Source organism: Hevea brasiliensis, chromosome 2 (genome assembly GCF_030052815.1).
Source record: "Hevea brasiliensis isolate MT/VB/25A 57/8 chromosome 2, ASM3005281v1, whole genome shotgun sequence".
NCBI lineage: Eukaryota > Viridiplantae > Streptophyta > Magnoliopsida > Malpighiales > Euphorbiaceae > Hevea > Hevea brasiliensis.
In genome coordinates this window covers 7436244-7508332 of record NC_079494.1, presented here as the reverse complement: position 1 = coordinate 7508332, position 72089 = coordinate 7436244, and the positions used below count along the sequence as shown (strand labels likewise).

Genomic DNA, 72089 nt, shown 5'->3' with positions numbered 1-72089 from the left:
GATGTTTATCATGCTCTTCTGCATTCCTCGAATAGACCAATATATCATCTATGAATACCACAACAAACTAGTTGAGGTATGGTATGAAGATAGTGTTCATCAGATCCATAAAAGCAGCCGGAGCATTAGTTAACCCGAATGGCATGACCAAGAACTCATAATGGCCATAGCGAGTTCTGAAGGCAGTTTTAGAAATACTCTGCTCTTGTACTTTCAGCTGATAATAACCTGATCTCAGGTCAATTTAGGAGAACACAGCTGCACCCCTTAACTGATCAAACAAGTCATCAATGCGGGGCAATGGATATATATTCTTTATTGTCACCTCATTCAACTGCCGATAATCAATGAATAACCAGAGAGTTCCATCCTTCTTCTTTACAAACAACACTGGCGCTCCCCAAGGTGACACACTAGACCGGATAAAGCCCTTGTCAAGCAGCTCTTGCAACTGCACTTTCAACTCTTTTAATTCTGTAGGTGCCATTCTATATGGTGTTATAGAGATTGGGTCCACACCAAGCATAATATCCATCTCAAACTGCACCTCTCTTTTTGGAGGTAATCCTGGCAGTTCATCAGGAAATACATCCAGTAGAAATGTCCCTCACTGCTGGGCTCCCCACTTGGGTGTCTATTACATGTGCCAAGTATGCTTCACACCTCTTTCTGATCATTTTTCTGGCTAGTGCAGCCGAAATGATGTTTGATGGCAGTAAATGCCTCTCCCCATGTATTACCACATCACCGTATAGAGGGAGACCAAAAGTGACTGTCTTCAGTCTACAGTCAATCATGGCGTGATGCCTGGCTAACCAATCCATGCCCAAGATAATATCATAATCTCTGAAGGACATTTCAATCAAATCTGACAGAAAAACATGTCCTTAGATCCCCAAAGGACAGTCCCTATAAATTCTGTTGACCCGGACCTCTTGTCCTAATGGACTAGTTACTAGCACTTCAAAACCCATTTGCACACATGGAATAGCAAGTGAATTGACTATGCTAGCACTAACATATGAATGGGTTGAACCCGGATCAAACAACTCAAATACTTCTTGACCAGAGATAGAGAATGTACCAGCTACCACATCAGAAGTCTCAGCCTTTTCTCGCTGTCTCATCGTGTAGACTCTGGCTGAAGCACTTTCTTGTGCTGACTGACCAACTCTGCCCTGACTGTCAGAAACAGTGCCTCTACCTCTGCCTCTTCCTCTGCCAACTGACTGTGAACCTCTGGGAACAGGACTCTGAATAGATCCCTCAGCAATAGTAGGAGCTGGACCATATTTAGGAGCACTAGTGCAGTCTCTTTCTAAATGGCCCTTGCCTCCACAGTTAAAATAGGCTCCAGTGGCCCAATAGCATTCCCCCATATGAATCTTGCCACAAGTCTCATAGGGGCGGGCAAAATGTGAACCCCTGCTCGACTGCTGACCAGACCTAGGGGGTCTCTGTCCAGAAAATCTGGCCCTACCAAATCTTCCACCTCAACCCCTGCTGGGTCCACTAAATTTCTTCTTCTTCCCAGAAGTACCACCAGAACTTTGTTCAACTGATTTTTTCCCCTTGTCTTTCTCTGATCTTTCAACTTTTTCTGATTTTTCTTTTATGTATTTTGTCTTATGGAAGACCAAAAAAAAAATCAATTTAATTAATTTATTAATTATAGGATTTATGGCATCATGCATGATGTCATCTTCCTTCACTTTTTCATTTTCTCTCTCTTTTTTTTTATTTTTTCTTTTACTGGGGTTACTTCTGATTCTATTCTTTCTAACTCGAGTGCTTGAGACATGAGCTCTGAGAAGTTGCTGTGTCGGAATCCCACAACTTGCATCCTTATACTAGGCTTCAAACCAGTCTCAAATCTTTTGCACCTTGCCTTACTGGTGGAAAGGAGACTCCCAGTATAATGACTTAAGCGGGAGAACTCCCTCTCATACTCTGCTACTGATCTGTTCCCTTGTTTCAAACTCAAAAATTCTTGCAATTTCTGATCAACATATGCATATGGGATGTATTTCTATCTCAATTCCCTGATGAAGTCATCCCAGGTCAGCACTGGTGTTCAGCCAAGCTGTGGGGGATGGTCTTCCACCAATCATACGCATCCCCTTGCAGTAGAGACACAGAGTATTCAAACTTCAATTCATCTTGGCAGTGCAGCTTCTTGAACGTTCTGTCCATTCTTTCAAGCCATTGCTCTGCCTCTAAAGGGTCCACTGTACCCTTAAATTCAGTAGCCCCATACTTCAATAATTTATCATACTGTCTGGCTGGAGGCAGTGGTTGTGCCACAGGTGTCTGGGGTGGAGCTTGAGTAGGCATTCCCCCAGCCATTTGTTGAAACATCACAGCCATCTGTTGTGCAAACTGTGCAGAAAACTGCGGCATTTGCGGGGCTGGTGCTACTGATCCACTAACATTCTACAAAGCTGGGGCTTCCCCTTGTGCCTCAGCTTCAACAGATTGCTCAACTGAGTGATCTCCTTCTTCCATTTCAATCTGAAGTTAGGGTATCTCATGAACAAGTAACACAAGGAGTTTTTCCTCCGTTAGTTCATATTCATGATGTAATGCACTGTATGTAACAAATATGGACATTGAGCAGTTGTACTTAACAAGGAAAAGACACAAATTCTTAAGTTAAAACATACTTCAAAAATTTTGCTCTGATACCACTAAAACATGTTACACTTTACCCCTCTGTAAGGCACAACATATTCCCGTAAAATACCTAATGAACTACCGAACTTCACCTACCGATAACTCATTAAGTACCCTACAAGGGATTTTAAAACAATTTTCTTATTTTTGATAAGTGGTGAGCGTTTCTAAATAGATATTAAAACATTTAATTAAAGTTGAAAATCAGTTAAAATTTTTGGCCCATTTTATTTTTTCTCAAATTTTATAAAAATTTTGACAGAGTTCCGTTTGTATTTTGAGAAAACAGTTCTTCAAATACCTTAAAAAAACACTTCCAATAATTTTTCTCAACCACTGCTTCAATTTCACAATCAATCTCAACAACTCCACAATCAATCTCTCAAAAATTCAACAGTCAATATTTTTCAGTTTCCAAAATTCAATAATCATTAAAATAATATCTATCAATTTCATTCAAATTAAAATAAAACATTTCCATTCATTATTTCATTAAAGACAAACAATCTATATATACAACATAATAAAATCTACATTAGGAAATATAAACTAAATTTTATTACAACTTAATACAAACTTTGTACTGACTGGTCAAGACCAATTACATGTCCATACAATTAGGTACAATACATACAGCAAAATAAATATTTACATTCAGGGTATAAATTATACCCGATATAACTTCAAGCAAGTAGGTCCTCAATCCTCAGCAGCTCAATCCGCTGCTCTTCTAGTCTCTAAATCTGCGACAATAATAACAGCCATCACTGAGTACTAGGACTCAGTGGTGCACAACATACTAAAATAATCTTTATGCAGAATTTAAATCACATTTATTCAAAAATTGAACTAAACATGAGAATTAAGTATAAAACATGAATTATGAGATTTTGATCTAAACAATTTCATTTCAAGAATCAAAAAACATTTCACAAAACCCACAGTTAGATCATGCCATTCGAAACAAATATAATCTCAATAGCCAGAGGCTAAGGAGAAGTCACATCACAAGGCTAGCTAGCTCAAATTTATGGATATCCATTCAAATCCTCTTCTACTGGCACACCTTAACACTTCTCCAGAGAAGGAATCAAAATTCGAAACTAATTACCCCAACTAGTCATGCTAGTGAGGTGTTTAAATATAGAGTCATGACACTGTGATTTCAAAACTTATCTTAATAATTTGCTAAACATTGCTATTTCAAATATACACAATAACTTTCACAGTTTAAATCAAAACATCATAAATAATGTCACAAATAAATTTTCAACAATTGAAAGCAAAAGTAAAATACATATTTCATTCGCTTTATCAATGAATTAAAAAGCATAGTGATGTTGTGCACAAACCTCAAGCGAGTCACCTCTTGGCCTTGACTCGGTTCCTCGGGTTCTTTTCCGGTATTCTTTTCAACTCAAACACATAATTTCACAGTGTTTCAGTACCATAACTCAACATAAATCCAAAAATAAATTTAACTTCACTTTTATCTAGCTCTAACGTGCTAAACTCAACGTTCTTAAAATTTTGTGTTTCGGGGTTACTATTCACTACACTATTCAAGTAAAATTTTTTACTTTCTAAGGCTTTATAGGTATGGGAATTCCAACTTCACCCACATACCACATTTTGGTCACTAAATTTGTTGGTTTTGGTTGTTTATTCAAATTCTAAGTCTTTTAGGCAAATTTGATAAAATTTCAGTTTTGGTATTTAAGGTTGCACTGTTCCATTGATCATTTTACTGTTGGAATTTAGCAAAACTTTCTTCACAGAAAATGTTCCCTATTGTCTTAAGTTTATTCTCATTTTTGAATCACTCCAATTGGAGTTTTTTAGCTCAAGTTATAGCCATTTGAACCATAGCTACCGGATTGGACTCAAGCAAGTTTTCTGGGCAATTTTTGGTTCTGGCAGTTTTAAGTCAGCAACTTTGGGTGGCCAAATGACTTAGTTAATGACATAATTTGGGTTTGTGTTCTTCATGAAAGTTTTAGGTCTATGTCTAAAATGTCCACTGGTAAAATTTCATGTCATTTTGACCTGTCTAGCTCAAGTTATGGCTAAATGAACAAATACTATTCATTTGGTCAATTTGTACAGGGCAGACTGAGAATTTCTGGATTTGGTCAATTTGTTCACTAGGTTTTGGTCACTTTTTGGGCATGCTTCCTAAATGAAAATTGTGTCATTTAGTGTCTATTTTCATTCTCAATTTGTCTCATGCCAATTGAACTTGTAAATTTTCATTTTTGGTCTTTTAAAGGTAACTTGGTTATGCTGCCAGTAGTATGATCATACTCAATCCGAATTTGCTTTTGATTCAAACACTCCTAACACACCTCATTAGGTCACAATTGACCATTTCCCACTTCAAATTAGGTCCAAGACATCTTTTACCAATTTTTCACATTTTTGTCTCTAACCCTAAGTGTCCCAAAACCCTAACTTGCTAAATTATTGCACTTAACCACATCTAAGCATACCAATCTCATGAGCACATCCATATAAGCTTGTCTACCATTTAAATTCAATCAAAACTCAAACATATGCATAGTAACCCTAGCTGGCCAAAATTTAGTTTGGTCCCTCAACAATGTTTTTATTTCATTTTAAGTTTATTTCTAAGTTAATTAGGTTATAAACACAAGTAATAAACTCATTTTGCAACTTAAATCACTAACCTTTGTGTAGCAACTTCTAACTCCCCCTTACTCCAATTTTCTTTCTTTTTCTTGCTCCTCTATACTCTTCAAGATGCAAGGATGAGGTTTAGTGGAGAATTTTAGGGGAATTTATGATTAATTTAGGGTGTATAAAGCTTGAACTAAGAGCTCTAATGGAGGTTTGAGAGAGAGAGCCTTGGGAGAGAGAGAGAAAGGCCGGCTGGTTTGGGAGAGAAGATGAGAGTAATTTTTTTTTTGTTTTATTTTTGTCTTACTTAATAGATATTTAACTTAGTCAAATTTGGTAGGAATTAAAAATCAATTTTTGACATCATTTTGATGTCATAAAGTGATATAATTAACTTTTTCTTTTCTTTTCTTTTCTTTTCTTCTTTTTTTTTTCATTTATCTATTAGTTCTTTAATTTAATTCTTGATTCTGAAATTTTCTTTTCTTTGATTTTATTTGACAATTAGGTCAGGAGTCAGCTCTCGGGGTCAATTGACCAAATTGCCCCTCGATAGTTCAACCCAGTTTGCAAATAATTCAATATTTCTTCCGGCTCCCTGACCTAATTATTTGACTGGCTTAACAGTTCTTTTTCGTAATTTTCTCTTTTCCACTATGTTCGTAATGGTCCTAAGGACCGTAGCGTTACATTTTACGGTTTGAAATTTGAGTTTAAATTGACTTCGCAGTCCTTCCCGAGAAGGTTACCCATCGTTGTGACTCTCGGCTCGTTTAACTTATTATGTTCTGTTTTTCTTATTCATACTTAACTAATTGAACATTACTAATTATTTGTGTGTATGGCTTCTCTAGTTGTCTTAAGTATGATTCTAATCCCCTTAATTGTCCGGATCGACACCGGTTACCGGAACAGTGAAATATACCAGGCTATACAAATAGGGGTGTTACAGCCAGTGTCGGGAAAAGACTTTATAGTCTACAGTGATGCCTCACATAATGGGCTAGGGTGTGTATTAATGCAAGAGGGGAAAGTGGTCGCTTATGCTTCCAGGCAGTTAAGGCCTCATGAACAGAACTACCCTACTCATGACCTGGAGTTAGCAGCAATTATCTTCGCATTGAAGATATGAAGGCATTATTTATATGGTGAAAAATGCTACATCTATACAGACCACAAGAGTCTAAAATATTTGCCAACCCAGAAGGAGCTCAATCTTAGACAGAGGCGATGGATTGAGTTCCTAAAGGACTATGATTGTGTGATAGATTATCATCCTCGGAAAGCAAATGTAGTTGCTGATGCTTTAAGCAGGAAGTCCATCACAGCTTTAAGATCACTAAATGCCTGTCTGTCCTTAGCTCAAGATGGAGCTATTTTGGCTTAGTTACAAGTGAGGCCAAACCTGCTATAGCAGATACAAGATGGGTAGAGGGCAGATGAAAAATTAATGGCCATTGTGGGTAAAATTCCAGAGGGAAAGGAAACTGAATATGAGGTGAAAGCAGATGGGTGTCTGTACTACAGAGGAAGAGTGTGTGTACCAGATGATGGGGAACTGAAGACTAGTATTCTGAAAGAAGCACACACTAGTGTTTATGCTATGCACCCGGGAAGCACGAAAATGTATAATGATTTGAAGCCTCATTATTAGTGGCCTGGTATGAAGAGGGATATAGCTGACTATGTGACTAAGTGTTTGACATGTCAGCAAGTTAAAGCAGAACATCAAGTTCCATCAGGATTGCTACAGCCTATAAGCATACCTGAATGCAAATGGGATCGGGTCACTATGGATTTTGTTAGTGGTCTACCACTCACCCAGAAGAAGTATGATGCAGTATGGGTGATAGTGGATAGATTAACGAAGTCAGCACATTTTCTGCCAGTTAGAACTGACTACTCACTGGAGAAACTAGCAGAATTGTATATCAGTGAGATAGTTAGACTGCATGGAATCCCACTTTCTATCATATCTGACCAAGACCCAAGGTTTACATCGAGATTCTGGAAAAAGTTGCAAGAAGCCTTGGGCACACAACTCCGTTTTAGCACAGCTTTTCATCCTCAGACGGATAGATAGTCAGAACGAGTAATCTAGGTAAACCTAAGAACTAATTGAATTTTCATAGTTAATAAATTGAAATGATAGTAACAATGTGAATTATGTGATAGATCCTAGAGGATATGCTAAGGAGTTGTGTCATTGAGTTTGAGGGGAGTTGGGATAGATACCTCCCACTGGCAGAATTTGCATATAATAATAGCTACCAAGCTAGCATTCAAATGGCTCCGTATGAAGTACTGTATGGGAGAAAATGTAAAACCCCAGTGTGTTGGACTGAATTGGGCGAAGATAAGCTGGTAGGACCAGACCTGGTGAAACAGACTGAGGAAAAAGTGAAGATAATCAAAGATAACTTGAAGGTTGCCTCAGATAGACAGAAATCATATGCCGACTTGAAGAGAAAAGAGATAGAGTATGCAGTTGGCGATAAAGTGTTTCTCAAATCTCACCGTGGAAGAAAGTACTGAGGTTTGGAAGAAAGGGTAAGTTAAGCCCTAGGTTCATTGGCCCATATGAAGTCATTGAACGTGTGGGACTAGTGGCCTATCGGCTAGCTTTACCACTAGAACTGGATAAAATCCATAATGTATTTCATGTTTCTATACTGAGAAGATATTGCTCAGACCCTTCACATGTCATTTCCATGGAAGAGATTGAAATCCAACCTGACTTGACATATACAGAAGAACCTATACAGATCCTAGCTCGGGAAGTGAAGGAACTGAGTAATAAACAAATTCCACTGGTGAAAGTGCTTTGGAGGCACCACAACACTGAAGAAGCAACTTGGGAAAGTGAAGAGACAATGAGGCAATAATTTCCTCAACTGTTTGCATCAGGTAAATTTTGAGGACGAAATTTTTATTAGAGGGGAAGAGTTGTAACATCCTCACTTTAGCTAATCCGTACAGTCTACTGTTCCAGTGATCAATATCGGTCCGGACAGCTAGAATGTTTGAAATTATAAATAGACTAGAGTGAGGAGTTATAAAGACACTAAATAATGATCATAAAAATCAAGGAAAAATTTTAGAAACGAAATACACTAAGGTTAAACGAGCCGAAACCCCACGGATGAGTAATCCAAAGGGGAAGTGACGGTGAAGGCCGTTAGCAACCCTAGACTCGAGGGAAAAATTATAAAATAATTATTGGGACTCCAGAGAAGGGTCATTGAGGTTCTTATGGTATTAGAATACCAAGAAAATACTTAGAAAAATTTTTCTATTGGTACACACAATTTTGACTCGTTAAGCTAAATGAATGGCATTTTGGTCATTTCATCTTCAGAGATGATTTTTGGCAAACTTGTCCAGTTAAATAAATAATTTCTATGACATAAAATATGAATAAATATTGTTAAAAATTTAATTGAAATTAAATAGACAAGAAATGGAGAGAAAATGAAAGAAAATGGAATTATGACATCATCATGATGTCATTAAAATTCTCTTAACTAATCCAATGTTGACACATGGCATAAATTTATTTAAAAGAGACCAAATGGGCTAAAAAATTAAAAAAAATCAGAACTCCTTCTCCTTTCTTCTTCTTGCCGTCACCCATACCCACCATAGCAAACCTTAGCAAGCTTTTCAAAGCTTGATTTCACTAACTTCTACCCAATAAAACCCTAACCTAGCAACACAAAAAAGTGTTCTTACATCTTGGCAAGTCTTTTGAAAGCAAAAAAAAAAGGAAAAGAGGAACCCTAGCAAGTGGGAAATCTCACTCCATAAAAGTTTGTGACCTAACCTTGGATTTCACCTTAAATTTATGTTTAGGGACTTTGAATGAGTGTAAATTACAAAGAAAAATTGTTGAATATCATTTGTATGCCATCCCTAAATTTTAGCAGCCTTGGTTAGTCATTTAGCCATAACTCAGTATAGAAAGGTCCAATTGACCTGAAATTTTACCAGCAACAAGCTGAGATATAGACCAATAACTTTCATGAAGAAACCTAACCCAAATTATGACCATAACATATTCAAAAAGTGACCTGAAGTCACTGCTCCTAATACTATAGATTTGGTCAGTCCAGAAATTCTGGAAAAATTTCAATCCGGCCAGTTGTGGTTTTTGGGCCATAACTTGAGCTACAAAACTCCAAATGGAGTGATTCAAAAAAAGGAAATGCAACTAGACAAAATAAGGAACAACTTTCATGTTGATCATTTTGCCAAATTCCCACTGCAAAAAATTACTAATGGAACAGTAAACCCAAAGCTTGGAAACTGAAAATTTTGTCCAATTAACATTAAGCTTAGAAATGGTATTGGCAACCAATACCAACAAGTTTAAAATGCAAAATGTGATATATTGATGATAATTAAACCGATGTACCTATTGTCTATGCAAAAGTCAACATTTTAGTTGACTAATGAAATGAATAGTGGCCATAAAATTTCAATTTCAAAGAATTACATAAATTAAAAGTGTTAAATGCCCTAGTAGGCCTAATGTGATTGGTTTGGATAGGTTGGCATGCTAATAGGGTTCTATTAGCAGTACTTCATATGGCTTTATGCCATTCTGTGTTTCATGGCCTTCCATGCCATTCTGTGATAAAATAGCCTTTGGCTATGTTGATTGAGATAATGCACCTGGGTTTTATCCCCGATAATTATTATAGCTTATTAGCTATTCTGTTACACACCGGGAGACACAATGTGACCGATGGTGTGATGGTCTGAGGTACTTAGTACCTAGTACCAGTTTACCCATTTATCGAGTCCAGTCAACTAGTATGGGTTACTCGGGCAATGATAATAAATTTTACGAAATTTTAATCAGATAATACTGCAATAAATATCAGAAATTAAGTCTACCCAAAAACAAAATCATACATTCTGCATAATTATTTTATTTTATTTTATTTTATTTTATATTGTTACCACTAAGCAGAATTGCTTAGCACGTCACTTTTGCCACGCGCAGGTACTGGAGACCTAGCTGGGGAGCCAGCAGTCAAACCGGGTGAGCCTTCAAATTTGCATCCGGAGTCTAGAGTCACCTCACATCTGCAGTGCATATGGTAGGACATTAGGACTTTGGGGTAGCATTTTGTATTTTACATTTTGTATTAGTTTTAGATTGTAACTATAAACTCTTGTAATTATGTAATAATGTAAATATATGAAATTTCATGTTATTGAAATTTTCTGTATAATGTATGTTGATAAATGAAATATTGAGAAATATTTATGAATGAGCTTCCAGTGATGATGTGAACAGAAAAGAAAAATTTCTGAAAATAATATTGAGATTTTGAGATTGAGTTGAAATATGTGTGTATAATGGAGTTTGGATTTGAAAATTATATTGGAAGTGTTTTTAAACAGGTTCAGAAGAACTGTTTTTGTAATTTATAGCTGGCACTCTGCCGGATTTTCTATAAAAATTTTGAAAAAATTCAGATTTATCAAAAATTGTAAATAAATGATTTAAAAGGGATAAATTGTAATTAAAATATGAATTTGTGCTCCGGCACACTGAGTGGCATAACTTGCTCGGCTACACTGTAGACGGGCAAGGGGTGTCACAAGAAGCATCACTGTAAACAGTATACTCTTTACCTGGAGTAGGTAAAGTAAGGACTGGAGCTTCAGTCAAACACCTCTTTAACTCATCAAAGTTCTACTGGCATTTATCCGTCCACTGAAATTTCACATCTTTCCGAAGCAGCTTGGCCAGTGGAGAAGCTAACATAGAGAACCCCTTCACAAATCAGCGGTAGTATCCAGCTAAACCTAAAAAACTAAGAATTTCTGTGACATTCCTGGGTGGCTTCCAATTAAGGATAGCTTCAATTTTACTAGGGTCTACCTTAATACCCTCTGCCGATACTATGTGCCCCAAGAAAGAAATGTCTTTCAGCCAAAATTCACATTTCGACAATTTGGCGCATAACTGTTTCTTCCTCAAAGTCTGTAGTACAATCCACATATGTCTATCATGTAACGCCCCTATTTGCATAGCCTGGTATATTTCACTATTCTGGTGACCGGTGTCAGTCCGGACAATTAAGGGAATTAGAACCATACTTAAGACAACTAGATAAGCCCTGAACACAAATAATTAGTAATTACAATTAGTTAAGTATAAATAAGAAAAACAGAACATAAGAAGTTAAACGAGCCGAGAGTCATAGCGATGAGTGACCTTCTCGGGAAGGATTGCGAAGTCGATTTAAACTCAAATTTCGAACTGTAAAATGTGACGCTGCGGTCCTTAGGACTATTGCGAACACAGTGGAAAAGAGAAAATCATGAAAAAGAATTGTTAAGCCAGTCAAATAATTAGGTCAAGGAGCCGGAAGAAATATTGAATTATTTGCAAACTGGGTTGAACCGGCGAGGGGCAATTTGGTCAATTGACCCTGAGAGCTGACTCCCGACCTAACTGTCAAATAAAATCAGAGAAAAGAAAATTTCGGAATCGGAAATTAAATTAAAGAATTAATGGAAAAATAAATTAAAAAAAAAAAGAAAAAGTGAAAAAGGTGATGACATCATGCATGATGTAATAAACATAATAATAAACAATTAAATTTTGGATAAATTATGGGTCTTCCATAAGGATAAGTTTATAAAAAAAAAAAAAGAAAAAAAAAAAGTAAAAAGAGTTGTCTTCCTCACCATTGCTATCTCTCTCTCATTCTCTCCCTTACTCTCACTTAAACCTCCATTGAAGCTCACTTTGAGCTTCAAGAAAACTTAAATTCAGCCATAGAGATAGTAAGCTCCTTATTTAAACCTTGTGTATGAGATTTGGAAGGAAGATTGAAGAAGCAAAGGAAAGGAAAGAAAGAAGAGAATTGAAGAAATTGGAGGTAAGTAATTTTGTTTGAGAAATTTAGTTCCTTAGTTATGTTTTTAGTTTAACTAACCTAGAACTCAACTTAAAAATGAAAGTAAACACTTGTTAAGGGACCATAGGAAATTCAGCCAGCCTAGGGAGATATTGGATTTGATGGAAAATATTGGAATTAAAGTGTTAGAGAAGTTGGGTTAAGTGTGTATATGTGATTTGTGTAGTTGGATTGCATGAATTGTGATGATTAGACAAATTAGGGTTTTGGCACCTAGGGTTTTGAAAGCCAAAAATGTGAGAATTGATCAATTGGTGTGTTTGACCTTGTTTGAGATGAAAAATGGTCATTTGTGCCCAATTGAGATGTGTTGGAAGTGTTGGAAGTGAGTTTGAATTCGAATTGAAAATGGTCATGCTACAGGCAGCATGACCAAGGTCCCTTTGAGGGACCAAAACTAAAAATTTACAAGTCCAATTGGTATGAGATTAATTGGGAATGAAAATAGACACAAAATGGAACATTTTTCATTCAGGAATCATGCCCAAAAAGTGACCATAGCATAGTGAACAAATTGGCCAAATCCGGGTGTGAGTGTTCTGACCTGTACAAAAATGACTAAATAAATAGTATTCATTCATTTAGCCATAACTTGGGCTAGACAGGTCTAAATGACTTGAAATTTTACCAGTAGAAAGTTGAGATATAGACCTAAAACTTTCATGATGAACACAAATCCAAATTATGCCATTAGCTAAGTCATTTAGCCACTCAAATTTGTTGACCTAAAACTGCCAGAACCAGTTTGGTGCCTAGAAATCTGAGTTAAGTCCAATGCGGCAGCCATGATTCAAATGGCTATAACTTGAGCTACAAAACTCAAATTAGAGTGATTCAAAAAGGAGAATAAATTTAAGACAATAGAGAACATTTTCTATGAAGAAAAATTTGCCAAATTCTAACAGTAAATTGACCAATGGAACAGTGCAACATAAGACACCAAAACTGAAAATTTACAATTTTGCCTAAAAGACCTAATTTTTGAGAAAACAACCAAAACTAACAAATTTAGTGACCAAAATGTGGTATATGGGTGAATTTGGAATTCCCATACCTATTAAGCCTTAGAAAGTCAACAAATTGACTTAAATAGTTTAGTGAATAGTAACCCCGAAACACAAATTTTAAAGAACGTCAAGTTTAGCATATATAAGCTAGATAAAAGTGAATTTGAATTTATTTTTGGATTTATACTAAGTTATGGTATTGAAACACTGTGAAACTGTGTGTTTCAGCTGAAAAAGGCTCAGAAAGTCTAAAAGACTGAGTCAAGGCCTAGAGACTCACGTCAAGTTTGTGCACAATAAACTCTATTTCAGCATTTTATCCTTGAAAAATTGATTTAGTACGCATTATGAGTTTAAGAACTTTTATGTTGCCACTTTGTGATGAGATTGTAACTTTGGAAATTGATTTGATTTTTGTATGCAATATTTGAATAAAATGTTTAAAGTGGATTTTGATTCACACTTAGCATAACAGTGCCTTATTATTCCTCCTCCATTTATGGGGTTGAGATCGATTATTTTCCTCCCTCTCTGGTTTACCAGTTGAGGTTGTAGATCGGATGAGTACTCATTAGCTAGCTAGCCACCTCCCTCATTGATTTCGATTAGTGAGGTTGTAGATTGCTTTGTCGTGGTGTACAATGCGGCATTGATCGAAAATTTTGTATCATGGCTTAAGTTGTGTATGAATTGGCAACACTGTGTTTATTAAATTATTTGACCTAAAATTTTTCTATAATGAGCTTTGATAATTTGTGAAATGTAATTGTGCAGTATTTAAATTGTGTTTTGTCAATGAATGATTTATGTAATGTATTTCAAATTCTTTATTGTGCACCACTAAGTATTTTTATACTCAGTGATAGCTTATTTTGCTGTCACAGATAAGAGCAAGAAGAAAGCAGCAGAGTGAGCTGCTACTGATATTAAGGACTTCACTGATCCTTTTTGTACGAGTATTTATTTATACCCTTGTAATTAATTGATGTAAATATTGTAATGTTTTATGTATCAATGTAAAGTTGAGCAATTGTATAATAAATTGTAATAATATTATTTCTGTATTTTATATCTGTAAATTAAACTTGTGAATGTAAATTAGCTTTGTTTAATAAAATGATGAAATATTTTGAGATAACAAACTTGGATTAAATTTTGGAATTATTTTGAAGTGGAATTAACTTGAGTTATATTGAATTGAAATTATTTGGAGGTTGGGAGTTGTGGAAAAATTTATTGGAAGTGTTTTTACAGGTTTTTGAAGAACTGTTTTCTCAAATACAGACAGCACTCTGTAAAAATTTTTATAAAATTTGTGGAAAAATAAAATAGGCAAAAGTTTTAACTAGTTTTGAAACTTCAATTAAATGATTTTAATTCCTATCAAAACACTCACCACTTCCAAAAAGTAAGAAAATAGTTTTAAAATCCCTTGTAGAGTACTCAATGAATTATCGGTAGGTGAAGTTCGGTAGTTCATTTGGTATTTTACGGGATCATGTTATGCCTTACAGAGGGGTAAGGTGTGACATGTTTTAGTGGTATCAGAGCATGGTTTTCCAATAAATTTTGACTATGTGTATGAATATTTCTTTGATAAGTACAACTGCTCAAGTGTCTTTAATTGATACACATGACATATTTACATCATGAATATGCACTAATGGAGGTCAACCTCCTTGTGTTTGATCTCAGGAAGTAGAAATTTTGGGAAAACAGAATGGAAGAGGGAGATCATTCCGTGAAACAATCTGTTGAGGCTGAGGTTCATGGGGAAGCCCCAAGACCTCGAGCGTGAGTGGGTCACCACTCACTCCTACTCCAAAGACATGATTTTCGGCTTAGTTCGCTGCAGATGGCTGCGTTTTTCTAACAAATGGCGGGAAATGTGCCCACCCTAGCTTAGATGCAAGCACCTGTGGCACAACCACAGTCCTCTGCTTGACAATGTGAAAAATTGATAAAATTTGGGGCCATCGAGTTTAAGGGCACTGTGGATCCACTGGAGGCAGAACAGCGGTTAGAGCGAATAGAACAGGTTTTCAGGAAGCTACAGTGTGCAGAAGAGCTAAAGTTCGAGTATTCTGTTTCTTTGTTGCAAGGGGATGCGTATAAATGGTGGAAGACCATCCCTCACAGCCTGGTAGAACCTCCAGTCCTTACCTGGTCAGATTTTTTGAGAGAGTTTCGACAGAAGTGGGTTCCCGATGCTTATGTGGATATGAAATTGCAAGAATTCTTGAGTCTGAAGCAAGGGGACAGAACAATAGCAGAGTATGAATGGGACTTTTCAAGGCTAAGCCACTATGCAGGAAGCTTAGTCTCCACCCCCAGAGACAGATGTAAGCGATTTGAGGCCGGGTTAAGGCCGAATTTGATAATGCAAGTTGTGGCTTTCCGACATCAGAATTTTTCTAAGTTGATTTCACAGGCCCTGGAACTGGAAAGAATAGAATCAGAAGGGGCAGTGAAGAAGAGTACACAAGAGAAAGAGAAGACTGAAAAGACTACTGGTCAAGCACCTAAAAGTGGTTCAGGGAAGAGGAAACAGTCTGGAGGATCTAGCTCTCGCAGATCTGGTAGAGGCAGATTCTCTGGCCAAAGACCACCCCAGTCTGGTTAGCAGGCCCAATAAGCTTTTCGAGGATCTTTATCAGTCCGGCAGTGTGAAACCTGTGGTTGAACACACGGAGGGGTGTGTTTCAAGGCCATAGGTGCATGTTATAAATATGGAGGGAGCGGACATTTCGCTAAGGAATGTACTAGTCCGTGCGGATCTGGACCTTCTGCTACATCTGAAGGATCAGCCCAAGTCTCTGCACCTAGAGGGTCACAGTCAGCTGCTAGAGGTAGAGGCAGAGGTAGGGGTCCTAGTAACACTCCTAGAAGTCAAAGCACTATTAACTAGCCAGTAACCAGTAACGCACCAGTCAGAGTGTATACCATGCGTCAAAGGGAGGAAGCTGAAACGTCAGACGTAGTAGCTAGTATTTTCTCCATCCTTGACCAAGATGTATATGTGTTATTTGATCCTGGCTCTACACATTCATATGTTAGTGCTAGTGTGATGTGTTCTACTGCTATTCAGTGTGTACCAATGGACTATGATGTGCTAGTAACTAGTCCATTAGGCCAAGAGGTTAGGGTAAATAAATTATATAGGGATTGTCCTTTGGTGATCCAAGGACACACTTTTCTGTCTGATTTGATTGAAATGTCCTTCAGAGATTATGACATTATCTTGGCTATGGATTGGTTAGCCAGGCATCATGCAATGATTGATCAGAGATCAAGATCACTTTTGGTCTCCTCGGTATGGTGATGTAGTAATACATGGGGAGAGGCGATTATTGCCTTCAAACATCATTTCATTTGCCGGCGTAAAAATGATTAGGAAGGGGTGTGAGGCGTATTTGGCACATGTGATAGACACCCAAGTGGATAGTCCAGCATTGAGGGACATCCCTACGGTATGTGACTTTCCAGATGGACTACAGTTTAGAAAGATTGACCAAGTTGTACATTGATGAGATAGTAAGACTGCATGGAGTGCCAGTATCCATTGTATCTGACAAAGATCCTAGGTTCACTTCTAGATTCTGGGATAGTCTGCAGAGAGCCCTAGGAACTAGATTGAACTTCAGTACTGCATTCCAGCCACAGACAGACGGCCAATCTGAGAGGGTAATTCAAATCTTGGAGGACATGCTACGGGTTTGTGTGATTGAGTTTGAGGGCAGTTGGGACACACACTTGCCTTTGATTGAGTTTGCTTACAATAGCAACTACCAATCAAGCATTGGGATGCCTCCATATGAAGTTTTGTATGGCAGAAAATGCAGAAACTTGTTGTGTTGGGATGACGTGGGTGAAAGGAAGATGATTGGGCCTGAAATTGTTTAGCAGACTGAGGAGAAAATCAGGGTGATCAGAGATCAACTTAAGACTGCATCAGACCATCAAAAGTCCTATGTTGATCTGAAGAGAAGGGATATTGAGTATGCAGTGGGTGACAAAGTATTTCTCAAGGTTTCCCCTTGGAAGAGGATTATGAGATTCGGCAGAAAGGGGAAACTGAGTCCTCGTTTCATTGGGCCATATGAGGTTCTAGAAAGAGTGGGTCCTTTAGCATATCGATTGGCACTACCTCCAGAGTTAGAGAAGATACATAATGTCTTTCATGTGTCCATGTTGAGGAGGTATCAATCAGACCCATCTCATGTACTACCAGTGGAAGAAATTGAAGTGAATCCAGACCTCACATATGAAGAAGAACCCATATAGATTCTGGCTTATGAGGTGAAGCAGCTACGAAACAAGCAGATACCGTTGGTAAAAGTGCTGTGGAACCATCATTCGAGCCAAGAAGCTACTTGGGAACGAGAAGAGGACATGAGGAGATAGTACCCACAGCTGTTCAGATATTGATACCAGGTAAAATTTTGAGACAAAATTTATTTTAAGGAGGGGAGAATTATAACGCCCCTATTTGCATAGCCTGATCTATTTCACTATTCCGGTAACCGGTGTCAGTCCGGACAATTAAGGGGATTAGAACCATAATTAAGACAACTAGATAAGCCCTAAACACAAATAATTAGTAATTGCCAATTAGTTAAGTATAAATAAGAAAAACAGAACATAAGAAGTTAAAAGAGCCGAGAGTCACAGCAATGGGTGATATTCTCGAGAAGGATTGCGAAGTCGATTTAAACTCAAATTTCGAACCGTAAAATGTGACGCTGCGGTCCTTAGGACTATTACGAACACAGTGGAAAAGAGAAAATCACAAAAAAGAATTGTTAAGCCAATCAAATAATTAGATTAGGGAGCCGGAAGAAATATTGAATTATTTACAAATTGGATTGAACCGGTGAGGGGCAATTTGGTCAATTGACCCTAAGAGCTGACTCTCGACCTAACTGTCAAATAAAATCAGAGAAAAGAAAATTTCGGAATCGGAAATTAAATTAAAGAACTAATGGAAAAATAAATAAAATAAAAAAAAAGAAAAAATGAAAAAGGTGATGACATCATGCATAACATCATGCATGATGTAATAAACATAATAATAAACAATTAAATTTTGGATAAATTATGGGTCTTCCATAAGGATAAGTTTATTAAAAAAAAAAAGAAAAAAAAAAGTAAAAAGAGTTGTCTTCCTCACCATTGCCGTCTCTCTCTCACTCTCTCCCTTACTCTCACTTAAACCTCCATTGAAGCTCACTTTGAGCTTCAAGAAAACTTAAATTCAGCCATAGAGATAGTAAGCTCCTTATTTAAACCTTGTGTACGAGATTTGGAAGGAAGATTGAAGAAGCAAAGGAAAGGAAAGAAAGAAGAGAATTGAAGAAATTGGAGGTAAGTAATTTTGTTTGAGAAATTTAGTTTCTTAGTTATGTTTTTAGTTTAACTAACCTAGAACTCAACTTAAAAATGAAAGTAAACACTTGTTAAGGGACCATAGGAAATTCAGCCAACCTAGGGAGATATTGGATTTGATGGAAAATATTGGAATTAAAGTGTTAGAGAAGTTGGGTTAAGTGTGTATATGTGATTTGTGTAGTTGGATTGCATGAATTGTGATGATTAGACAAATTAGGGATTTGGCACCTAGGGTTTTGAAAGCCAAAAAATTGAGAATTGGTTAATTGGTGTGTTTGACCTTGTTTAAGATAAAAAAAAAAAGGTCATTTGTGACCAATTGAGATGTGTTGGAAGTGAGTTTGAATTCAGATTGAAAATGGTCATGCTGCAGGCAGCATGACCAAGGTCCCTTTGAGGGAACAAAACTGAAAATTTACAAGTCCAATTGGTATGAGACCAATTGGGAATAAAAATAGACACAAAATGGAACATTTTTCATTTAGGAGTTGTGCCCAAAAAGTGACCATAGCATAGTGAACAAATTGGCCAAATCCGAGTGTGAGTGTTCTGACCTGTACAAAAATGACTAAATGAATAGTGTTTGTTTATTTAGCCATAACTTGGGCTAGGCAAGTCTAAATGACCTGAAATTTTACCAGTAGAAATTTGAGATATATACCTACAACTTTTATGAAGAACACAAACCCAAATTATGCCCTTAACCAAGCCATTTAGCCACTCAAAATTGGTGACCTAAAACTGCTAGAACCAGTTTGGTGCCCAGAAATCTGGGTTAAGTCCAATCCGGCAGCCATGATTTAAATGGCTATAACTTGAACTACAAAACTCCAATTGGAGTGATTCAAAAAGGAGAATAAATTTAAGACAATAGGAAACATTTTCTATGAAGAAAATTTTGTCAAATTCTAACAGCAAATTGACCAATGGAATAGTGCAACATAAGACACCAAAACTGAAAAATTACAATTTTGCCTAAAAGACCTAAGTTTTGAGAAAACAACCAAAACCAACAAATTTAGTGACCAAAATGTGGTATGTGGTTGAAGTTGGAATTCCCATACCTATTAAGCCTTAGAAATTCAACAAATTGACTTGAATAGTGTAGTAAATAGTAACCTCAAAACACAAATTTTAAGGAACGTCAAGTTTAGCATATATAAGCTAGATAAAAGTGAATTTCAATTTGCTTTTGGATTTATGCTAAGTTATGGTACTGAAACACTGTAAAACTGTGTGTTTCAACAGAAAAAGGCTCAGAAAGTCTAAGAGACTGAGTCAAGGCCTAGAGGCGACTCACATCAGGTTTGTGCACAATAAACTCTATTTCAACATTTTATCCTTGAAAAATTGATTTAGTACGCATTATGAGTTTAAGAACTTTTATGTTGCCACTTTGTGATGAGATTGTAACTTTGGAAATTGATTTGATTTTTGTATGCAATATTTGAATAAAATGTTTGAAGTGGATTTTTGATTCACACTTAGCATGACAGTGCCTTATTATTCCTCCTCCATTTATGGGGTTGAGATCGATTATTTTCCTCCCTCTCTGGTTTACCAGTTGAGGTTGTAGATCGAATGAGTACTCATTAGCTACCTAGCCACCTCCCTCATTGATTTCGATTAGTGAGGTTGTAGATTGCTTTGTCGTGGTGTACAACGTGGCATTGATCGAAAATTTTGTGTTATGGCTTAAGTTGTGTATGAATTGGCAACACTGTGTTTATTAAATTATTTGACCCAAAATTTTTCTATAATGAGCTTTGATAATTTGTGAAATGTAATTGTGCTGCATTTAAATTGTGTTTTGTCAATGAATGATTTATGTAATGTATTTCAAATTCTTTATTGTGCACCACTGAGTATTTTTATACTCAGCGATAACTTATTTTGCTGTCGCAGATAAGAGCAAGGAGAAAGCAGTAGAGTGAGCTGCTACTGATATTGAGGACTTCACTGATCCTTTTTATATGGGTATTTATTTATACCCTTGTAATTAATTGATGTAAATATTGTAATGTTTTATGTATCAATGTAAAGTTGAGCAGTTGTATAATAAATTGTAATAATATTATTTTTGTATTTTATATCTGTAAATTAAACTTGTGAATGTAAATTAGCTTTGTTGAATGAAATGATGAAATATTTTGAGATGACAAACTTGGATTAAATTTTAGAATTATTTTGAAGTGGAATTGACTTGAGTTATGTTGAATTGAGATTATTTGGAGGTTAGGAGTTGTGAAAAAATTTATTGGAAGTGTTTTTATAGGTTTTTGAAGAACTATTTTCTCCAAATACAGACGGCACTCTGCCGAAATTTTTATAAAATTTGCAGAAAAATAAAATGGGCAAAAGTTTTAACTAGTTTTGAAACTTCAATTAAATGATTTTAATTCCTACCAAAACACTCACCACTTCCAAAAAGTAAAAAAATGGTTTTAAAATCCCTTGTAAAGTACTCAATGAATTATCGGTAGGTGAAGTTCGGTAGTTCATTTGGTATTCTACGGGATTATGTTATGCCTTACAGAGGGGTAAGGTGTGACATATCATGCTCCTCTGCACTCCTCAAATACACCAAAATGTCATCAATAAACATCACCACAAACTGATCTAAGTATGGTCTGAAGATAGTGTTCATCAGATCCATAAATGCAGTTGGAGCATTGGTTAACCCGAATGGCATGACCAGGAACTCATAATGGCCATATCAGGTTCTAAAAGTAGTTTTTGGGATACTATGCTCTTGCACCTTCAGCTAATAATAGCCCGATCTCAGGTTAATTTTGGAGAACACAGCTGCACCCTTCAACTGATCAAATAAATCATCAATGCGGGGCAACGGATATCTATTCTTTATTGTCACCTTATTCAACTGTCGGTAGTCAATATATAAATGGAGAGTGCTATCTTTCTTCTTAACAAACAACACTGGCGCTCCCCAAGGTGACACACTAGGGTGAATAAAGCCCTTATCAAGCAACTATTGCAAGTGCACCTTCAACTCTTTCAATTCTGCTAGTGCCATTCTGTATGGTGTTATGGAGATTGGATCCACACCCGGCATAACATCAATCTCAAACTATACCTCTCTTTCCGAAGGTAATCCCAGCAACTCATCAGGGAACACATCCGGAAAATCACATACTGTAGGGATGTCCCTCGATGCTGGACTCCCCACTTGGGTGTCTATTACATGTGCCAAGTATGCTTCACACCCCTTTCTGATAATCTTTTTGGCTAGTGTAGCTGAAATGATGTTTGATGGCAATAGCTGCCTCTCCCCATGTATCAGCACATCGCTATATAGAGGGAGACCAAAAGTGACCATCTTCAGTCTACAGTCAATCATGGCGTGATGCCTAGCTAACCAATCCATGCCCAAGATGATATCATAATCTCTAAGGGTCATTTCAATCAAATCTGATAGAAAAACATATCCTTGGATCACTAATAGACAATCACTATACATTCTATTGACCCTGACCTCTTGTCCTAATAGACTAGTTACTAGCACCTCAAAACCCATTTTGGCACACGAAATAGCAAGGGAACTAACGATGCTAGCACTAACATATGAGTGGGTAGAACCCGGGTCAAACAACACAAATACTTCTTGATCAAAGATAGAGAATGAACCGGCCACAATGTCAGAAGTTTCAGCTTCTTCCCTCTGTCTCATCGTATAGACTCTAGCCAGAGCACTACCTTATTCTGACTGCTTTACTGTACCCTAACTGCCTGAAGTGCTACCCTGACCTCTGCCTCTACCTTTACTAACTGGTTGTGAACCTCTGGTAGCAGAACTATGAATAGATCCTTCTGCAGTAGTAGGAGGTGGCCCAAATCTACAGGCACTGGTACAGTCTTTAGCTAGATGCCCCATATCCCTGCAGTTAAAACAGGCTCTCGAAGCCCAATAACATATGCCACCATGGGTCTTACCACATGTCTCACAAGGGCGGGGAGGGTGAGAACTCCTGGTGGTTTTAACAAGCTATGGGGGATGGTTTTCCACCAATCATACGCATCCCCCTGCAACAATGACACTGAATACTCGAATTTCAATTCATCCGTGTAGTGCAGTTTCTTGAACACTCTGTCCATTCTCTCCAACCACTGCTCTGCCTCTAAAGGGTCCACTATACCCTTAAACTCTGTAGCCCCATACTTAATTAGCTTGTCATACTGCCTAGCTGGAGGCTATGGTTGAACTATAGGTGCCTGAAGTAGAGCTTGAGTAGGCATGCTTCCAGCCATTTGTTGGAACATCGTAGCCATTTGCTAGGCAAATTGTGCAGAAAACTGTGGCATTGGTTGGGCTGGTGCCACTGATCCACTCACATTTTGAAGGGCTTGGGCTTCCCCTTGTGCCTCAGCCTCTACAGATTGCTCAACTGAGCTGTCCCCTTCTTCCATTTCAATTCGAGGGTATTATATCTCCTGAACAAATAACACAAGAAGATTTTCTTCCATTAGTTCATATTTATAATGTAATGCACTGTATGTAGCAAATAAGGACATTGAGCAGTTGTACATATCAAAGAAACTATGCAAATTCACAAGTGAAAATATACTTTAAAAACTTGCTCTGATACCATTAAAACGTGTCACACCTTACCCCTCTATAAGGCATAACAGATCCTGTAGTATACTTAATGAATTACCGAACTTCGCCTACTGATAACCCATTAAATATACTACAAGATATTTTAAAACAATTTTATCATCTTTTAAATGTGGTGAGCACTTTTAACAGGTCTTAAAAACTTTTAATTGGAGTTTAAATGTTAGGTAAAAATTTTGACCATTTTTATTTTTTCCAAAATTTTGTAGAAATTTCGGTAGAGTACCGTCTGTAATTGAGAAAAACTAAAAATTTAACTTGTAGAAAAACACTTCCAATAATTCACTTCATCAAATCCAACCTCCAACACACTTAAATCAATACAATTTACTCAACTTCCACAATTACATTCAAAATTTCACAATTCACAATTCTCAGCTGAAATATTTTCAAAAATAACATTAAATAATTTCATACACATTGCATTAAGAAAATATTTATTTACATTCACTGGTCTTAATTTACAAATAGAAAATCTAAACTAATATTATTACAAGTTACTGTACAACTGCTCAAGACCAAATTACAAAGCATACATACAGTCCTATACATCAAAATAAATATGTACAAAAAGGGTATAATTCAATACCCAACAAAATCCAAAAGTATAGCACTATGGTCCTTAGCAGCTCACTCGGCTGCTTTACTAGTCGCTTTACCTACGACAGCAATAAAAAGCCATCGCTGAGTACAATTACTCAGTGGTGCAAAACATAACAAAAATACTAATTTATGCATATGTTAAATCATGATTAGTCCAAATACAGTACTAGAATTTGTAAATAGGTACAAAACACTATTTAAAATTTTAATCAAAGAAATTTTCACTTTAGAAGCCATAAAACAATTTTTATAAATCACACAGTCATATTATGCCATCAATATATTTTCCATCTCAACAGCCAAAGGCTTATGAAGAATACCAAGGATAGCTAGCTCAAATCTATGGGTACCCATTCAAATTTCTTCCTCTACTGGCACACATCTCAATACTTCAGCCAGAGAGGGAATATAAAACTAATTCCTCTCACTAGTCAGGCTAGTGAGGCATTCAGAGATTTGGTCATGACACTATAGTTTCAAACTATTTAAACAGTTTTCTAAACATTCTAATATTAATAATTCACATATAGTTTATTTTCTCAACATTTTGGGTCAATAACACATTTTTCTTTTCAATCTAATTTTTCAGTGCAAATAAAGTCACAATTTAATGTTCACAATTCATTCAAAATAATTTACAAAAGAAAATTCACAGAAAGTTTCGATGTTGTGCACAAACCTTGTACGAGTCGTCTCTTGGCTTTGACTCAATGTTTCCTTTCCTTTCTCAGTAGCCTTTTCAACTGAAACACACAATTTGCAGTGTTTCATTATCATAACTTATAATAAGTCTAATAAATAAATTTGTATCTATTAAATTCTAGGCCTAATATGATTAAATTAATGTTCTTTGAAATTTGCATTTCGAGGTTACTATTTATGGCACTATTCAAGTCAAAATATTGACTTTCTCATATTTAATAGGTATGTGAATTCCAATTACACTCACATACCACATTTTGAGTGTCTAATTTCTTGGTCTTGGTTTCCATTTAAATTTTCTAGGTCTCCTAAGAGAAACTTCAATTTTTCAGTTTTGGTGTCCTATTTTGTACTGTTCCATTGGTCTAGTTACTGTAGGAATTTGGCTAAGTGTTCTTCGTAAACATTATTCCTTATTATCTTATCTTTAATTCCCTTTTTGAATCACTCCATTTGGAGTTTTTTAGCCCAAGATATGGTCATTTTTCTAAGGCTGGCTGGATTAGTTCAAACCCAGAATTCTGGCCACTTTCTTAGTTCTGGCAGTCTTGGTGTGCTGAATACAGCTCACTTTTTAGATCATTTATGGTCAGCATTTTGGTTTTTGTTCTCCATCAAAGTTGTAGTGCTATGTCTTAACTTTCCATCGGTATTAAATGCAGGTCATTTGGACCTTCCTACACCAAGTTATGACGAAATAAAGAAACACTATTCATTTTATTATTTCTGTACGAGACAGTGCACATTACCCGAATTTGACCTAACTGGTCACTATCTTAATGTCATTTTTTAGGCATGGTTTCTACATGAATATTGTGTTATTATGTGTCTAATTTCATATCCAATTGGCCTTATACCAATTTGGTTGGTAAACTTTTAGTTTTGGTCCCTAAAAGGGACCTAAGTCATACTACCCAAAAGTGACCCTTCTCCAATCCGAATTGCATTGCAATTCTAATCACTCCAACACATCTCAATTGATCCTAATTGACCATTTCTAACCTCAATTAAGGTCAATTGCATCAATTGACCATTTCCTCCAACTTTTCTTCCAATTCCATGAACTCAATAACCCTAAATTTGGAAATTGTTCCATTAATGCAATTAAAATATCTAAACATTGTCTACATACTTAGTTATGCTTAATGCCACTTTCAATTGCATCAAACTCACTCAAACCCTATCACTTCTTAAGCTGGCTGAAAATCCCTCTTAGCCTCACATGTTTAATTTGTTTGATTTTATCACAATTTCTAAGTTATTTCACTACATACACACGAATTTAACTAAGAAGTGAAAGAGTTAGAACACTAACCTTTACTTTGGATTTCAACTTCTCAATTCCTTCACTTTTCTCCTTTCTTTTCTTGATCATGCTTCTTTTCAAGTTGAAATAGCAAGTTTAATCACAATTAAGTGGGGAATTTGTGGGAAATTTAGGGTTCACTCAAGCTAAGAATAGAGTTTTAATGGAGGTTTTAGAGAGAGAGGGAGGAGAGGGAGTAGGGACGGCAAATGAGGAAAGGAAGATGTATGACACCCCTTACCCATCTACAGTATAGCCGAGTAAGATATGTCACACAGTGTACCGGAACATCCTATTTTATCTCAATCATTTTATTCTTCCTTAATTTATTTTTATCATAGTTATGAAGTACAATTTGTAAAATATAATTCATTTAAGTCATTTATTGAAATTATAATTTATTTGAGGTTCCGCAAATTTTATAGAAAATCCGGCAAAATGCCTGCTAAAAGTGGATAAATAGTTCTTTAGAACCTGTGAAAAACACTTCCAAAAGTTTCTATCAATCCCAAACTCCATTTCATCAATAAAATCTCAATATTTCTCATATATACTCCCATTTCTCATTCATTCATTTCATATGAAATTTATATAAAAGTCATAAATAAATATTCACTTGTTCATTCATAAACACAATTTTCATAATTTTCAATCAATACTAAAATACATTACATAAGTCTTAATTACACATGAAAAAATAAAAGTTAATTACCAAAAACCAAAATAAAACCTAGTGTCCTACCGATGCACTGATGACGGTGAGGTGACATGGACACTATGCAGAGCTGCAGAAGATCTCACCCAGTCTGTGGTATACTAGGCTCTCGATCGGTCTCTCCAGAACCTACGCGTGACAAAAAGCAACGCGCTAAGCAACAATGCTTAGTGGTGCCAATAATAAAATAAAAAAATAACAGAAAATAAATATGCAGTGCATATTCTGATGTTTTATGCAGACTATTTTTCGATCATTATTGGTAATCTTATTTATTATGTACTTGTTATATTCATAATTTTATTAAATTTATCCACTTTCATTTTTTGTTGCCCAAGTAACCTATACTGGACGACTGGACTGGATAAACGGGTAAATTGGCACTGGGTATCAAGTACCTCAGGCCGTCACACCATCAGTCACATATGTATCTCCCGGTGTGTAACAGAACAGCTAATAAGCTATAATAACATTAGGCACAAGGCCAAGTATCAACATAATGTCTGAATGGCTAAAAGCCATGAAATCACAGAATGACATAATACCATATGTAGTACTGCTAACTGAACCCTAATGGCATGTCAACCTATCCAAACCAATCTTGCTAGGTGTACTAGGGCATGTTACACTTTTAAATTGTACAATTCTTGAAATTTAAGTTTAGGTGTTACTATTCATTTCATTAGTCAATTAAAATGTTGACTTTTGCATAGACAATAGGTACATTGGTTCTAATACTCCCAACATACCACATTTTGCATTCTAAAATTGTTGGTATTGGTTGCCAATACCATTTCTAAGCTTAGTGCTAGTTGTTCACAATTTTCAGATTTCAAGCCTGGTGTTTACTGTTCCATTGGTCATTTTTACAGTAGGAATTTGGCAAAATTGTCTTCATGAAAGTTGTTCCTTTTTTTGTCTAGTTACATTTCCTTTTTTGAATCACTCCATTTGGAGTTTTGTAGCTCAAGTTATGGCCTAAACACCATAACTAGCCAGATTAGACAGAATCCAAAATTCTGAGCAAAATTGGTTCTGCTAGATTTGGTAACCTAAGTTTGGTTGGCAATTTGACTAGGTTATGTTCAGAATTTAGATTTGTGTTTTTCATAAAAGTTTTAGGTCTATGTCTCAACTTTCTGCTGGTAAAATTTTAGGTCAATTGGACCTTTCTACACTGAGTTATGACCAAATGAATAAACACTGTTCATTTAGTTGTTTTGCCCAGGCAGAATGCAGGTCACCTGGATTAGGGCAATATTTAGGTCAACTTAGTTTGGTTTTCTGGGCAAGTTTTCTATACCAAATTTGTGCCATTATGTGTCTAGTTTCATGTCCAATTGGCCTTGCACCAATTGAACCTCTACAACTCCATTTATAACTGCCAAAACCTGCTGGACTCATGCTCAGTCCTGCAGGTCAGCCAAGGCAGCTCACCCACACTCAATTACCAAGCCTCAACTCACTTCATTTCCTCATCATACATAGCTAAATGGTCACTAATTGACCATTTAAACTTTCATTCATTAAAACATGAGCAAAACCCTAGGTTTTGCCCAAACCCTAACTCCATCAACTTCAATTCTTCATATACATGCAAGCAATGAATTAAGACATCTAATTCATATTCAATGGCAGCCATGGACAATTATAAATCAATCTAATCAATGAAATCCTAACATAATCTAAGGCTGCCAAAATTTTGAAGAGTGCATACTTATAGTTTTCTTTCCAATTCCTTGTAAATTTTTAAGCTCAATCAAGTCCTTAAACATATATTGAAAGAAAAGAAGAGAGATTGGTCACTAACCTTTTAAGCAGAATTTTTCTTTGGCTTTTTTGGCAGCCAAACACTTGCTCAAGATGTAGAGATAAATTTTGTTGAAGTGGACTCAGGGTTTCAAGTGAGATTTGGGTAGGTTATAAAGCTTGGATAAGCTTTAATGGTGGTAAGGGTTAGGAGGGCTACGGATGGAAGAAGAAAGGAAAAAGAAAATTGAATTTTTTTTCTTTCATTTATGCCCATTTAACTCATTTTAAGTGAGTTATAGCCACATGTCACCATGTGATTGGGTGGAGGCACACTAATGACATCATGTGATGTCATAATTTCTTATTTAATTTTTTTTCTTTTTTTTTCTTTTCTACTCAATTTTAATTTAATTTGTAGCAATATTTATTCATATTTTATGTCATAATAATTATTTACTTAACTAGACTAGTCAGCCAAAAATAATCTCTGAAGACGAAATGACCAAAATGCCCTCCGTTTGGCTTATTGAGCCAAAATTATTTGTACCGATTGAAAAATTTTTGTAAGCATTTTCTTGGCATTCTATGTTAGTAGTATGCCCTAGAGCATATCATTTAGTATGTATCTTGTACATATTAATAAAAGGCATTTCCACTTTTCTGTTTACATAATATATTTATGTGTAATAGAAAAGGTCCATTGATATTTTGTTAGAAATATTATTCTTAAGTTGTTAAGAATATGAGTGACAATATTTCTAGCACGAAGTATCATAAATAGGTTCACAATCGAGGATACTTCATAATAAGGACATGACTTATCCAGAAAGATTGTATTCATGTTTGTTCCCAAGTTATTTATATGAGATATAAATAAGATGGAATGGTGAGTCTCATGCCATATAACAAACATGATAGGCACTTATAAATGATAAGTAGGTCAACAGTGACACTTATGACAAGCACATGGAGTTTACTCTTGTCAATGTTTTGTCATAAATCATATCAGTGCATATAATCTTTAGACTGAGATAGCACGATTATCTTGTATATAGGTAGTTTGAGTTTGATCTTTGCTTTCATACTTGTACTGTGTATGGGTATATGGGCATGTGTTGGCTCCTACTAGTTATATATGGAGGTAGGTGTTGATCAAGATGGAATCTGTTCCTCTAAGTAAATAGAGATAAAATCCTATGTTCATTTAATTGTTCTTGATGTTTCAAGTTCCTGGCCAGGACAGATAAATTTATTCAGAAAAGAGTTTCTGATGAGAAAATCTTTTTAATCAAGAACTGGAATTAAAAGAGAACATAATATTCATAGCAAATGGAGTTTGACATAAACCATGACTCCAGCTTGAGTTGGGATTTTGTAACAGAGAGATTCTAGTCCATGGTAACATATGATTATAGGTTCATTTAAGGTAAACCTTATTACTAATTGGGTGGCCATGGCATGCTATGCTAGGTGTTAACCATGGTCTATGAGGTTCATAAAATGATTTAGAGAAATCATTTATGGTAAAAAAGAGTTCTAATGATATTAAGAGTTGATATCATGTCTCATTGCCAATTAGTGATGAGCCTAGTAAGTCACACGCATACACAAGTTATCACCTATTTAAATATGATTTAATTAATTAATTAAAGAGTTTAATTGATTAATTAAATAGGTTTGGTTTGCAATTAAATTGCAAAGTCCCTAGCATGACTTGAAACCAAATCTAGATTATTGGATGTATAATATAAGTTAAATTTATATTTAAAGTGTTTAAATATGAATTTAATTAATGAGAAATTAATTAATAGAGATTAATTAATTAATTTATATTTGATATAAATTAATTAGAAGAAGAAAATAATTATTTTGGGTTAAGAACTCAAAATTAAGACACAGGGGCATTTTGGTCATTTTGCTGTGTGACACGTAGCACCATGAGATGGTGACACATGACATAACACATAAGCTTGCCAAATGTTTTTTAATCATATAAGATGATTAAAATCAAGATTAAATATAGGTTTGACACTTGGCACAATGTGATTGGGTCACTTAAACCTAGAGCTAATCAAAGGGTGACATGTGGCAAGGGTTTAATGTGTTAACCTAGCTATTTAAGTGTGGTTATGAAAAGAAAAAATAACCAGCAGCCACTCCTCTCATTTGTCACGCCATTTTGAGGATTTTCATCTATTCTTCTTCATCTCTCATCAATTCAAAGAGATTAGCCATCAATCTCTTGAATTAAGAACGCTAGAAATTGTTTCTAGTTTCCTGTTTACATCTTTAATCTCTTAAAAGGCAAAACTTGATTTTCTAATTAATAGAAAAGGCTTTAGAAGCTCTTCAAGAGCTGCCATAGGTGTTCTTGGTGTGGACAAGCTAGAGGGACAACATCTGGTGTCCTGAAGACGAATCTCAAAGGCGCAGACACGCTGCAGTGCATCAAGAGGTTAGTGTAATCGTTCTTGATTTAATCTAGGGTTCTAAAATTAATCTGATTAATTTTAAAATCTTAAATGGCAAATACAGATCCAAAAACATATTAAAAGAGTTTTAATATGTTGTTTATCATTGAAATCAAATAGATAAAAATAAATCTTGCATGATGCATGTGACCCTAGGTGAAAATTTTTGAATTCAATGGTATAAACTTGTGTTTTTCATGCTTCCGTTCCTTCAATTGATATCAGAGCCACTATATTTGCCATTTAGATTGTTGATTATATGATTTAATTGTGTGTTTGATCATAAGATCAAAAGTTCATTGCTGGTTGCAAAGCAAGTTGGCGGCATACTTGAAAAAACACCATTAATGGTGCGCATGGTTTGGCTTCCATGGGTGGTTTAAGGTTTGGCTTTTAATTCTGCAATTGTTGTATGATCTAAGGCCTATTCTTTGACTAATTAAAGTGTTTAATTAGTAGTTTTTATCACACAATTAAATTATGATTCAAATCAGAATTTTAAAAATTGTTTGAATGTGATTCAAATCTGAATTTTAAAAGTTGTTTGAATGTGATTCAAATCTGAATTTTTAAAGTTGTTTGAATCATATTTAAATCTGATTTTTAAAATTGATTGAATAAAATTCAGATCTGATTTTTTAAAAAATGTTTGAATGTGATTCAAATCTGATTTTTTAAAAAATGTTTGAATGTGATTCAAATCTGAATTTTTGAAGTTGTTTGAATGTGATTCAAATCTGAATTTTTAAATTTGTTTGAATGAGATTCAAATCTGAATTTTTAAATTTATTTGAATCATATTCAAATCTGGATTTTTAAGTTGAATATGAGATATTCAATTTAATTTAAGTATGCATGTTTTATTTAATTGTTAAATAGTGATATGCATGATGGATGATCATAGACTATAAAAGACCAATGTGATTGGATTTATTTCTTTTATGTTTCTTTGGGATTGTAAATTAATTTATTTATTTTAATTTATTTTGGGCATGTATTATTAAGTTTGTAATAATTTTTGGGTTGTAATTTCATTTATTTAAGTTCTTGTAAATTCGCCTTGGTATGCCAAGGATTACTATGTAATATTGGATTGCAAGAAGTTCAAGGAGGTCAAGAGCATTGGTGGGACCAGTGGGAGGAATTCAAGATCAAGTGTTGATTATGTACTCCTTCAGCAACTCTTGTAAAATGAATGAATGAAATGCACCTAGGAATGCCCTGATTCAATTCTTGTTGGCTCGAATTGAATCCTTAGAAAGTCCATGATCATACCATATTTACTGCTTATCCATGAATGCATGAGATGTATGGGAATGTATGCAATTATATGATATATGCATGCTAAATGGATAATGTGCAAAGTGAGACCTTAATAGTAATTAGAATGACTATAAAATCTTCCAAACAAATGATTAAGTTGGAAATGCTATAATTAAAGTAATTATAACATAGGCCCTCCATTGGGGCAATTATTTTAAGAAATTTTAAATAGTTGCATGAGATGCAATTAATTTAAGAGATTTTCTTAAGAATAATTGTTAAGCATGAGATGTTGTAAATATGTAAATGGTTTAGTGGCCAATATTGGATGTACCTGAGGACATTAAAATTATTTGCATAATTACTGGCTCAATGGGATCAACTTAACTAATGCAAGATAAGTCAATAATGGATGTACCTGAGATTTTGAGCATTAGGGGCTAGGTAAAGGATTGAACCTCACATGAGATGTGATGGGCAAAGAGTTGCTCACTTATAGTTTATTGTAATTCCAATAATGGATGAACCTGAGGATGATCAATAGAATTATAAGAATTCAATCACCCACTAGAAATCCATCCAACTAGGATTTCCGTTTTCTACTTTGGAAGTGTAGGATTCGCTAAGTTAGTGGGAGGACCAATTTGATTAAAAGACCATAATCATTTTGGTTAATTACATGATACATTTACTAATTAATCCGGTTATTTTCTGCAGTTAATTTTCTGATAAAAATGAGCACAAAACAACCACCACCATCCAATATCCTTGCAAGGATACTTTATCACTATAGGTTGACAGGACCTAATCTCACGATTGGCTAAGAAATTTGAAACTTGTCTGAACCTTGAACATATAGGATATGTTCTAGATTCAAATGTTCCTGGTCCCTTATCTCCAGAGGCCACACAAGAGGAACATGAAACTTTGGACAAGTGGAAGGAGCATGATATGAGAGCTAAGTGTTACATGCTTGCTTCCATGAGTAATGAGTTACAGAAGCAACATGAGAACATGCAGAGTGCGAGTGAGATCCTCCTTCACCTATAAGAGTTGTATGGTGAGCACAAAGCAGAATGCTAGGTATGAGATATCTAGACAATATTCCGTATGAGGATGTCCGAGAGACGAATGTTGGGGATCATGTCCACAAGATGATTCGGATGATTGAGCGGTTGGAACATCTTGACTTTAACATGGATTTCCAACTACAGACGGATTTGATCCTTGATCCCTTCACAGTCTATTGGGAATTTTGTGACAAATTTCCATATAACTAAACAGGAATGCACCTTAGCTGGTTTACTCAACATGCTGGTTATTGCCCAAAAGAATATGCCAAGCAATAAAGGAAAAGAGGTAGCTTTGGTTGCGTCTTCTTCTCTTTGGAAAGTCCAACAAGAAAAAGGGCAATAAGAAAAGAAACCTCAGATTCTGGTCCTTCCAAGAAAATAGCTAAGCAGAAAGGAAGACTAAAGGCGATGGAGGCAAAGGAAAGTGTTTCCACGCCAAAAGGATGGGCCTTTGGAAAAGGAACCGCCTGAGTATCTTGCTTCTCTGAAGGACAAGAAGGATACACCTTGGAAGGTATGTCCATATCTTGTTATTTAGATTCGATGATACTCATAGTTCATCTACGACTTGGTTTTTAGAATCGGTGCGATTCGCACATTTCTAATGATATGCGGGAACTAGCAAGCGATGGCGACTTGCGTTCTCAAGATATTAGAGTCCGGATTGGCAATGGCTCAACTGTTGAAGCTTTAGCCATAGGATCTAAATCTTTTACATGTTTGGACATGTTTTGTGTTTGGATAATATTTTATATGTACTGATGCTTTTAAGAACATCATTTCTATATCTAGTTTGACTAGAAATGGCTATGAATTTCATTCACAGATGATGTTTGCAATATTTATTTTCTAAATAAATATATTAGTTAGGGTTATATGAATGATGGTCTTTATTATTTTGATAATAATGACAAACACAAATTGAATGCAAGTGATCTAAAAGAATGCAATTCAATGGTGAAAACCAACTCAAGTTCAAAATATATTTGGCACTTAAGGTTATGTCATGTTGCGAGAAGATAGGATTGCAAAATTGGAGAAAATGGGGATTCTATCCTCATTGGGCTCTGAGCCTACTCCAACTTGTGAATCTTGCCTTCAGGGCAAAATGACTAGATCACCCTTTGTTGGACAAGGGCTAAAAGCTGAAAATATTTTGGAGCTAATACATAATGATGTATGTGGTCCATTTAAAGAAATGGCTAGAGGGCTTTCATTATTTTATTACCTTTCTTGATGATAAATCAAGGTTTGGGTATTTGTATTTGATGAAATACAAATATGAATCTTTTGAAAAGTTCAAAGAATTTAAATCAAGTAGAAAATCAAAGCAGAAAGAATATTAAAGCTCTTGATCAAATCGTGGAGGTGAATATTTGAGTCTTGAATTTGATGAATACTTGAGAGAGCATGGCATTGTTTCTCGGTGACTCCTCCAGAACGCCACGGTGAATGGTGTATCTGAAAGGAGAAATCGTACCCTATTGGATATGGTACGTAGTATGATGAGCTATACTGATATGCCAATCTCCTTTTGGGGATTTGCATTAGAATCAGCTTTGTAGATTCTGAATAGGATTCCATCAAAATCAGTTTCTTCCACACCTTATGAGATATGGCATGGAAGAAAACTAAGTCTTAAGCATGTTAAGATTTGGGGTTGTCCAGCTTATATCAAAAAGCTAAACACTGATAAATTGGAGACCAGATCAGAAAAAGGTCGATTTGTTGGATATCCAAAAGATAGTTTTGGATATTATTTTTATTTGCCTACTTCACAAAAGGTTGTGATAAGTAGAGATGCCAGATTTCTTGAACAACAGTTTGTTCAAGAAGGAGGCAAAGGAAGGCAAATAGAGTTAGAATTGGAGAATTCTGACCAACCAATAGATCAGATGGATATAGATCCATCTAGTCAACCAATACCCATTGATGAAACATCTACAGCTGTTCCTCGTAAAACAACCGAGGTATCTCACCCACGGTGAGATATGGTTTTCTTCATGAAGAAGAACAAGAGTTGTCTACTCATGAAGAAGTAGATCATGGAGATGAACCACTTACCTATGAAGAAGCTATATCAGATATAGACTCTTCAAAATGGATTGATGCTATGAAATCCGAGATTGATTCCATGTATAAGAATCAAGTTTGGGATCTTGTTGACCCACCTGAAGGTATTATACCTATAGGGAACAAATGGGTTTTCAAGAAGAAAATTGGTTCTGATGGAAAGGTAGAGACCTATAAGGCAAGGCTAGTAGCGAAAGGGTTTCGCCAAAGGAAAGGAATCGACTATGAGGAGACTTTCTACTTTGTTGCCATGCTTAAATCAATTAGGATTTTATTAGCAATAGCTACGTACTATGATTATGAGATTTGGCAGATGGATGTCAAAACAGCTTTTCTAAATGGATACATTGAAGAAAACATTTTCATGGAACAACCTAAGGGATTTGAATCCCAAGATGGTTCCAAGGTATGCAAGCTAAAGCGATCCATTTATGGGTTGAAACAAGCTTCGAGGAGTTGGAACATTCGTTTTGATGAAGCCATTAAATCCTTTGGTTTTATCAAAAATGAGGATGAGCCATGTGTATATAAGAAGGTTAGTGACAATGCTATCACTTTCCTTGTCTTATATGTGGATGACATACTGTTGATGGGTAATGACACAGGTATGTTGACGACTATAAAGGTATGGTTGTCAAATACATTCTCCATGAAAGACTTAGGGGAGGCAACCTATATTCTTGGGATTCGCATCTATAGAGATAGAGCGAAACGAATAATTGGTTTATCCCAAAGTCTATACTTGGAAAAGGTGTTAAAGAGGTTTAACATGCTTGATTCCAAGAGAGGATTGTTACCAGTGAGACATGGTATCCATCTTTCTAAAGAGATGTCTCCAAAGACACCTGAAGAAAGAGATAAGATGGCCAGGATTCCATGTGCTTCGGCTATTGGAAGTTTAATGTATGCAATGTTGTGTACTAGGCTGGATATCGCATATCTTTGTTAGTTTGACTAGCGGTATCAATCCAATCCAGTTTGGAATCTTTGGATAGTGTCAAGAATATTCTTAAGTACTTGAGAAGAGCTAGGATTTATTCTTGATTTATGGAGGTGGAGACTTGCAATTGGATGGTTATCGATTACGATTTCCAATCGGATATCGATGATAGAAAGTCTACCTCTGGATATGTGTTCATTTATAATGGAGGTGTAGTCAGTTGGAAGAGTTCTAAACAGAGCACGACTGCAGATTCCACTACTGAAGCCGAGTATATTCTTTGCATCGAGATCTTGCAAAGGAAGTCGTTTGGATAAAGAAGTTCGTGATGTAACTTACAGAGTTCCTTCCATTGAGTCGCCAGCCCACTACATCGTGACAATAATGGAGCATCATACTGAGCTAAGGAACCAAGGTCTCACCGTAAATCCAAACACATAGAAAGCGCTACCACATTATCGGAGAAATAGTTGGGCGGCGATGTAGCCATGCGAGAAAATAGCATCGGTGATCCATTCACTAAGCCTATGTCACAGACTCAGTTAGGCGACATCTTGAGAAGATAGGTCTAAGATATTGTAATGAATGGCTCTAGTGCTAGTGGGAGATTGTTAGTAGTATGCCCTAGAGCATATCATTTAGTATGTATCTTGTACATATTAATAAAAGGCATTTCCACTTTTCCGTTTACATAATATATTTATGTGTAATAGAAAAGGTCCATTGATATTTTGTTAGAAATATTATTCTTAAGTTGTTAAGAATATGAGTGACAATATTTCTAGCACAGTATCATAAATAGGTTCACAATCGAGGATACTTCATAATAAGGACATGACTTATCCAGAAAGATTGTATTCATGTTTGTTCCCAAGTTATTTATATGAGATATAAATAAGATGGAATGGTGAGTCTCATGCCATATAACAAACATGATAGGCACTTATAAATGATAAGTAGGCCGAACCAGTGACACTTATGACAAGCACATGGAGTTTACTCTTGTCAATGTTTTGTCATAAATCATATCAGTGCATATAATCTTTAGACCTGAGATAGCACAGTTATCTTGTATATAGGTAGTTTGAGTTTGATCTGCTTTCATACTTGTGCATGTATGGGAATATGGGCATATGATGCCTCCTACTAGTTATATAAGGAGGTTCTTGTTGATCAAGTTGGACTCTGATACTAGAAGTCAATATAGATATAATCCTATGTTCATTTCATTTTTCTAGATGTTTCAAGTTCTGGCCAGACAGATAGATTTATTCGAAAAGAGTTTACGATGAGAAAATCTTTTAATCAAGAACTGGAATTAAAAGAGAACATAATATTCATAGCAAATGGAGTTTGACATAAACCATGACTCCAGCTTGAGTTGGGATTTTGTAACAGAGAGATTCTAGTCCATGGTAACATATGATTATAGGCTCATTTAAGGTAAACCTTATTACTAATTGGGTGGCTATGGCATGCTATGCTAGGTTTTAACCATGGTCTATGAGGTTCATAAAATGATTTAGAGAAATCATTTATGGTAAGAATGAGTTCTAATGATATTAAGAGTTGATATCATGTCTCATTGCCAATTAGTGATGAGCCTAGTAAGTCACACACATACACAAGTTATCACCTATTTAAATATGATTTAATTAATTAATTAAAGAGTTTAATTGATTAATTAAATAGGTTTGGTTTGCAATTAAATTGCAAAGTCCCTAGCATGACTTGAAACCAAATCTAGATTATTGGATGTATAATATAAGTTAAATTTATATTTAAAGTGTTTAAATATGAATTTAATTAATGAGAAATTAATTAATAGAGATTAATTAATTAATTTATATTTGATATAAATTAATTAGAAGAAGAAAATAATTATTTTGGGTTAAGAACTCAAAATTAAGACACAAGGGCATTTTGGTCATTTCTCAGTGTGACACGTGGCACAATGAGATGGTGACACATGGGTTTACGCATAAGCTTGCCAAATGTTTTTTAATCATGTAAGATGATTAAAATCAAGATTAAATATAGGTTTGACACTTGGCACAATGTGATTGGGTCACTTAAACCTAGAGCTAATCAAAGGGTGACATGTAGCAAGGGTTTAATGTGTTAACCTAGCTATTTAAGTGTGGTTATGAAAAGAAAAAATAACCAGCAGCCACTCCTCTCATTTGTCACGCCATTTTGAGGATTTTCATCTATCCTTCTTCATCTCTCATCATTTCAAAGAGATTAGCCATCAATCTCTTGAATTAAGAACGCTAGAAATTGTTTCTAGTGTCCTGTTTACATCTTTAATCTCTTAAAAGGCAGAACTTGATTTTCTAATTAATAGAAAAAGCTTTAGAAGCTCTTCAAGGGCTGCCATAGGTGTTCTTGGTGTGGACAAGCTAGAGGAACAACATCCGTGTCACGAAGACGAATCTCAAAGCGCAGACATTGCGATTGCATCAAGAGGTTAGTGTAATCGTTCTTGATTTAATCTAGGGTTCTAAAATTAATCTGATTAATTTTAAAATCTTAAATGGCAAATACAGATCCAAAAACATATTAAAAGAGTTTTAATATGTTGTTTATCATTGAAATCAAATAGATAAAAATAAATCTTGCATGATGCATGTGACCCTAGGTGAAAATTTTTGAATTCAATGGTATAAACTTGTGTTTTTCACGCTTCCGTTCCTTCATTCTAATGCCATAGAATCCTCAATGACCCTTCTCTGGAGTCTCAAAAATTATTTTATGAATTTTACCCCGGGTTTAGGGCTCCTAGTTGCGAGAACCGCAACTTCCCACTAGGTTACCCATCGCTAGGGCACTAGCTCATTTAACTTGGTTGTATTTTATTTGTAAAATTTTTTCTAAATTTTTCTTATTAATATTTGAGTTAATTATGGTTCCTCACTTTAGTTTAAATATTCTTTCAGAATTATGGTTCCTCACTTTAGTTTAAATATTCTTCCAGACATTTTAGCTGTCCGGACCGACACCAGTCACCGGAACAGTAGAATGCACAGAGTTGCTACAGGAGGGTGTTACAAGATGACATTTTTTTTCTTTTAATTTTTATGTATTTAAATTGCATTTTGACTTAGTCAAAATTAAATTAATTTAATTATATTTTTGACATCATGTATGATGTCACCAACAATGAGGTAATAATTCAATTTCTTTTTCTTTTTCTTTTCCATTTGTTTTTTCATGGTTCTTTAATTTAATTTCTTATTTCAAAATTTTCATTTCTCTAATTTTATTGGACAATTAGTTCATGGATCACCTCTAAGGGTGAATTGACCAATTTGGCTCTCGCCAGTCTGATCCGGTTTGCATATAATTAGGTATTTCTTTTGGAGTCCTGACCTAATTATTTGACCTGTTTATCAACCATTTTCTGTGATTTTCTCTTTTCCACTAGGTTCGCAATAGTCCTTAGGACCGCGGTGTCATAATTTCCCATTCAAAATTAGGATTACAGTTGACCTCGCAATGATCTCCTGATAAGGTCACCCATCGCTGTGACCCCCGACTCATTTAACCTTTTATGCTATGTTTTTCTTATTTATACTTCACTATCTGGTATTCACTATTTATTTTCATTCAGGGCTTTTCTAGGTGTCTTAAACATGGTTCTAATCTTCTTAATTATCCGGACCGACACAGGTCACCGGAACAGTGAAATATACCAGGCTATGCAAATAGGGGTGTTACAGTGAAAAAATCAACGCGCTAAGCATAACGCTTAGTGGTGCAATAGCAGTATAAAAATAAACTAAGCAGATCAAAACAATTAACTTATAGTTGTATGATCATAAGATATGCATTTATAACAATATTTGAATGATATTTATTTTATTGATTCTTTCCATTCATTTCTTCATCATTTAATTTAGATGACTCATTTTGATGCAAAATGCCCAAGTAACCTATAACAGACTGACTCGACTGGATAAGTGAGTATCACTAACACTGGACACATCTGTGCCTTGGGCCGTCATACCATGGGACACATAATGTCCACCAGGTATGCAACAGAATGGCTAAAAAGCCATAATATTAAATCAGGCATAAAGCCATATACATCATAATGCAACAGAATGGCTAAAAGCCAAAATCAACAGAATGGCTCAAAAGCCATAATTGCAGAATGGCACAAAGCCATAAGCAGTACTGCAAAACACAACCCTTCTTGGCATGCCAATCTATCCTACCCACACACACATGTTTAGGCATCCATGGGCAATTAGGATTTATACTTCAAAACACTTTTGTTCCAATCATGTTGAGAAATATAAGTTCCAAATACACATTTACATCACAACCATGTTCAATGAGTCATTGGTATTAATTACCAATCATATTTCAAGTCATTTTAGGAGTACATCATAAATTCCAGAATTTCAATCTTGACTTTACTCTTATATTAGGCCAAGATACAGTAGTAATTTGACTACACTTTCTTCATGAAAGTTGTTTCTTATTGTCTTAGCTTTAATTTCCTTTTTGAATCATCCAATTTGAAGTTGTGTAGCTCTAGTTATGGTCATTTTACCAAGTATTGGTCTAGTGACCAATACTGTTCTAGAACAGGATAGATTCTAGAACTCAATTTTGGCATGTTATTTGAATAAGTTACAGTCATAATTTAGCTTGGTGTTCTTCATATAGGTTGTTCTCCTATGTCTCATGGTTACACAGGTTCAAGAATTTCCAAATTTGAAGCTGTATAGGGTGAGTTATGGCAATTTAACCAACCTGGACTCATAAACCCTGTACATTCAGGATTTTAAGTTCATGTTAGCTTTTGCATTTAACATTTAAGGATTTTACATCTAGAAATTGAGCAAGGTTCCAAAACAAAAGTTGTAGCCCTCATTCTTAGGTTTCCAGATCATCTTGATTCACTCCAATTGGAGCTTTCTAGTGGAAGTTATGGTCTAATTAGTATCTGGGTGTCAATTGGCAATTTGCTCTAGGTAAAGGAATTCTAGGATTCGAGTTCCTGATTTGTCATAACAATTTCCCTAAGTTGAATTGAGATCCAGGTTCTGGTCAAAACATCAAAGTTGTATTTTTAGGTTTTACAGAAATTTTGGTTTTTGAATCACTACATTTGCAGTTTTGTAGACTGAGTTATAACATTTTTGCCACAAGTGGTCCAGTACCCTAAAGTTTAGGATTTCCAGGTCAAGTTTGGTCCAGGGCAGGTTTGATATACTAACTTTGCCTAGCAATTTGGTTGAGTTAGGGTCAAAACTAGGTTTTCTAATCTTCATGAGAAATGTTCTCTTATGTCTTATAATTCCATAGATTCAAAAATAAGGTCATTTGGAATTTCCTAGAGTGAGTTATGCTCAGATCACTAAACATTGTTCATATGCTTATTTCTGCCCAGGTCCAGAACATCAATTCCGGATTCAAGCCTAACTTAGGGCAGCTTATGGTCAGTTTCTAGGCAAGTTTCCTTCATGACATTTCTAGAATTATGTTTTAGGTTTAATCTCCAATTAGTCTCACACCAATTAGAGCAATGTAGCTCTACTTATAGCCATATAAACCCACTAGACTTAGAGGTCCAGAATTCCTACAGAAAAGTCACACTTCCAATTCTTCAATTCAACTCAATAACCAACTTCATTTCTCAACCAATTAACATCAATTGGTTAATATTTGACCTCAAACACTTCAATTATGTATCATATCACAAAACCCCCAAATTTTCCTTTAAACCCTAACTTCACAATCTCAATTCACATCACTTTCATGCATCTTCACCATATACATCATGTATATCACTTAATCTAAGTTAGAATTCAAGTTTAAATCCAATTAAACACATCAAACACTTCATTTACATAGGCTAGCCAAATTTTAGGTCTTTCAAACACACATCATTTTCATCAATTCTCAATCAATTCCATCATACTTAGACTTAATTTCAAGGATAAAAGAAGAAAAGAAGGTTGATTGTGCACTAACCTCACTTAGCTTATTCCAAGCTTGCCAACTTTAACTTTCTTCCACTTTCTTTGCTACCAAATACCTTAGCAAAGTTCAAGAACAAGTTTTAGTGCTGTGGACTTGAGGAAATATGGTGAGAATGCTTGGGAAATCAAGTTTGAAGATTGAAGAAAAATAGAGGAGCGAGAGAGAATGGGGTTCGGCCAAAGGGAGGAGATGAGGAAGATGAAGACTTTTCTTTTTTTTTTTTTAATTTATTTGTCTCTTACATGTGTAGGTGGCTATGTACTATTAGTCTTAATTTTAATTACAATTAATTAATATAATTATATTTATAACTTTTCCATTAATTCCATTTGTTTCCTTTTTCATTTTCCATCTATATTTCGCATTTTTATTTCATTTTCAACATTTTATGTCACTCATTTTAATGGACATTTAGGTCAAAAGTCTACTCTAGGTGTCAAATGACCAAAATGCCCCTCATCGAGTTATAGTCTATCTTTTTCGATAATGATATTTAAGTCCGTACCCCGATGGTCACTTTGATTTTTCTACTGCTTATTTGAATTTATTTTTATTTCATTTTTAGTTCTCAAATTGGTTTTGAATGGTACTATTCATGGACCGAAAATAGTATTGTTCAGAGCTTAGAAGTTCTGAACGTTGCAGGAATAACACTTTATGAGATATTATATGACAGAAAGTGTAGGTCCCCTCTGTGTTGGACAGAAGTTAGAGAGGCGAAAGTATATGATTTAGATCTGGTGCAGTATACTTCAGAGATAGTTCCTTTGAGCAGGGAACATTTAAAGATAGCTTTTATCAGACAAAAGAGTTATGCAGATCTAAGGAGGAAACGTGTAGAATTTACAGTGGGTGACTATGTGTTTTTAAAGGTCTCTCCTATGAAAGGGGTTATGAGATTTGGAAAGAAAAGCAAGTTGGCAACCCATTACGTAGGACCTTTTGAGATCACGGATAGAGTGGGACCAGTTGCTTATTAGTTGGAGTTGCCACCAAATCTTTCTCATGTCCACCCAGTATTCTATATTTCCATGCCTAGGAAGTATGTTCCCGATCCTTCTCATATGCTGCAACCAAATACAATGGAGTTAAATGAGAATTTAACCTTCAAGGAGCAGCCAGTAGCCCTAGTGGACTATCAAATGAGACAATTTCAGTCAAAACAGATCCCTATGGTGAATGAGCTAATATGTGGAGGAATGCACCTGGAAATTAGAGTGGGATATGCGTAGCAAGTACCCATATTTATTTAATATGTAATTTTATATTTTTATTCTGCTTTGTGTAAAATTCGAGGATGAATTTTTTTTAAGGGGAGAAGAATGTAACACTTCAAATTTTTAAATAATTATTTTGTGTTGATACTGATGAATTCATTAATATAATTTGTTTAGGTGATCAGAATCAGCCTTCTCCTTCTGCTTAGTCGCCACAGTGATTCCCGGTATACTATGAGTAGATATTGATTTTATTTATAATTTCAATATTATTATACATACAAGGCATGTTCATGCACTCACTTATAATTATATGTATATAAGTATTATAGACACGCTTTGTGTTGTATTATTATTTGATGAAAATTGATGTGGGTGTCGCCATAGGGTAATTTGGAGCTATGTGCATGTGTCAGTGTGTGTGAGGTGTGGTACTAGATATGGGTAGGACGGACAAAGTGGCTTAAGTTAGTATCGCTTAGGGCCCGATCCTTTTTGTGATAAGTTGGGGTGAGTACGGCTTTGAGTTGATCTCGCTGACCCTCGCATTTGGATTGTTAAGAGAAAGTCCGGCTTGAGTTAATCTCGTTGGAAGAGGTTAGAATTAAGAGAGCTGTGTAAGAGATCAGCTCCCACATATATATTTGAATGTAATACATGAGTGTGTGAGTGCTTCAAATTATTCTTTGTACAAATATTGTTTGAACTTGGTTGAATGTGTTGATATATGCTGCATTTCATTCTTAGGAATGCATTAGCCCTAGATAGTTGTAGAAATTATATTTAAAATCAATATTTTACTCTATGAGTTGAGTGCTCACTCCTATTCACCCTATTTTTTTTAGGTTGCAGGAGGTTCTCTTTCTTTGTAATTAACCTACTTCCTTCTTCGCAGGTCTACTAGCAGCAAATATCAGTATTTCATAGTATTGATTAAAAATCTGGACTCCGTATGTGCTAGAAATATTATATTTGACGTGAAACTGTAAAAGATTATTTGTTTTGAAATTATAAACCTATATTTATACATGTGTGGTTGAATGAATATATACCTTGGATGAGGGTGTTAAGCTCCCATTTGATATAATTGTTATGTTGAGGATTGTGAGGGTGAGCAGAGCTCTCCAAATTTATATATTTTGTGATCACAGGTTGAGTGAGCTAAAACTTCATGTTGGGTAGTCCAGTTTATGGTCAAATTCTATTCGATTGGTTTTTTTAAAATGGGCCCTAGATATGGGCTTTATGGTTGAGCTAAAATCAATTAGGCTTATTACAAGTTTTTAGGGCCTTATACTGACCTAAGTTCTAGTGTCGATTTGGTCCATAATTTGGGTCGTGACAAATAATATTAACAAATATTTAAATTATTGTTATTAATTAAGTCATCTAATTAAGCTAATTACTAAAATTGAAACTAATTTGTAACTAAATAGATAAAATTAAAAGGTTTTACAAAACTTGAAAAAACTTATAAAGTTGGACTTTTTAAATCATTTAGCCTATCTTAAAAAGCCAAAAGCATCTTATAAAGCAAGCATGATATTATATGGTGTTAACTTGATCAATTTCTATCTTGGGCGTATGCTTGGGGCATTTGAGTGATCCAGTACTGAAGTAGGTGTGACGAATAAATGATCAAGCGTGTAAGATGTGCCAACCATAACATTTGATTTTTAGTCGATAAGTTTATGCAATTTTGCCTATGAAATTATTTTCTAAGAGTTTGGTTAACTAGTTAAAACCTTGGCTCACTGGGATCATATCTCCATTAGAATAAGCTTTTGTCCCAAACAGATGTATTCAAGATAATATTCTAATTTCCCGTGAAGCTTTTCATGCTCACAAACATAGAAAGAGAGGCAATGTTGGCTATGGCAATCAAGGTGGACATGTGTAAAGCATATGATAGTATCAGCTGGAATTCATTTCAATTTTCATGAATAAGCTTGGCTTTTGTGATCAATGGGTAACTTGGATTATGAGTTGCATCACCTTGGTCAAATATGCAGTGCTTATAAATGAAGCTTAATCTAATTTTTTACAATCTTCTAGAGGTATAAGGCAAGTAGATCCCATATCTCCATACTTTTTCTTGCTTGCATTTGATGTGCTTTCAAGAATGATTGAGCAAGCCTAATTGAGGAGCCATGTTTTTTGTTTCAAGATTAATAGACACAGCCTTTCTCTCACCCACCTCTTATTTGAAAATGGTACTATCTTATTTGGCAAAGCAGATATGAAATAGGCTTCTCATATTATGTCTATCCTTGATGCTTATAACTCCTCTTTAGGGTAGCATGTAAACAAGGGCAAATCAAAAATTACTTTTAGGAAAAATATTCTTTAGATACTCAAAGAGCTATTGCAAGTATGCTTTAGATTCTAATTTTGAGGTCTCTTGTAATACTTAGGAGTCCCTGTTGAATGGGGCTAATCCAAGTTTCAAGCTTTATCTTTCTTAAAAGAAAGAATTCTAAATAAATTTGAAAGCCAAAAATGTCGTGATGTTATTGTAGATCTTCGGATACTTGATTTGCTCCCATTGACTAGTCCTTAGGCCACCAGAAAATAAGAAAACAAGTGAGGATTGGTGGCCAACTAGAAGCCACTCTAACTCTCAAGTCAGTTCATAGAAATTTACTAGGAGAAGAATGAAATGTAATTGATTTTGTAGAGAGGTTTTTTTCACTTACCTTGTCCTATCTCTTAGACTTGTTTTATAATGATATGAAGGTTAATCTTTCTAGAATCTCGGTTGGATCTTTGCCCTTTCATTTTATAGCCTAACGGAATGTATAAATGCTTATTCTCAACAGAGATCTTCGGCGTGATTTTCATTCATTCCAATCTCCCAAGATGCCGATCTCTGCTTTGTTGTTCGAACTATGAGAGACTGCCAGGTAGAGTCTGGCTTTGAGTTCAAACTTTGAGGAGAGTTCAGACCTAGGTCTGATTGAGCTAAACTCATGGAATTTGATCTTTGGACTCCACTATATCATGTCATTTTCTCTCTTTGTCTGGTAAGGAGGTGTTGATTAAAGTTGTTCGGTAGGCAATCCCATCGTACATGATGTTAATCTTTAAATTACCAGTGGGCTTCATTAGCAAATTGTGTAAATTAGCTTCTAAATTTTGGTGGAGGCAATCAGTTGACAAAGCTACTATTCATTGGAGTAAAAGTGAAGGAGGTTTGGGATCTAAGGATTTATCCCTCTTTAATTCTACTCTCCTTGCAAAAAAAAACTTGGTGGATTATCTAGAATCCTTAAGCGTATGGATAAGAATCTTGAAGGGATTTATTTCCCTCTTTCTAATTTCCTTGATGCTAAAATTAGATACAACTCATCATTGAGATGGAAAAGTGTTTTAGCAGGGAGAGAAACTCTTAAATCGGGTTTAAGATGGCATGTGTCGGACCCATCTTTTATCAATATTTGGGTTGACCCTTGGGTCCCAACTCTCCCTAGTTTCAAAGTTAATATAGTCTAAGACCTTCAGGAAGTCCTATAATTTGTGTTGCGAATCTTGTTAATTCAATGTCAAAATAATGCGATTAAACAATCCCAAGGGATTGCTTTTCTTTAATTGAGTGTAAGGAAGTCCTTAAGATCCCTTTTGGGGAGGTGCCAAAGGAAGTAGAATGGATTTGGCATTATACACATCATGGAAATCCATCAGTTAAATCTGTGTATTTTGTTCTTAAGAAGTTGCAAGCGTTGTCATTGATGAGTGTTCCTCCTTTATCATCTTATGAGCCTTGCCTAAAGTGTTGGAAGAGTATTTGGTATGTTCCCATTCCTCAAAAGTTTCGATCTTTTCTTTGGATAAAAATTCTATAACCACAAAAGCAAATCTATTTAAGAGGAGAAGTGCTGATTCTCTAGCATGCCTTTTGTGTGGATATCACTCATAAATGATGGAGCATATTTTATTTTCTTTGTGATCATGGCAAAGCTTCTTGGTTTGGTTCTAACCTGGAATTCGTTCCTCTAGAAAGTGTTTTCAGATCCTTTAGGGATTAGTGGAGGAAGCTTTGTAATAATCTAGCATCCCAAGATAAAAGAGAATTAAGTTTGGTAGGGCTCCTATGCTATTATATCTGGAAGTCTCGACATGCAACAACTAGGCATTCTGCAATAACATTCTTTGCTTTCCCCCCAAGTGGGGTTTATCTGCATCACCAGACAAGGATCCCCCTACCCAGGCTTTCTTAAAGTGCATGTGCATGCTTCTTTTCACACAGGTTCTTATGAAGCTGAATATGGTGTTATTATCAAGAATAAGATATACTAAGGAGATCTTCTGTCATATCCCTGTAATTAGCATCTTTCCCTTTTCTATGTATTTCCTATTAAGAAGATCTTCCTAATCAGAATTGTTTGCTATCTTATACCTGTAATTAGCATCTTTCCTTTCTGTATGTATTCCCATATTATTCAGGTTTGCCTTATATAGGATTCTTCTCCTGTATAAATTGTAATTATTCTTTTCAATGAAAGTATGAATAATCATCTTTCTTCAAGGATTGTTATGGTATCAGAGCACTAGCCAAACGGCACAATCAATTTTTTTTTCCCCAAGCCATGGCCAACATCACCCCTTCTCAACCTCAATCATCCAATCCAAACACCTCTACCATTTTTACCACCTTCACCGAGACAATCACTGCTGTCACAACTTCTGTTTCACCATCCATTATCCCTCCAACCTCTTTATCACATCATCTTTTCCCACAACTCTATATACCCAATTCAAACATAAGCTTTACTCCTTTATCTATCCCACACATACCACTGTCATCAATGACTTCTATCTCCCAACAGATCCCAATGCCCAACGCTACTAGTAACTCCATAATAGTCCCATTCCCAACCTCAAATCAAACCACACCTGAATCAGCCCTTATATCCATTCATTCCAATGCTCAAGCCCCTCTTAAACTTACCTCCACCAATTATCACTCTTAGTACACACAATGGAGATCTCTTTTAATTGGCTATGGCTTCACCTCCTATGTTACTTTACCACCAACAACACACCAATTGGTGTCTGATTATTGGAATCGTCAAGTTCAACTGCTTCGCAGTGCTATTATAGCTTCATTATCATATGATATTGTTCAACAGGTGTTAGCATCATACACCACATATGCAGTGTGGCAAACACAGTATAATTTATATGTAAGGCCATCCCATGCTCATTTACTTGGCTTAAAGGAATCTCTTGCCAATGCACAAAAAGGAACTCAATCCATGACTTCCTACTTGCAAAACATTAAATATTTGGTCACCACCTTAAACTCCGCAGGGTCTACCTTAACCATGGATGATATCACTCTTCATGTGCTCCATGGCTTGCCTTCCGAGTTCAATGGTATTGCAGATGCTCTTCGTACACGAGATACTTCGGTGTCATTTGACGAACTCTACGAAAAGCTAGTGGATTATGAAGCATACTTACAACGCAAATCCATCTCAGTTTCCAGTCCAGTCACCATCAATGCAGTGACTCATGCCAATAATTCCTCTGCTACTCGCACCAATAAAAAACCACGACCTTCCAATGGTCAAGGTCAATTTACTGGTTCTAATCGTGCACCTCAGTCTGGAAATCAACGTTCCAACAATAGACAAAATACAAATCGGGTTGTTTGTCAACTCTGTGACAAGCTTGGTCATCTTGTAAAGCAATGTCGTAAACTTCAGGCAATCTTTCCTTGGCTTGGGAATCAACCATCTTCCTCACCTACCAATGTTCCTTAGGCAAATTTTGCTTCTACCAACAGTACAACTGACTAGTTAATTGACTCTGGTGCATCCCATCATGTGACCAATGATCTACAAAATTTATCCCTTCACTCAGAATATGATGGAGCTGAAGATATAATGCTTGGTGATGGTAAAAGTTTAAGAGTGACTCACTCTGGCTCCACATCCTTACCCTCTTCTCATAGACCTCTACATTTATCACATGTTTTATGTGTTCCTAACATGCAAAAGAACCTTATTTCTGTTTATCAATTATGCTCTACCAATAATGTTTCAGTTGAATTCTCACCATGTTCTTTTGTTGTGAAGGATTTCAGCACAGGAGCACCTCTAGTAACGGGAAAGCCTAAGGATGGAGTTTATGAGTGGCCTCTTCAGCATTGTTCTTTCTCCTCAAATAAAGGTTCTCTTGCACTCTCTACAAAGTTGTCTAATTTCTCTCTTTGGCACTGTCGGCTTGGTTATCCATTGTACCCTATTGTCCGTCAAGTTTTGAAATTCTTAGAAGTGTTTGTTCCTTCTATGTTATCCAATTTTGTTTGCAGTTCTTGTAAATGCAATAAAAAGCACAAACTATCTTTTGGTTAGTCTTTAATAAAATCAAAATCCCCTTTGGAATTTATTTATTCCGATGTGTGGGGACCTGCTCCTCATTCTGATGTCAATGGTTACAAATGCTACCTAATTTTTATTGATCATTTCACTAAATATGTGTGGTTATATCCATTAAAGGCCAAGTATGATGTTTCTTCTATTTTTCCAAAATTTAAAGCCACTGTTGAAAAATTCTTCAATCGTTAAATTATTTCTCTATATTCTGATAATGGGGGTGAATTCATTCATCTACGTGATTTTCTTTCTTCACATGGCATTTCCCATTTCCTTACCCCACCACACACTCCTGCACATAATGGTATGGTTGAACGCCATCACCGACATATCATAGAAACAGGACTTACCTTGTTGCATAATGCAAAATTGCCTCTCTCTTATTGGTCCTAGGCATTTCAGACTGCCGTTTATCTTATAAATCGTATGCCCACACCTATTTTAAATAATGACTCACCATATTTGCGCATCTTTGGGTCTTTACCCAATTATAAAAAATTACGTGTGTTCGGTTGTCTATGTTTCCCTTGGCTTCGGCCATACTCCAAACACAAATTAAAGCCGCGCTCAAGGAAGTGTGTATTCTTGGGTTACTCTCAAAATCAGAGTGCCTACTTGTGTTTGGATCCCTCTTCCTCTGAAATTTTTGTTTCTCGTCACGTGGACTTTGTTGAGGATAAGTTTCCATTTGCTCAGTTGACATGTTTTCAACCTCGGGTCCATGAGAATATTGTGCAAGATTGGGTTCCTCACTATGTGTTGCCTCTTTCTCATTCGATACCATATGTTCTGGCCAGCTCCTCCACTCCTTCACCGTCTACTGTGGTGCCTAGCAGCATTAATAATTCTTCTGATATAACTGAGCATTTATCAGGTATGAGCACTAATTTGCTTTCTTCGCCATATGTTGTTTCCTCTTTTGCAGATTCACCACCCACTTTTTTTCCTACTCCTACACAGTCTTAATCCCTACCCATCACTGAAGTTGCAATTCCTTTGTCAAGTGACTCCATTCCCACAAATAACCATCCCATGCTTACAAGAGCCAAAAACAATATTAGAAAACCAATTCAGAAGATGTGCTTAACCACTCAAATAACCACCACTTCCCCTTTTCACAAAACCAAAAGAGAGCCCAGAACAGTCACTCAAGCTCTTAATGATCCGGACTTTAGGTCTGCTATGCAGAATGAATATGATGCTTTAATGCGTCAAGGAACATGATCTCTTGTTCCACCAGATTCCTCTCAACATTTAATTAGTTCTAAGTGGATTTTTCAAATTAAAGAAAATTCAGATGGGACTCTTAAAAAGTATAAAGCTAGGCTTTTTGCTCAGAGGTTCACTTAGAGGCCTAGAATTGATTACATTGAAACATTTTCTCCGGTTGCCAAGCATACTACTATTTGCGTACTCTTGTCCATTGCAGTGGCTGCTAATTGGCCTTTGAGGCAGCTTGATGTTAATAATGCGTTCCTTCACGGGCAGCTCATAGATGATGTCTTCATGGCTCAACCTAAAGGCTTTGTTGATGTCTTTCGACCCAATTATGTGTGTAAGCTTCACAAGGCCATCTATGGTCTTAAGCAGGCATCTCGGGCTTGGTACTCAGAATTACGAGATTATTTATTCTCTTTGGGTTTTAAAATGTCCAATTCATATCATTGCTTATTTATTTGCTCCACTGCTGGTGTTACTCTATATTTGATTGTCTATGTTGATGATCTCATTGTGACAGGTAATGATATTAAGTTTATTAATCAGTTTATCAACAAACTTGGGCATCGATTTTCTATCAAAGATTTTGGCTCTTTGAATTACTTTTTCGGTGTGAAGGTTGTTAGAACTGATCATGGTTTGTTTCTTTCTCAACGGAAGTATATTGAGGACATAGTTGATCGGACTTTAATGACTGGTGCAAAACCAGTTCCTACTCCGCTTGCTGTCGGTAACTCTTTGTCTCTCAATGACAGTGCCTTATTGGATAATCCCTCTGAATATCGTACAATTGTTGGCTCTCTACAATATCTTGGGCTCACTCGGCCGGACATTGCTTTTGCTATAAACAAGCTAGCTCAATTTTCTGCTTGTCCTATTGTTAATCATTGGGCTGCAGTTAAAAGAGTTATTCGCTATCTTATTGGCACAATTAACAAAGATCTGCAATTTCATCATCATTCTTCTCTGGTTCTTCATGCCTTCTCGGATTCTGACCGGGGTTGCGATAAAGATGACTGGTCTTCTACTTCAACTTATGTCGTCTTCTTGGGCAAAAATCCTATTTCATGGAGCTCTAAGAAGCAACGTGTGGTTGCCAAATCATCGACAGAAGCGGAATATTGCTCCATTTCTGCCACTGTATCTGAACTTTGTTGGATTCGCAATCTTCTATTGGAGCTAGCTGTTCCATTGTCTAAGCCACTAGTCATTTATTGTGATAATCTTGGAGCAACTTATGTAACTACCAAACCTATTTTTCACTCTCATATGAAACATTTAGAGATCGATTACCACTTTGTTCGTCAACTGGTTCAGTTGGGTAAACTTCGTGTCTCTCATATTTCTAGTCAAGATCAATTGGCGGATGTGCTTACCAAAGCTCTTCCACGCTCTGACTTTGGGCATTTTCATTCCAAGATTGGTGTTTCAGATCAACCACCATCTTGAGGGGGTGTATTAAGGAGATCTTCTATCATATCTCTGTAATTAGCATCTTTCCCTTTTGCATGTATTTCCTATTAAGATCTTCCTAATCAGAATTGTTTGCTGTTATATCCCTGTAATTAGCATCTTTCCTTTCTGTATGTATTTCCATATTATTCAAGTTTGCCTTATATAGGATTCTTCTCCTGTATAAATTGTAATTATTCTTTTCAATGAAAGTATGAATAATCATCTTTCTTCATGGATTGTTAAAATAGACCACCTTGTTTTATGGATGTGCTGCATCTTTCATTAGCTTTTCCCATTTAGCAACAAAAGTGTTTGCCATCAGAGCTGCTGTGAATTTCGCTAGAACAAGAGGGTTTGCTCCGATAATTATAGAATCAAATTCTTTGCAATTGGTGCAGCTCCTTTCTTCCCCTCTTAATCCTATTCCTTGGGATGTAAAGGTCATATACATTATGTTAATCTCTTATTAGTAATCTGTCCCTCTATTGTTGTAAGTTTTATTCCTAAATATGCTAACTATTGCGCACAGTGGCTTGCCAATTCTATTAGAATGGGTACTCTTATCTCAGGATGGACTACCAATCCCCTACTTCGTTGGCTACTCATGTTGAGAAAGATAGACCGTAATCCTTCTTGTTTTCATGAATGATAAAACAAATGTAATATTTTTACTTTTTTTTTTTTAATCGGTGTAATTGGTTGATTCATCAATTCTATGGTCTTGTTGATTCTCTAAGTCTATGTGAATTAGTATGGATGGTAATTGTTTTGAACATGATTTCACTCGCATTCAATTAATTTCCTTCGCTCTCCTTCCATTTTTGATATTGTGCTGGACAAGGACAAGAGAGCGTCTTTATGTATCGAATCTCCAAAATGAACTTTTATAATAATATATTATTATTTTTATTAAAAAATTTAATTTTTTTTATGTATTTAAACACTTAAATATTATAATTTTAATAAAAAATATAAATTATTAAGATTATGTTTAACTTCTAAGAAAAAAAATTTATATTGTATAAAAATAAATTGAAATTAAAAAAATGAAAAGAAAAAAAAGAAAACTTAAAGGAAAATCTCGGCTCCACTCTTCACCGGAAAAATTCTCATCTAACTTCAATTTCTCCGTGGACGAAAATGAAGAGCAATCTTGCTTACGATTTGACCCATTGCCATGTTGGGCTCCACCAAGATCCAGTATTGGCCGGTATCGGGTCTAGACACCGACAGTCCGTGATCCAAGACTATCCAAATCCAACCCATATGACCATGAGGTAACTGACCAGTGATAAACGGTGGCCCGTCTTGTTCATTCAAAACCAACCCTAGGCATATTCCGGTATGTCACTACACAGCCGAAGCCCAACACTACCAACGATCAAATTTCAAATTTTGAACTTGGCGCTCTTCACTTCGCCAATTTGGCGATTCCGCTTCTCCTCATTTCCCAAATCTAACAGCCTTTCCTAAATCTTTCTCTTCTTCTCTAAACTCACTCCATCCCATAATAAGAAGCCAAAAAGAAAGGCAACAAAAAATGGGAGCCTCTCATAGCCTGGAACTCCCGGATTCCGACACGGAGGAACAAGGAGAAACCGACGAAGAAAGTTACGAAACGCCGGAGAAATCCTTCTCTGGACACAGACCCGAAACCCCTTCGTCTCTCGACGATGTTGAGGCCAAGCTCAAGGCCCTCAAGCTGAAATACCCATCTACAGCAACCCAACAATTTGAAAACCCCAATTTGAAAAATGCTGTCAAGCTTTACCACCACATTGGCGGCAACACCCCCAAAGCCAAATGGGTGGCATCGGAGAAGCTTACTTATTATTCCTTTATTAAGACTTCCAAATTTGGCGGCCACAGTCAAGCCGAAGATGAAGATGAGGAGTCAGAATCGGAATCTGAAGGAGAAGGTTGGTGGGTATTGAAGGTTAGTAATAAAGTTAGGGTTAAAGTTACTACTGAGATGCAATTGAAGACTTTTAAGGACCAACGTCGCGCTGATTTTGTTGCTGAAGGTGTTTGGGCCTTGAAGTTCTTTAGTGATGAGGATTATGGCGTTTTTATTAGCAAGTATAATGATTGTTTGTTTGAAAATACTTATGGATATGAGTCCAATGAAGCTAATAAGATCAAAGTTTATGGGAAGGATTTTATTGGATGGGCTAACCCAGAAAAGGCTGATGACTCTATGTGGGAGGATGCAGAAGATAGTTTCTTGAAAAGCCCTGAATCAGCAACTCCAGTTAGGGCTAATCAAGATTTGAGAGAGGAGTTTGAGGAGGCATCGAATGGAGGGATACAGAGCTTGGCTTTGGGTGCATTAGATAATAGTTTCTTAGTAGGTGATTCAGGCATTCAGGTGGTTAAGAATTTTAGCCATGGGATTCATGGGAAAGGTGTTTATGTGAATTTTGGTGGTGTTGATAATAGGAGTGCTTTGAGTTTGGCCCATTCGACTCCTAAGAAGGCACTTCTTATGCGTGCCGAGACTAACATGTTACTTATGAGTCCAATTAATGAGGGGAAGCCACATTCTACAGGATTGCATCAGCTTGACATTGAAACTGGGAGGATTGTTACACAGTGGAGATTTGAGAAAGATGGAACTGATATTTCTATGAGGGATATTGTAAATGATAGCAAGGGAGCCCAGTTGGATCCATCAGGATCCACATTTTTGGGCTTGGATGATAATAGGCTTTGTAGGTGGGATATGCGTGATCGAAAAGGGATTGTTCAGAATCTGGCAAATGCTAGTGCCCCTGTCCTGAATTGGACACAAGGGCATCAGTTCTCAAGAGGAACAAACTTTCAGTGCTTTGCAAGCACTGGTGATGGTTCAATTGTGGTTGGGTCTCTTGATGGGAAGATTCGATTGTATTCGAGCAATTCTATGAGGCAGGCAAAAACAGCTTTTCCTGGCCTGGGATCGCCTATTACTCATGTTGATGTTACCTTTGATGGGAAGTGGATATTGGGTACCACTGATGCTTACTTGATCCTTATCTGCACTTTATTTACAGACAAGGAAGGTAAGACAAAGACAGGTTTCAGTGGTCGTATGGGAAATAGAATTGCAGCACCCAGATTGTTGAAGCTAACTCCTTTGGATTCACTTATAGCTGGGATTAATAATAAGTTCCGTAATGCTCACTTTTCATGGGTAAGTACATATATTTGCTTTCTAGATTCCTGTTGCTGATGCTGTTTTATTTAGCTGCTAGGCTTCTGCATAATGTATGTGTGCATGCCTCCTGTCATGACTGAATTTGAAAGCTATTTTGCCAATGGTAGTTAGTGTCACTGAGGTTTTTCCTTGATTTTATTTTCATGAATGCTTAAACTTCTGTCAAGTTTGTTTGCTTTAATGCTGCTTAAAGTGCAATTTTCTGGATATAAGACAAAGTTCATGCTCTCTTTGTTTAAATGAATGTTTTCTTTATGTAATAATGTATTCATATGATGTGAGATGCAGAAGAAACTTCATCTTATTATTTTGATATGCACTTGCTTCTGCAGAGAGTTTTTGTTAAAGTGGAAGGGGCTTTTAGACTTTAGTCAGCAGATTGTGGAGGTTCTGAGTAGCATTTATACAAAGAACTTACATAAGATGCTTCTGGTAATTTGATATTAAGATCCATCATTTAGGGAAGTTTGTTGATAGACATGATGCATCTGAAGATGTCTAACCTTGTGAAATGATCATATAAATTCAGTGATATATTTTTAGGGGCATCCAGAATTAGTTTCATGTAGTGCTGTTATATGAAAGAATGCCCTTTATGGTTTGACGGTGACTTGCATTTTAGGATTCATGATTATAGATTGAAGTGTTGCACTTGCATGCCATGTCACTGAAAGTCTGAAATCACATGGTCCTTGATGTGCTTGCATGTCACTGCATTATCATTTGGTTGTGATCACAGATTGCAGTGGCTATGTGGATGTAAAATTTAACATATATGGGTATTACAAAATTACTTAGGTCACAGAGAATGGGAAGCAGGAGCGTCATTTGGTTGCAACAGTGGGCAAGTTTAGTGTGATATGGAATTTCCTGCAGGTGAAGAATGGCTCACATGAGTGCTACCGTAATCAAGAGGGCCTGAAGAGCTGTTACTGCTATAAGATAGTCCTCAAGGATGACTCTATTGTTGACAGTCGTTTCATGCATGACAAGTTCGCAGTTAGTGATTCTCCTGAGGCTCCACTGGTCATTGCGACCCCCATGAAAGTCAGCTCCTTTAGCATATCCAGCAGGCAATGACATACTTTGAAGATGCCCTTTACTCAGACTACTTCTCAGTGTCATAGGGAGGGGTATCAAATGGTTTGTGAAAGCTTCAGAATTGTGTTTTAGACTGTTGTTTAACTAAGATAAGCTTGGATCATCTGAAGATGAAGAATGATGTGCAAATGCAATATAGTTGTATAAGATTTCTACCTCGTTGCTAGTTATTTAATGACTGCAATTTTATCATTGTATTACAATTACACTTTTCTCAATGGAGGAGCAACTGCTACTCATGATATGGTGAAGCACTATGACGTATCCTTTTATTTTCTTCTTATTAATGACTATAAAGCTGCCTCTCAACCTCAGAATGCTCACATTTGATTAGCTGTCAATTTTATTTGCTTTAATGCTGCTTAAAGTGCAATTTTCTGGATATAAGACAGTTCATGCTCTCTTTATTAGTTTATTTCTCTCTTTGTTTAAATGAATGTTTTCTTTATATGATAATGTATTCGTATGATGTTGAGATGCAGAAGAAACTTCATTTTACTTATTATTTTGATATGTAGTTGCTTCTGCAGAGAGTTTTTGTTAAAGTGAAAGGGGTTTTTAGACTTTAGTCAGCAGTTGTGGAGGTAGCGAGTAGCATTTATACATAGAACTTACGTAAGATGCTTCTGGTAATTTGACATGAAGATCCATCATTTAGGGAGGTTTTGTTGATATACATAATGCATATGAAGATGTCTATCCTTGCGAAATGATTATATAAATTCCGTGATATATTTTTAGGGGCATCCAGAATTAGTTTCATCTAGTGCTGTTATATGAAAGAATACCATTATGGTTTGACGGTGACATGCATTTTAGGATTGATGATTGTAGATTGAAGTGTTGTACTTGCATGTGATGTCACTTAAAGTCTGAAATCACTTGGTCCTTTTATGTGCTTGCATGTCGCTGCATTATCATTTGGTTGCGATCACAGATTGCAGTGGCTAGGTGGATGTAAAATTTAACATATATGGGTATTACAAAATTACTTAGGTCACAGAATGGGAAGCAGGAGCGTCATTTGGTTGCAACAGTGGGCAAGTTTAGTGTGATATGGAATTTCCTGCGGTCGAAGAATGGCTCATATGAGTGCTACCGTAATCAAGAGGGCCTGAAGAGCTGTTACTGTTATAAGATAGTCCTCAAGGATGACTCTATTGTTGACAGTAGTTTCATGCATGACAAGTTCAGAGTTTGTGATTCTCCTAAGGCTCCACTGGTCATTGCGACCCCCATGAAAGTCAGCTCCTTTAGCATATACAGCAGGCGATGACATACTTTGAAGATGCCCTTTACTGAGACCATTTCTCAGTGTCCTGGGGTGGGGTTGTGGGTGTCAAATGGTTTGTGAAAGCTTAAGAATTGTGTTTTAGACTTTTGTTTAACTAAGATAAACTTGGATCATCTGAAGATGAAGAATGATGTGCAAATGCAATATAGTTGTATGAGATTTCCATTTGCTGGTTATTTAATGACTGCGATTTTGTCATTGTATTACAGTTACACTTTTCGCAATGAAGGAGCAACTGCTACTCATGATATGGTGAAGCACTACGACGTGTACTATATTTTCTTCTTAATGACTATAAAGCTGCCTCTCAACCTCAGAATGCTCACATTTGATTGGCCTTAAAAAATTTAGTAAGGCCACCCCCTTTACTGAGACCATTTCTCAGTGTCCTAGGGGGGGGGGGGGTGGGGTTGTGGGTGTCAAATGGTTTGTGAAAGCTTAAGAATTGTGTTTTAGACTTTTGTTTAACTAAGATAAACTTGGATCATCTGAAGATGAAGAATGATGTGCAAATGCAATATAGTTGTATGAGATTTCCATTTGCTGGTTATTTAATGACTGCGATTTTGTCATTGTATTACAGTTACACTTTTCGCAATGAAGGAGCAACTGCTACTCATGATATGGTGAAGCACTACGACGTGTACTATATTTTCTTCTTAATGACTATAAAGCTGCCTCTCAACCTCAGAATGCTCACATTTGATTGGCCTTAAAAAATTTAGTAAATTCACCTCAGAGCCAGTTGGGTTTTGGTGGGGCCATCTTATCATGTTTTTGTTTCTGTTCTATATAAAGATAAGTTCTTACTTTGGATGGTAGTTGCATATGTGGTTTTTGTAGAGGCCTTCACTCAGTATTTGTTGATAGACTGATAAAAAAAAAAAAGATGGCCCTTGTGATGGGGAGAGCATTGTTTGCTCGGCCATGTTCTTCATCCTCTCTGTGCTTCGCATCTAAGAGCATGTACAAATCGTCATTAGGCTTAAGGGATACGTTTTGGAATTCTAAAATAGGAAGAACTCGATGTTTTACACGAACTGTGGTTCATGCCCAACAGCGACCCACTTGGCTACCCGGGCTCGACCCTCCACCATATCTTGATGGAACGTGAGCCACAGTACCCTCCATAAGTTCTAGCATGGCTGCAATTTTTTTTCCCCATTTTGTTTTGCTTAACTGTCTTCTTTCTATGATTTTCTGTCATTATAAGTTTGGCTGGAGATTATGGGTTTGACCCACTTGGACTTGGAGAGGATCCAGAAAGCTTGAAATGGTTTGTGCAGGCAGAGCTGGTTCATGCTCGTTTTGCCATGCTTGGCGTTGCTGGAATTCTTTTCACAGATGTTAGTGACCTCTTATTTTCCATCCGTCATTTTCCTTTCTTCCTAAACACGATGTTAGTGATAGTTTAGTGCCGTGTTGCAGCTACTACGCGTAACAGGGATTAGCAAATTGCCCGTTTGGTACGAAGCAGGTGCAGTGAAGTACGAATTTGCAAGCACAAGAACTTTGCTCGTTGTTCAACTACTCTTGATGGGGTAAAATTGGTTTTCCATTCCAGATCTATGGCGACCCAATTTGAAATCTTCAAGCAAAAAAACTTGGTTCTTTTTTGTTTTTGCAGATATGCTGAGACAAGAAGGTACATGGATTATGTTAGCCCTGGATCTCAGGCCAAAGAGGGATCTTTTTTCGGAATGGAAGCTGCACTAGAAGGCTTGGAACCTGGGTAATTGTAATATTCTATGACATAGTATTGAATTGATATTGAATCTGTACTTTCGATTAACAATTTTTACCCCACAATTGAACAGCTACCCTGGAGGTCCTCTATTTAACCCTCTTGGCCTGGCTAAAGACATAAAATATGCTCATGACTGGAAGCTGAAAGAGATAAAAAATGGTATGTTTTGCATAATTACAGCTTCAATTATTAGATTCTTTGTATTAACAAAATCCTGGTTTGCAGGAAGGCTTGCAATGGTAGCAATGCTGGGCATTTTTGTGCAAGCTGCTGTGACTCATGCGGGTCCTATTGATAATCTTGTGGAGCACCTCTCTAATCCATGGCGCAAAACTATCATTCAAACCCTATCTAATTCTTCTTCCTAGATATGAAATGGAACACTATTGTAGTTATCCATCATAACATGGTGAAATCAAATGTAAATGAAGTCATAAAATCATTCGCTTTTTTTTTTTTTTTTCTCGTTTATTCTTTGTCAGCATTTGTATATTGAGATTAAATTTGTTCGGTGAATAATTTTAAAAACGCAATCCCTTACACTGGCCTGATACATTCAGATAAATAATTTGAAAGTATATTTCAATAAAATCAAAACCCTGATTGATAAGAAAAAAAAAAAGTTTTCAGCCTTATAAACTGAGCTAATCCTAATGAATAAACATTCATATCAGCTCCACTTAAATGATCATTTACATGACTCATTTTTCTCCTTCAATATGTCAAAAGCCTTCTGAATAATTCATCATTGAGAATGTGAAGCAAAAATGTGACGAAAAAAAAAAAAAAAAGGCAGAAAACATATCCGACCTGCCGGATTCGAACCAGCGACCTAAGGATTACAGCTTCCTTACTACAGTCCTCCGCTCTACCAACTGAGCTAAGGTCGGACTTGTTTGTCAAAAAAATAATAACTATATAAAAAATAGTTAACTAAGCAAATACAATCCTCCTGCTTTTTATGTTCAATTCACCAATTTTAACTCTAGCAGGGTGGGTGAGGCTGTTGTTAGTCCATAAAGAAATAATAAATTGGAAACTTATTTCATATTTAATTATACTAATGTATTTATTTTTTGTACTGTATACACCAAACAATATAGAATGATAATTTATTTTATTTTGTTCTCTTTTCCAAAGCTATCCAATTCTTGGTACAACAACAATTAATTGCAAATTAGTTAGACATGACAAAATTCTTTTAGTGATCACTCTCATTTTATTTTCAATGTGTGTACATTGTAACAGATACGATTATTCTTAATCTTAACCATTTGTATCATACCAGACATTCATCTTAATATTTATATCTTTACCATATTCATTTCGTGGATATAAACCTGCATGTATCATCATCTAGAGATGCTTAACATCCAATATGGGAGGAAAATTATACCTGTTACTATACAAACAACTGAAAAAACAAAATCTTTCAATTAAACCAATTGCACACCTTTACAATATTTCCATGTTGGAATGTTGCAAAATTATACAATACAAAAACAACTTATTATGTCCTTCCCCAGCCAAACACTAGAATATCAAAAAAACCTTCACCAAAGCCAACCAGCCTTTTCTCATCTGCGAGGAAAAAAAATATAATTCAACCAACTTATCATACACAAATTAATAGCCAACATTTACATTCAAAGAAAACCTCTGTATGATCATATCCATAATGTGAAGGTGAATGCCCTGCAAAGAGATGTAAAATCACAACTAAGGCAGGCCTTCTCTTCTATGTTCGCTGAATTCTTACCCTTTCTTGGATGAGTGTGACTTTTTCCTTACTAAAAACATTAAAAATCGGGGGAAATATGATTTCTTTTTCTTTTTTTGAACATTTACTTCTGAGGACGATTCAGTTTCAGTGGTAGTTATATGCATATGTGCTTTTGGACTCGACTCATACTCGACTGACGCATCCAGAGCCTCATCAAAGTTCTTAGATTCCTTCCTGTCTTCAGAGATGGTCCTTGGGCTTTTAACAGGGGCAGCGTCTCCTTGACCAGGTTCACCAGTCTTCCGTCTTTGCTCATGTTCAGCCCTCCACCTCCTCAACTCTTGTTCTACACCCAATTTCCCTTCCTTGGCCTTTTCAGCCTTGTCCATTGCAATTTTTAGCGCTTCCTTTCTTGCAGCCATCTCTTTATTCACTTCTTCCAACTTCTCTGCAATTTTTAACTCATACTCCTTAGCGATCTCAATTTGAGCAATTGCAGCTGCCACCCTTCTGTTAGCCTGCTCCTCTGCCTCATGAGCACGTTTACTCAACTCATAGTACTCCTCTAAAGAAAGTGTTATACCAGCAGGTGAATCTACATCCTTGGTGCTTTGAGCTGATTCACTCTCTTGCAATGCTTTAACAGTTGCTAAAGCCAATTTTTCAGATGCCTTGGCAGCCTCTATCTCTTTTTGAGCTGCAAGTAATCTGCTCTCCATTGTACTTGCTCCAGCCTTTGCTTGTTCTGCTTCTTCCTTTGCCTTGCGCAGCTCTTCATGAGCTATTTGAGCCAGTTGCTTGGCCTCATCAGCTGCTTTTGCTGCTTGCTGCAGTTGCTTGGGCAACTCTGCCATCTTCTCTTTTGCTTCTTTCTCCTTCATCTGAGCTAGTGCTATCTCTGACCTAGTATTATCCAGCTCTGCTTCAAGAGAAACAACTGTGACTGATGCCATTCCTTCTCTCTGCCTCATTGTAGCAAGAGATGATTTTTCTTTTTCAAGCTCTGACTGGAGTGATGTGGCGGCCACCTTCAAGCAATTAACTTCATCAGTTGCTTTCTCTATGTTAAGCTTTACTTCTTCTAGCTCCTTCTTTGCTGAAGCTACTGCTGCCTTTATGTCAGTATGAGTTCTCTTCTCTGGTTCCTCTTGCTCAGCTTTTGTGTTTCCTTCATCAGAATCCTCCTTTAATTTAGATTCCATATATGCTGCTAATTCAGCTTTCAGATCAAGTAGCAAAGCTGAAGCATTGTCTAGTTTTGATTTGAGATCCTTTGCTGAAAGAATTTGTTGGTTAAGTTTCTGGAGCTCCTCTTCTGACTGCTTCAATTCCTTTTCCCAATAGAGGGAATCTTGCTCCCTTGCCATGGCTGCTCCTATTCTTTGTTCCTCTGCCTCCAGGTGGGCAGCATGTGCTGACTCTAAGGATTCCTTTGTAGCAATCAGCTCAATAGTAAGTTCCTCAACTGTCTTCTCAACTTCCTTGGATGCAGAAACAGCCTCTTCAGCTTTCTTCACAGCTTCATATTTCTCGGCAACTAAAGAAGCATATTCCTTTTTCAGCGTTTCCAATTCATCATTAACAGATTTGAGCTCTGAAACTGCAGCTGCATGCCTCGCTTTAGCAACCTCAAGCTGTGCCTTTGCTGCAACGCTAGCCTCATCAGCAATTCCTTGTTCTAGTTCTTCTACCCTCAGCTTGGCAAGCTCAGAATCTTGTTTTGCTTGATGCTCTTCCGTCTGTGCCCTCTCCAGATTGAGCTTTAGCTCTTCAATAAGCCTCTTAGTGCTGTCCAGCTCCTTAAGAACTTGTATTTTTGCCAGTTCAGCATCCTCCGACTTTTTCCTGTACTCAGGCATTTCCTTCTGTACCTGCTCTAGCTCTTGCTCCACAAGCTTGCGTCTCTACACAGTTTGCAAAGAAAAAAAGTTACTAATTGTGTAGATGTACAGAGTTCCTGATATTGGCACAAAATATCAAAATGAATGCAATGATTGGAAGCAGGTTGAGAAGAAATAAAATCACTGATTCTGCACAAATTCAAGGAAACAGAAACTCCCACTTTCACGGCACACAAGTAACACACTGGCAATACTCAGAGAAGAATATCCTTCATGAAAAAATTGAATGCACATCTTCTCTTCCTCCCTTTTTATTTCTAAAATGGAAAAAAGAAGAAAAGAATGACCTGATCCTGAAAACAAATAATCAAAGAAATAGTTCACAATAATGACATCAAGATTAATTTTGGAAGCAGAAGTCAAAATATTTGCTGTCTCCCAAAATTTTCTTTATATAACCATCATTAAAGTACAATAATGTCATCAAGGTTAATTTTGGAGGCTGAAGTAAAAAATATTTGCCTTGTTGAAACAGTTATATTCTCCAAAAGTATATGTTTACAATTTTCCATGAATTAAATCATCATCACTAGTGTACTATTGTTATTACAACAAATAACTTCACACCATTACAGTCACTGTCCAAACAACTGACAGAATCTCTGCCACTGCTGAAACTAAGATATAACCACACTCCACAAACATAAAAATCGACCTGAATATATTGGTTGTTTATAGGCAGACATGGAATCCAACCCCTAGAAGCTCTAGCCTTCCTTCTATTGCCATATCAAGGTGATATCATAGATTCTCCACTCCATCACTCAAGCCTATACCATATACCAAAAACATGCAGTTGCCATTTTTTTTTTTTTTTTTTTTTTTTGAGGGGGGGGGGGGGGATGCCTTTTTGAATATTTAAATAGTATAATTAATGTGATGTGATTCTTGTTTCTTATTTTTAATGATTCTTCTCCAATCATATGGTTTTCACAAACTTTATGGTTTTACATACTACTCAATGCAATTGATCTTCTCCTCCCCCCATTTTCAGAAAGATGTAAAGAAGATTTTTCACTTGGGAATCAATTTCTTGAGGCTCCTTGTAGTGGCAACTATATATATATATATATATATATATTTCTTCCTGCAAAACCATCAACGACAGGTACCACTGATATTGCTATAGCCATCAACACCATCAGAACCATATGCACAACTTAGACGTCTACAGAACACACCTTAGAATTCCAGCTTTACACTAAAAACAATAAAAAGGCACGGAAGCAAAAACATTGCTTTCCTACTTGGTATCAAAAGCATTGAGAAGTGCCCGGTGAAATGGTGTATAAAAGGTATAATTGTGAAGAAAATGCAGCAGAATAGTGATATCAATAACAATAGCAGCTCACATGTACCTCAACAGTTTGTATTTTGTGGGCTTTCCAATCTACAATTCCTCCAAACTTGGAAACAGCTTCTTTAACAGATTCAAAAGGTGCCCTTGTATCAATAAGACCTCTGTATATGCCGCCCTGCTTAACATCTCCAGGTGAATTGAGAGATGATGGTGTCCTGACAATATGACTGGCAATCTTTGCATATGGTGAGGCAGAGGTAGGTTCATCTGTTTGCACTCTGACCTTTATGTGGGGAAGATCAAACTCATTGGATTGCGAGCTCACCTTAGGATAAGAAGCAATAGGTATAATGTCATCAATATGAATGTGGGAACTGTCAAGAGAAGAAGTATCTTGTGATTGCTGCATGTCACAGGAATTTTGCAGAGGTTCAGTTTTTTCTTGCAATTGCAATCCATCTGCAGAACTTTGAACAGCTTCAGTTTTCTCTTGGTAATGTTGTCCATTAGAGGATATTGCAACGGTTTCAATTTTTTCTTGAGATTCTCGTCCATTGGAGAAATCTTGTGTTGCTTCCGTTTTTGAATCTTCCTTGACTGTACCTGGATTGTCTGTCTCTATTATATCAGCTATTGAAGTAGACACCAGATTGTCCGTTGGAAGAAGTTGAATTTGACCTGAATTTTCCGCTAGGATAGGGTTATCAAAAACATCTTGGATAAATGATGAATTAGAATGTTCCATTACTGATAACTTACTGTCAGATTCTACTTTTCCATTATTAAGTGGGTTTATTGAGCCTTCCTTATAAGAATGATTGTTTTCTTGAGAGGATGAAGACAAATCTGGAGGAGGAATAACTTCAGCAACTTTTACATCCTCCATCATAAAGAATATGCAGTGAGGAGTCCCACTCCTGTCTGAATCCGAAATAAAACAAAAACTAAATTAGAAAAAGATAAGCCAACAATCTCATAAAGAATTTTAGCAGCAAGAATTAGAATGTCACAGCAACGCTATGTAAATGCATGATTGGACTATGCTATCAAATACTGAAGCTAACATTATTAATCACTGTATTTATTTCCTAGTGAACCCCATTGTTAGAGATCAAAATTATCAAGGTAGACTAGGATGCCAACACATGAAAAATCAGATGTTTCAATTATGAACCAAGGAATCAAGCCTCATAAACAATAAGAATCATCAAAGCTGATATTAAAGCTGAATTAGAATACAGCCACAGAATTATAGTCTACAATGTAATACGAGATTCTAGTCTTAGCCGGAAAAACCATATTCCATACTCCCTGTTGTCTACACATTTGAAAAATCAATTATAATGAGAAACTAAACCATATAATTATGATTTGCAATAATAAATAAGACCAGAAGCAGATTATAAGACATGCCATATTAACATCTTTTTCTCTTTCAGCCTAATTTGCATTTGCATGCATTTAAACATTATATATTCATTATAACAGATTAGCCACATCATAAACTTGAAATTGCAGACCACTTCATTTAAAGATGAGATTTTTCTTCCTTTTTTTAACTAATTATTGTATAATCCTTTTCCCCCTTCACCCATAAAAGCACACAGCCCACTTTCCACCATCCCTCACCCAATTAAAACATAATTAAGCTCCAATATTTGCAAAATTAAGATCCAGCATTCTGCTAATCCCACACTTGATGCCGAAAATTATTGGTGAACAGTAAACAAGTACCAAAACTGAAACAACCACCATAAATAAAAAATATTGATCACCTACAATCCAACACAACAGGAAATCCAAATCAATGAACTTAACTTCATTTAAGAATCCCAAGAACCGTTACCACATTTAAGAAACCAAACAAAAACTCACTACCAAAGTCAACGTAGAAAATTAAAATTCCCAGAAATTCCTTCCCACAGCTTTCAAAAATTAAAAAAAAAAAAAAGAAGGATTGGAAACTGAACACAAAGAATATAATCCACAGCATAGAATTCGAAATCTAAGCTGATTCAATGAAAACATGAACAAGAAAAAGGAAGAAAAAAAGGAGAGAGAGACAGAGAGAGAAAGGGGCAAGAGAAATTTACCAAGATTATCCAGAAACGAAAAGAGAAGCAGAATTGAGGAGAATATTAACGATCTCTGCTGAAATTGATTGAAGAAAAAAATATATGAGGGAAAAGAAAAGAAAATTAGTAAGGAGCTAAAAATAGAAGAGAAAAAACAGGAGAGAAAACACGTGCGTGGGCTGGAGCCTACCTGCGCCTACCTCGTCTCACAGACTGTACGTTCTCTCTTTCTCTGCTTCTATTCAAGATTAGATTTTTCTTTTTTGATTTTCTCTGTCGTCTTCTATTTATTTTTATGGCCTGAGAATTGTGAGAAGAAAATAGCAGGAGCAGACAGCAGTAGGGCCTTGGGAGTGGTGGTGGGTTTCAAGGAAAATCATTCAAATCATTATTTTTTTTGGAAAAATAAAAAAAATTAAAAAAAAATTAATTTTTGACCACCACTTTAACAAAATTAATATTTAATCTTTATATTTAATAAAATTAATTATTTAATTTATTTATTTTAAAAAAATATATTATTTAATTTTCTTAATATTTTAAAAATTACTATATTTTAAATAACATGATTATTAAGTCACAATAATTTTAAATTTATAAATTATTAAATTTCTATATATTTAATAATATAATTATTTTTCCTTATTTGATTAATAATTTTATTTCTTGAATTAATAATAAGATTAAATAATTTACAGGAAAAAAATAAAATACTAAATAGTATAATTTTTAAAATAAAAATTAATTAATTAATTTTATTAAAATATATAAATTAAGTTGTAATTTTTACTTATTTAAATTTAAATTTTAATACTTAAATTTATTTAAAATTTATTTTAAAACTATTTAATTTTATAAATTTTAATTAATAATATATAAAATATTTTTATTAATAATTTCTATATTAAATGTCTACTTATCTATAAAATATTTAAATTATATCTATTTAAAAATAATATGTAAAAACTATATAAATATAGTTCTAAAATATATTTTATATTTAATTAATTATTTATATTAATAATTTTAAATAATGAATATTCAACACAACAATTTCGATGCTTAAGTCAATATAAATATTAAGTAGAATATAAAATTGATTAAAGAGAATATTGTATGTCAAGGCTTAAGTTTCAGGCATATAAAAGACTCCTATTTAGAGTAAGATTTAGTATTCGAATTAAAATTAATTAATAATTAATCAATAATTAATCATATTATTACAAATAAATTAAAAATAAAATAAAATTTTAAATTTGTTCTATATAATTTATTTTTTTTATGAAAGATATGAATAGTTTCTTAAAATTCTTGTATGAACATATTTTTTATATTTTTTATTTTTATAAAAATAAAAATAAAAATCTTCTTAAAAAATAAAAATTACAAAAATTATTTTTCACAAGTAAATAAAACTTAAAATATATAATTATCTATCCATTGACTAAAGCTATCAACCACAAGACTTATGACCACAAAATCTTGTTGATCAAATAAATATAATATAGATGAAGTATTGGCTTTTATATATTTGAATTTATTGTTGGCTTAAGAGGGTGCAAAGATTAATTACTTTTTCAACTATATATATATATTAAAAATAAATAAAATATTTATAATTTTAATTTTATCTAAACTTTCAACATTTCGTTCTTTTTTTTTCAATTTTTATTATTAATAAAAATTAAAAAAAAATAATACTTTTTAAAATAAATTATTATTTTTCTCATAAATATAATTATTATAAATAAATTTGTCCTTGAATTTGTTTTATTATTAACAATTAATTCCTCATTCAACTTTATCTTTTAATTAAAAGCTAAATTGATAGAAATAAATGAAAAGTTAAAACTACATAATAAAACTAAAATTTAAAAATATTTTTACTTATTTTAAAAATAAAAATTTTAATATTAATTGTGACATAAATAATTTATTCTATATATTTTATGAGTTAGCATAATTTCATATAAATACATAAATACTATAATAAAATGAAGAATAATAATTTTCAGCCAAATTATATTTTAATCCTTTACTTTTAATTTTGATTATTATTATTAAAAAAATACTCTAATTCAATTAATATTCTCAGTACCTACCTGAATATGTATTACAGCTAATTGAAATTTATTCTCAAAAATCCAATTATTGTTATAAAAAAATACTTAATAATTTACATAAAAAATATTTTTATTAATATTTTATATTTTAAAATTTAATATTATATAAAATATTTAAATCTTATTTATTTAAAATATAATATATAAAATTTTTATAAATGTTATTATAAAAATATATATTTTATATTTAATTAATTATATAAAGTTAAAAAGGCCATTTAACTTTTTTTTTAGAAATAAAAATTAGATATTAATTTATGCATTAAATTGAATTTTTAATAAGCACAAAAATTTGGACACGTTTAATTTGTATATTAAAATAGAAATCAATATTAGAATAAGATGGAATCGAAAATAAAATAATGAATTTTTATTTATTTTTGATTGACTTCAAATTAAAATTATATTTTTTTAGATATTTGATATATATATATATATATATATATATATATATATATATATATATATATATATATATATATATATATATATAGTTTGTAGAATCATAATCAAAGTTACATACTTAATGAAAATTAATCTAAGACTACTTGTTTCTATATTTTTTATATTTTAACATGAAAATATGAAAATAATATTTTTAATTACAATTTATCTATTTTATTTAATTATAAGAAAATATAAAAATAATATTTTTATTTTTTTAATTTGAATAAAATTTATCATTATTTTTAATCTTAATTAATTATATAAAAATATGAAAAATTATATTTTTACTATATTTGATTCTAATTAAGTATAATTCATTAAATATATTTTTAATTTTAATCATTTTTATGAAAATATAACAATAATATTTTTATATTTTTTAATTATTATTGTTTGATTTTAATTTTAATATTTTAAGTTTAATTAATTTTGTGATAATGTGAAAATAATATTTTAATCATTACAATTATAATTATAAATTTTTAAATTAAGTTAATTACATGAAAATATAAAAATTAAAATATCTACATAAATATATAAATAAAAATGAACATTTAATTTTTAATAAAATAATTATTTTTATTTCATATTTTAATTTCTTAAATTAGAAAAAGGAAATAATAATAATGCTCGTGGGAGTCAAATTTGTTAATTTATAGAAATAGAATTAAAAAAAAAAAAAAAAAAGTTCTCAAACCGCCATGAGGAAATTTCATCCATTCATTGTCATTAGCGGCGCTGATAATGTCACGAGTGAAACAATGTGTATGCGTCATGATAATGATATTAAGTACAGTTTCTTCACTTAATTAATAGAATTCTCAAAAGTGATAGCCAATAAAATCCATCCACGCCTTCACCATGTTTTCAAGGCCTAATTGTTTAAAAAAAAAAAAAAAAAGCAGGAGGACAAGTAGGGATATGTGTTTGGCACCAAGCAGGAAAACAAAAAGGAAGAAAAGAGAAGACTTGGATAATTAAAAATATTTTATATAAAAATTGTCACATTGAAGAAGGTTTTAAACAAAGGCTAAAACTAGAAGAAATCCAATTAAAGAGGCAGAACTTGGGATTTGTGGCGTTCAAGCCCATTTTGCACAATCCCCTGATTTTTGGACCAATTTTGGCTCCTCTTCCGCAGCCGTTTGCCAATTATTTTGGTTCTCCATTCCAATTTGGGTGGAAAGGGATAATTAGAATAATTCTATTTTCCACACCCCACCCACCTCCCCCAAAAAAGAAAAAAAAAAATTGCTTTAGACTTAATTTTCCTTTTGGGTATGATTCACTTTAATTAAGCCAATATCACATTAATAATAAATTTAATTATTTTAATATATATATATATATGTAGACTAACCTTGTTTCAGAAATAAAGATAAACAAAAATTAGTTATAATTAAAAAAAATTAAATGGAATTAATTTAGTTAATATTTGTTTAGAAAGTTTGACTTTCAATTTGATTCAATTGTTTTATCAAAAATAAAAAAAAATTAAATAGACAAATTTTTTTAATTTATTATTATTGTTTTATAAGCTTTTATGTGATATAATATATAATTTGTGAAATTTATAATAAGTCCAAAAAATAATAAAATAGATTAAAATTAATAAATTAAATCAAATTAAAAATTTTCAATTTGATAATTGTCATTTTAATTTGATTAATATTTTTTTAATTTAATTTTTCACTTATTTTAATTTAATTGAGATTAAAATTAAACCAATAAATTGCAAAATCCAATCAAGAGGAGGGGGGGTATATTGGTCTATGAATGAATAGGGCAGCTGGCTTAGATTAGAAAAGTTAATAATTTTGCTTTGCGTATATTAGACTTTGGTTTTGGGGGCCGAATTTAAGTGTATTAATTGATAATAATAAAACAACCATATATTACTAAAATACTAATTTCAAGATTTTTCTTCACCTACTTATAATCTTTACCTACTACTACTTTTATATATATATATATATATATATATATATATATATATATATAGGGCTGAGCACAATACGGTTCAAACCGAAAAATCGAACCGAACCGATTCAATTCAGTTTAATCGGTTCGGTTTTAAAAGTTAATCGGTTCGGTTCGGTTTTAATTTATAAAAATTTCGGTTATTTCGGTTCGGTTCGGTTTTGAAGAGAAAAAATCGAACCGAACCGAATAGTGATTTATATAGTCAAATCGAACTAAATCGAACCGAATCGATTTTTGAATTAATTTATTTTTATGAAAAATTTATGAATTATATTTAATTTTATATATATTAATTATTTAATTTCATTGATTAATGGTTATTAGGTTCAAACCAAAGTTAAAATTAGACCAAATAACTTGAAAATCAAGTCTAAATTAAAAAATCAATAAAAAATCAAACTGATCGGTTTAAACCGAACCGAACCGAATTAAAGCGGTTCGGTTTGATTCGGTTTTTCACTAATTTCGGTTCGGTTCGGTTTCTAAAATTGCCGGTTCGATTTTGATAATTTAATTCGGTTCGGTTCGGTTCGGTTCGGTTTGAACCGATTGCTCACCCCTATATATATATATATATATATATATAGACTAGGTCTAAGTGTAAGAAAAATTTTCCATCATAAAACTGCCATTTTCTCCATTTCTTCTATTACTGCTTATAATTAAACTTGTAATTCATGGCTTAACCATATTGTGTTTAACTAATTTTTGTTGCATATAATGACCAAATGGATAATAATAATAATAATAATAAT

At 34.8% G+C, this 72089-nt stretch overlaps 3 protein-coding genes and 1 non-coding gene across 11 annotated transcripts; 2 read left to right on the top strand and 2 right to left on the bottom strand.

Moving 5' to 3' along the window:
• The first annotated feature begins 53535 nt into the window (after positions 1–53535).
• Positions 53536–57024, top strand: LOC110667584 (protein CYPRO4). Its single transcript, XM_021828479.2, has 2 exons — positions 53536–55616; positions 56439–57024. Exons 1-2 carry the CDS (start codon positions 53985–53987, stop codon positions 56718–56720), a joined length of 1914 nt encoding a protein of 637 aa, XP_021684171.2. The 5' UTR covers positions 53536–53984; the 3' UTR covers positions 56721–57024.
• A 1834-nt stretch (positions 57025–58858) lies between these two features.
• LOC110667566 (photosystem I chlorophyll a/b-binding protein 5, chloroplastic) lies at positions 58859–60224 on the top strand. The gene is made up of 6 exons (XM_058133493.1): positions 58859–59145; positions 59249–59381; positions 59464–59576; positions 59663–59767; positions 59853–59941; positions 60008–60224. The coding sequence occupies exons 1-6, from the start codon at positions 58925–58927 to the stop codon at positions 60148–60150; spliced, it is 804 nt and encodes a 267-aa protein (XP_057989476.1). The 5' UTR covers positions 58859–58924; the 3' UTR covers positions 60151–60224.
• A 362-nt stretch (positions 60225–60586) lies between these two features.
• TRNAY-GUA (transfer RNA tyrosine (anticodon GUA)) lies at positions 60587–60672 on the bottom strand. Its single transcript is given in 2 exon segments — positions 60587–60622; positions 60636–60672. It is a non-coding gene; the product is annotated as a tRNA-Tyr (tRNA).
• Positions 60673–61197: 525 nt separating this feature from the next.
• LOC110667580 (protein WEAK CHLOROPLAST MOVEMENT UNDER BLUE LIGHT 1) lies at positions 61198–67120 on the bottom strand. Of its 8 annotated transcripts, none has more exons than XM_058133477.1 (5): positions 66972–67120; positions 66800–66857; positions 65466–65627; positions 64765–65384; positions 61198–63409 (listed from the first exon to the last, which is right to left on the bottom strand). In XM_058133477.1, exons 3-5 carry the CDS (start codon positions 65593–65595, stop codon positions 61538–61540), a joined length of 2622 nt encoding a protein of 873 aa, XP_057989460.1. In that variant the 5' UTR covers positions 65596–65627; positions 66800–66857; positions 66972–67120; the 3' UTR covers positions 61198–61537. The 8 variants fall into 8 exon arrangements, with proteins under 8 accessions (XP_057989460.1, XP_057989467.1, XP_057989451.1 ...); XM_058133484.1 differs by having other exon boundaries at positions 66800–66854; positions 66972–67101; XM_058133468.1 differs by having other exon boundaries at positions 64765–65623; positions 66800–66854; positions 66972–67103.
• Between the last annotated feature and the right edge of the window lie 4969 nt (positions 67121–72089).

Bases quoted from the DNA above. Each gene is read 5' to 3' on its own strand.
- LOC110667584 (XM_021828479.2), top strand. From the start codon at position 53,985: ATGGGAGCCTCTCATAGCCTGGAACTCCCGGATTCCGACACGGAGGAA. The intron at 55,617-56,438 runs GTAAGTACATAT...AAAATTACTTAG, and splicing joins GTAATGCTCACTTTTCATGG to GTCACAGAGAATGGGAAGCA.
- LOC110667566 (XM_058133493.1), top strand. From the start codon at position 58,925: ATGGCCCTTGTGATGGGGAGAGCATTGTTTGCTCGGCCATGTTCTTCA. The intron at 59,146-59,248 runs GTGAGCCACAGT...TGTCATTATAAG, and splicing joins CCACCATATCTTGATGGAAC to TTTGGCTGGAGATTATGGGT. The intron at 59,942-60,007 runs GTATGTTTTGCA...CCTGGTTTGCAG, and splicing joins GCTGAAAGAGATAAAAAATG to GAAGGCTTGCAATGGTAGCA.
- LOC110667580 (XM_058133468.1), bottom strand. From the start codon at position 65,595: ATGATGGAGGATGTAAAAGTTGCTGAAGTTATTCCTCCTCCAGATTTG. The intron at 63,410-64,764 runs GTACATGTGAGC...CAAACTGTGTAG, and splicing joins ACAAAATACAAACTGTTGAG to AGACGCAAGCTTGTGGAGCA.